The sequence below is a fragment of the Trichomycterus rosablanca genome, chromosome 12 (assembly GCF_030014385.1).
Source record: "Trichomycterus rosablanca isolate fTriRos1 chromosome 12, fTriRos1.hap1, whole genome shotgun sequence".
Classification (NCBI taxonomy): Eukaryota; Metazoa; Chordata; class Actinopteri; order Siluriformes; family Trichomycteridae; genus Trichomycterus; species Trichomycterus rosablanca.
The window spans coordinates 36,809,024-36,881,112 of NC_085999.1; the positions used below are offsets into that span (position 1 = coordinate 36,809,024).

The following is a 72,089-nucleotide window of genomic DNA, read 5'->3' on the forward strand; positions in this document are numbered from 1 at the left end:
TCGTCAAATACGCCACAGTAAAAGTCACGACAATTTAGAATCACGCACATCCGCTGAATTTCGATTCTATTTTAACGATACAATGATTTACACCGATCAGCCATAACATTAAAACCACCTTACTCACTGTCCATTTTACCATCAGCTCCACTTACCATATAGAAGCACTTTGTAGTTCTACAATTACTGACTGTAGTCCATCTGTTTCTCTGCATGCTTTGTTTGCCCCCCTTTCACCCTGTTCTTCAATGGTCAGGACCCCCACAGAGCAGGTATTATTTAGGTGGTGGATCATTCTCAGCACTGCAGTGACACTGACATGGTGGTGGTGTGTTAGTGTGGATCAGACACAGCAGCGCTGCTGGAGTTTTTAAATACAGTGTCCACTCTATTAGACACTCCTACCTAGTCGGTCCACCTTGTAGATGTAAAGTCAGAGACGATCGCTCATCTATCGCTGCTGTTTGAGTCGGTCGTCTTCTAGACCTTCATCAGTGGTCACAGGACGCTGCCCACGGGGCGCTGTTGGCTGGATACTTTTGGTTGGTGGACTATTCTCAGTCCAGCAGTGACAGTGAGGTGTTTAAAAACTCCAGCAGCACTGCTGTGTCTGATCCACACTAACACACCACCACCATGTCAGTGTCACTTCAGTGCTGAGAATCATCCACCACCTAAATAATACCTGCTCTGTGGTGGTCCTGACCATTGAAGAACAGGGTGAAAGGGGGGCAAACAAAGCATGCAGAGAAACAGATGGACTACAGTCAGTAATTGTAGAACTACAAAGTGCTTCTATATGGTAATAGGAGCTGATAAAATGGACAGTGAGTGTAGAAACATGGAGGTGGTTTTAATGTTATGGCTGATCGGTGTATACATCACTGCTGAACTTAACTTAAGATCACGCTGGTCTCGGTTACCACTTCAGACACAGGAGCTAAATGGAATTAGCCTTGTATAGCTCAACCGCAGTAATTACATCAGGAATTTAGTGCCAACTAAAAAAAAACTCTGAACGCACCAGCTAACGTTCCCGCCGTGCTAATGAGACTGAATCGGATCAGAATGTACAGGACACGCGGAGAATCAGACAGCCCGGATGAGCACATGAATTAGAACACGTGTCCACTTTAGATGAAGCTGCAGGTAGCTGCAGGAGGATCCAGAAGGTTCTGATGAAGAGGAACGACGTAGTCAGCAGGATCATACCGGTGAGCTCTGATTGGACGAGTCATTAACTCTACAGTGGATCCGATTGGTGGAGGAGACAGAAGATAAAGACAGTGTGGTTCATGACGTCATGCCCGGTCGGAGTTCATACAGGAGGCTTAAAGTGCCGCCGTTACTCGTCCAGGTCGAGTGTGTTCAGCTCCTCTTCCAGTTCGTCTAGATCTTCCCCTGTAAACAGATTCTCGTCCACCGGTACCGACTCCGCCTCCTCCGCGCTGTCTCCGCCTCCGTCACTGTCTCCGTCCTCGTCCAGCGTGTGGTCCTCACCGTTCTCCACCCCGCCCGACGCTTCGCTCAGTTTGTGGTCTACAACAAGTACACAAATATAAATGTAAAAATATACAAAATACATTTTAAAAATCCAAACAAAAAAAATAATAAATCTATTTATTTATTTATTAGGATTTTAACATCATGTTTTACACACTACGGTCACATTCACGGCAGAACACGTAGATTCATCAGTTCAAGTCTTTAATGTCAGTCACAGACAATTTTGCATCTCCGGTTGACCTCACTTGCACGTCTTTGGACTGTGGGAGGAAACCCACACAGACACGTAGAGAACATGCAGACTCCACACAGAGAGGGCCCGGATTGCCGCTCAGGTGGCGCAGCGGTAAAGTACGCTAGCGCACCAGAGTTGGGGTCTCGAATACATCGTATCGAATCTCAGCTCTGCCTCTCCGACTGGGCTGGGCGGCTGCACGAACAACGATCGGGGGTAAGAAGTCGGATCACAGGTCCTCATAACTGGTGCGACTGCGGCCCCCTGCTGGCTGACTGATGGCGCCTGCACGGGGCTGAGGAATAATGCTGGTGGGGGTGTGGCCCTCCGTGCACAGTGCCCGTCGGTGTATGAGCTCGACTCGTGCGGGTGAAAAATGCAGTCTGTTCAGGGTAATTACAATCAGGGTAACTGGACACGACTAGATTAGGGGAGAAAATTGGGGGGAAAAAGTGGGAAAAATTATATATATATATATATTTAAAAAAAATAAACCCAGGACCTTCTTGTGTGCTACTCACCAAGCCACCCCCAAAAAATTAAATAATCAAGAAGTAAATTTCACACAATATAAAACACTGCTCACCGTCTGTCTCGCTGATCGGCTGAACTCTGGCTGTGAATCGGTCAACGGCTGCCACCGTGATTCCTGTGTTATCTACTTCTTTAGGAACAAAGCGTGCAACGTCGATGTCCTGACACTGCTCGTCCTCCTCCTCCACCTGCAACACAAACACACTATATGAGTCTGTCTGAAAACCCAGTGAGCTTCGTTTACTTGATACCCAGAAGCGTAATTTGAAGTTAATGTACATTTGTAGAAGACAGGACGTGATACCTCTTGCGTGAACTCGTCGTCTTCGGAGTATCTGGTATCGTCTGCTTCCTCGTCGTCGTCATCAACCAGCTCAGGCCTGAACTCAAACACCTCACGCCCGCTCACCTGGGGAAGGTAAACATGAAGATTAAGTATTACACATAACATTTAGGCATTAACCATCATCATCAGTTATTTAGTGTTTACTGATTAAAACAGCATCACAAACTAAAACCTGATTAATCAAACTATCGTCTAGGTTCTTGAGACCACTGGGTACTAATCTTGGTCTCTTCTAGGTTCTGGAGACTACCGTGCTCTGGTCTTGGTCTCTTCTAGACTCTTAAGACTACCATGTCCTTGTCTTGGTCTCTTTTAGGTTCTTGAGACCACTGTGCTCTAATGTTGGTCTCTTTTAGGTTTTTGAGACCATTGAGAACTGTGCTTTATCTCCTCTCGGTTCTGAAGACCACCACCATGCCCTGATTTGGTCTCTTCTAGGCTCCTAAGTCTACCATGCCCTGGTCTTGGTCTCCTCCAGGTTCTAGAGACCACTGTGTACTAATCTTGGTCTCTTCTAGGTTTTGGAGACCACCATGCCCTGGTCTTGGTCTCTTCTAGGCTCTTAAGACTATCATGTCCTGGTCTTGGTCTCTTTTAGGTTTTTGAGACCATTAAATACTGCGCTTTGTCTCTTTTAGGTTGTGGAGACCACCATGCCCTGGTCTTGGTCTCTTCTAGGTTCTAGAGACCACTGTGTACTAATCTTGGTCTCTTCTAGGTTTTGGAGACCACCATGCCCTGGTCTTGGTCTTCTCTAGGTTCTTGAGACCACCATGTCCTGGTCTCTCCTAGGCCCTAAGGACTACCATATCCTTGTCTCTGTCTCCTTTAGGTTTTTAGAGCACTGTGCTCTAATGTTGGTCTCATTTAGGTGCTTTGTCTCTTCTATGTTCTTGAGACTGTTGTGTACTATTCATGTTCTCTTCTAGGTTCTGAAGACCACTGTGTACTAATCTTGGTCTGTTCTAGGTTTTGGAGACTACCGTGCCCTAGTCTTGGTCTCTTCTAGGTTTTGGAGACCACCATGCCCTGGTCTTGGTCTCTTCTAGGCTCTTAAGACTATCATGTCCTGGTCTTGGTCTCTTTTAGGTTTTTGAGACCATTAAATACTGCGCTTTGTCTCTTTTAGGTTGTGGAGACCACCATGCCCTGGTCTTGGTCTCTTCTAGGTTCTAGAGACCACTGTTTACTAATCTTGGTCTCTTCTAGGTTTTGGAGACCACCATGCCCTGGTCTTGGTCTCTTCTAGGTTCTAGAGACCACTGTGTACTAATCTTGGTCTCTTCTAGGTTTTGGAGACCACCATGCCCTGGTCTTGGTCTTCTCTAGGTTCTGGAGACCACCATGTCCTGGTCTCTCCTAGGCCCTTAGGACTACCATATCCTTGTCTCTGTCTCCTTTAGGTTTTTAGAGCACTGTGCTCTAATGTTGGTCTCATTTAGGTGCTTTGTCTCTTCTATGTTCTTGAGACTGTTGTGTACTACTCATGTTCTCTTCTAGGTTCTGAAGACCACTGTGTACTAATCTTGGTCTGTTCTAGGTTTTGGAGACTACCGTGCCCTAGTCTTGGTCTCTTCTAGGTTTTGGAGACCACCATGCCCTGGTCTTGGTCTCTTCTAGGCTCTTAAGACTATCATGTCCTGGTCTTGGTCTCTTTTAGGTTTTTGAGACCATTAAATACTGCGCTTTGTCTCTTTTAGGTTGTGGAGACCACCATGCCCTGGTCTTGGTCTCTTCTAGGTTCTAGAGACCACTGTGTACTTATCTTGGTCTCTTCTAGGTTGTGGAGACCACCATGCCCTGGTCTTGGTCTTCTCTAGGTTCTGGAGACCACCATGTCCTGGTCTTGGTCTTCTCTAGGTTCTGGAGACCACCATGTCCTGGTCTTGGTCTTCTCTAGGTTTTGGAGACCACCATGTCCTGGTCTTGGTCTTCTCTAGGTTCTGGAGACCACCATGTCCTGGTCTTGGTCTTCTCTAGGTTTTGGAGACCACCATGCCCTGGTCTTGGTCTTCTCTAGGTTCTGGAGACCACCATGTCCTGGTCTCTCCTAGGCCCTAAGGACTACCATATCCTTGTCTCTGTCTCCTTTAGGTTTTTAGAGCACTGTGCTCTAATGTTGGTCTCATTTAGGTGCTTTGTCTCTTCTATGTTCTTGAGACTGTTGTGTACGACTCATGTTCTCTTCTAGGTTCTGAAGACCACTGTTCCCTGGTCTTTGTGTGTTTTTGGATCCAAAGCAATATGGGTACAGTTGTGGTTAATGGGACCAGACTGCCCTAATCTTGGTCATGTGTGTAACTTTCGGGACATTTTAGTTATTACAGGTCTTGGTCCAGTCTACATAAACAAAGTGATTATGGTATGAAATACTGAAGCAGAGCTCCAGAACTGCTAGAAGATTCTTCATGTTTCCCGCTGATTAAGACAGATGTTTACCAAGCTAACCACCTCTACAGCCTCATTCCAAATGGACCACAGACGGTAGTGTCAATATTTTGACATGTATCCATGACACCAGTATCATCTACAGTTACGACTAATGTACTGTGTAGTAAGTATTGGGACATGCCCAATTACAACACATCCTTAATGACCCAAGGGTAATAAAGGATCAGGAGTGAAACAGAACAATGACTCGGTGAGCAAGATCAGAAGAAGGTTGGTGGAAACACGTTCATCTTTAGGTCTAGCGACACTGAGCAGTGGTTAAAGTGAAGTCTGTCTCCATCAGCGTCCATGACTGATTATCTACAGAGGAGGAGATCCTCCTATCAGCCACAGGTTGCACCAGAGCAAAGGGCACTTTAGATTTGAACCATCTCCAACCATTCCAATTCCTCCCCAAATTTACCATCGCCAACTCCCTCCCAGACCAGGTGAGGGACAGTGGGTGACCATGTCTCACACACACACACACAAACTTTTATATGTATATCTGTAACTTGTTTAATATATTGTTTATTTTCTATCGTTATTATTTTCTTGTTTTTTTATATTTCCTAAAATTGTAATTACTCTTTGGCAATACGAACGTCCATATTTTGCCACGCCAATAAAGCTACGTTTAAGCTTTAGTGTACAGCGCCCCCTGCTGCCACCTCCCACACACTGCAGTGAGAATCAAGTTTTAAAAACAGTGGAACTAAGCCTTCATTAGTGGATTTACCATGATTACAGTGGTGATACTAATGATGGTAATCGTGGTGATAACCTGATGATGATGATGTACTCACCCCGAGTGATTTTCCTGCTTTAAAATCAGCTTTCTTCCTCTCCTTGTCCTCTTCAGCTCTAGCGATTTTCTCCTGCCTCGTACTCTTCTTCCAGACCAGGAATGTTTCCAACGTGATACGAGTCACGTTTACACCCAGTGCTGCTCTCTGTAAGCGCACACACACACACACACACACACACACACACACACAATTGCATTATGATATATTGGTTATCTTTACTTTCTCATGTCTAATCACACCTTCTTTATTCAGGAACATCTTGATCTTTGTGATACAACTGCTGACAGCATGGATACAGCTGAGCCTCGTGGGTATACAATAACTGACTGTAAGCTATCCGTTCTGCAAAGTCTACAGTCAGTCATTGTATACCCACAAAGTTCATCTGTATGGTATATGCAGCTTACAGAGTAATCAATAAACATACGTAGCAGACAGGGGTTCCTAATAAAGCGCTCGGTGAGCTCGTGCTCACCTCGTTCTCGATCAGCTCCTCCAGCGAGATCTCCTCCTCCTCCGTCTCCTCCTTCTTCTTATCCTTCTTGAGGACGAAGCCGACGGGCAGAGCGTGGCGGTACATACAGGTGTCTCCTCCGGCAGGACACACCCAGAACCAACCGTACTTATTGTTCTCTATAGCCTCCAGAAAGTACTTACACACCTGCACACACACACACACACACACACACACTGTAGTGCTCATCCAGTGGACTCACAAAGCTCTGCTCAAAAGCTTGGGTCATCACACTGACCAATCCTCATATATGCATACCAGACTGTTCGTTGGCCAACACACCTTTCAGTCACTCTTGAGTTTGGTTGATTTGCTCATGTGTCTGGTTTGCTGGTTTTCCAGCCATCCAGTCAGTTGGTTGGTCAGCTGATCCACTTTTTAGTCTGGCAGTTCACCTACCATCAGGTTGGCCAGTCAGTCCAGTTGTAAGCTGCTTGGTCATATTGACCTCAGTCAGCAGTTGGTCATTCTGCTTATCATTTGGTCAGATTGAGTTAGGTTGATTCAGGTTGTTTTTTGTTGGTGCACCTTCACACCTTCTAGCCATCCGGTCGGTCGGTCATACTGACGCCAGTCTGCAGTTGGCCATTGGTCATTTGGTCATATTCAGTTTGGTTAATTTGCTAATGAGTCTGCTTGGTTGGTCAGTTGATGCACTTTTCAGTCTGTCAGTTGACCTACCATCAGATTGGCCAGTCAGTCCAGTTGTCAGCTGCTTGGTCATATTGACCTCAGTCAGCAGTTGGTCAGTCTGCTTATCATTTGGTCATATTGAGTTAGGTTGATTCAGGTTGTTTTTTGTTGGTGCACCTTCACACCTTCTAGCCATCCGGTTGGTCGGTCGGTCATACTGACGCCAGTCTGCAGTTGGCCATTGGTCATATTCAGTTTGGTTAATTTGCTAATGAGTCTGCTTGGTTGGTCAGTTGATGCACTTTTCAGTCTGTCAGTTGACCTACCATCAGATTGGCCAGTCAGTCAAGTTGTCAGCTTGGTCATATTGACCTTGGTCTACAGTTGGCTATTGGTCGGTTGGTCAGTCTTATGGTTAGCCAGTCACAAATGATTGGTCAGTTGACTCGACTATCGATTAGTTAGTTAGTTAATATATCCCACCCAGATAATCAGCCTTATTCACTTCACCCGTCAGTGGTTTTCGTGTCATGGCTAACGGGTGCATGGACCCGAAGCGTGCGTTAATAAACTTTAACTCACAATATGAGTCTTGGCTTTCATCTTCTCAGCCTCTCCGTGTTTCTTGTTGACCACTTCCTCCAGCTTCTTCTCGTCCCAGTTCTCCATCGTGTCTGCACATTTAACAGATCTCGATTTACGTCCCCATCACGCACACATTCCTCTCACACATCTCCGACAGAGCCGGTACTCACCTTTCTCCAGTTCATCCTCCCGGACGTCGACGTAGACGCTGCGCTTTTCACACTTCCTGTCAAGACTCAGGTCATGAGAGAACTTACACTTATCTCCTTTGGTACACTGGCCTTGTTTGAAGAAGGCACACAGCACCGATTTAGGATCCACACCTTCAGAGAGACGAACACAGGAACCAGCGTCAGGACCAGAAGACGCAAGAAAGAACCAACGACAACCTGAGCTTCGGTGTACATTATAGCACAGGCAGTTCCAATCCCGAGGGGAACCCACGCAGACCTGAACTACATAATCAGCAGGAGTGTCCACATACTTGTGGCCATGGTGTTAGTGTTTATCCGGTTACCTTTGCTAACTTTTTGTGCAGTCACCACAGGTTTGAAGAGCTCATTCAGCTCCGTGATTTCCTTCTTCTTATCTGTTTTCTTGCCTTTATCACCTTCAGCAGCAACCTGACACAGTGCACAGTGAATCAGATCAATCCGATCAATCAGTTGAATAAACAAATCGGGACTAAGGGTTCTCACCTGTCGAGTGTTCTGTTGTCCATATTTCACCTGGTGCGTTACAGTTTTAATGAACTTCTGCTGCTTGGCTCCTTTCTTGTTCTTCAGTCCAAAGGTCTTGTCCTAAAACAGACAGTAAATAAAGCAGACACAGTTTTTATAATCAGATCTGCACATATCAGACTGAGTCACATACATTACAATAGGAAGTCTAAGTAGCTTTGGATTAGTACAAGAATACAATAATGAGCCAAAACATTCTCAAGCTTGTCTTGGACATGCAGCAGCATCACTAGCGAGTGAATGAATGAATAGATGGATATACGGAAAGTCAGTTATTCCAGAAGCTCAAGATACATTAAAGATTAAAAAGTATTAAAGTACAAGTATTATTGTACATCACTATGTAATTAAATAAATTCATAAATTAAATTATTTAAATAAATGACTGAAGGACGGACGAGTAGTAGTATTTGGTTTTGATGCCATATCAGCATACTTGTAGACATTTATAATTATAATTTATTAAGTATCTTTTAAAATAACTGCATATTAGTATTATTGACCATATTTATATAAGGTATTTTGTGTTTATGTGCAGTAGAAAGTCCAGTATATTCTTTGATGGTATTAAAATCCATAGTCCAATAGTTTTTTTTTTTTTTTTTTTTAATAATTTTTACCCCTTTTTCTCCCCTTTTAGCGCATCCAATTGTTCAATTAGCATCGTGCTTCCTCTCTGTCTATGCCGAACCCTGCCCTGACGGAGGTGATTGAAGCTAACCCGTATCCCCTCCGAAACACGAGCAGCAGCCAGATGCATCTTTGCCACCCACACATTGACGAGTTTGGCGCCACCTAGCGTTGCATGCGGAGAGACACACCCTAAGGGCACCCTCTCCCATCTCTGTGTAAGCGCCTCCAATCAGCCGGCAGAGAACGCAATCGCATTCTGACAGAGAGAGACCCACATCCGGTTCTTTGTCCCACCCCCCACATGAGCAACCGGCCAATCGTTGCTCATATAGCCACTCGGCTTCGAACCGGTAAAGCAAGGCTGGATTCGATACGACGCTCTCAGAATCCAGCCCTGGTTGCAGCGCGTTTCTTTTTACCGCTGCGCCACCTGAGCGGCTTAGTCCAATAGTTTGATATTTTTGTTGAATTAGATTTTTTTTTTTACACTGCCAAGAATTTTTAAGCGTGATTCCACAGTGTGCAAAACTAACTTTCACATATGAAGACGGGAGCGCAACAGGTGTGACTAGCAGAGATCGCATTAAGCTGCTCGGTGCTGGTTGGTGTCAATTTGAAGCCGGTCACTTAAGCACACTAATGCTCTCGGGAAACGCTTTAATATCACCAATCTTTACTCATTTTGACTAACTAGAGCTAATCTACATTCTCACATTCTGAATGTTGAACTGCTTCTGCTCATCGTCTGTTCTCCATCACCAACAACTTAGTTAAGTTACTTTCGTCTTCATACGAAGCACAGTGACGTTCTAATAGGCTGCACTGAGCATGTTGGTTAAAGATTAATCATTAATATCAACACTCATCTGGTACTTTATCAATAAAATTTACATCCAGAGTTCAGTGAAATGATTTCACCCATCTCTAATTGTTCATTTGTTTTCTGCCTCAGAGACACAAATCTGCATAAATATCAAAACATGATGAAGTCAATCTTAGCACACCAAGTACTAATCCAGCATTATACAAAAAAGCAATTTGGTTACTGAGGACAATTACAGACTGTTTATCTGTACTCACGTCTTTATTTTATTTATTGAATGTTATTATTATTATTGTTATTGTCACATTTTGTAATACAATAATCATGCTTTTCCATTTTTCTTGCTGTTATTATATTGATATTTCTTCTATTTAAATATTATTAGCAGTGGCATTATAATAAAATATCATTTTAATTACTGTTGTTAAGATTAGATTCGTTAGTATTATATTAATTACATATATAAGTGTTATTGTAAATTTAGTACTTAAAATAAGTTATTTCATGGTAATTAATTGCATTATATTACCTGGAATATGAAATTATTGTTGTGATTATAATCGTTATATTTATTGATACATGTAGTATATAAAATGATTATGATGTAATTATTATATTTATTATTTGTACATGTAATTTATCACATATGGCTATTACATGATAAACTGTAAATTCTTTATTGAATAATCTTAAATGTAACATTTAACACTTGATTTTCTATAAACGTACACGACACATTTTACAGGTGGTTAATAATCAGAAGTATAAAACTTATAAATAAGAAGATTATTTATGAAATAGTTCATGTGTGTTGATGGCAGCTAGCACACCTCAGCAAAGCGGGATCCCTATACAGTTTGCATTAGCTTGCTAGGCTAACTGTAAACTTGTATTTTGTTCATATAGAATACAAAATACAATGTCTTTCACACATTTTAGGATATTTATAGATCTTCTAGAAACATATAGGCTATGTAGTAATTCATTTATAATATGTATGTACTAAACAACACTCATTTCTTATTTGCTAGCTTGCCAGTTAGCATTAGCTTCGGCATCATAGCTAGGTGTTAAGAAGTTTTCTTTCCCTACCCGTTTTCCTAATAATCCCGCCTCCTGCGCTGTGATTCGTTGTTGTTTGACAATCTGGAACAACCCGCCCAATCAGAATGCTCAAGCCGGATCGGTTTATCCAATCATGAGTCAGAAAAGTCTGGCTGAACCGTAATGCGGGTGTGATGGGTCTAACACGTTAGCTAGATGAGGGACAAGGTGCAGGCCAAGAAGTAGAGCATGGTTGGAGATGTTGTTCAAACTGATCAAATAAATAAATATTTCTGTGACTCACTTCAATAATCTTCTCTTTTTTCTTCTCTTGGGTTTTCTTATTTGCCGCGGGTTGAGCTGGTTTCTTGGGAGGCATGTCGATCTCGCTAATAGAGTATAAACTCAGCTACAGCAGATCCAACACTCGGCTAATGCACTTCCACTCATACAGCGCGTACTGACAATATCTGTTCCTGACAAATACTGCTCACACCGCTGCATTCTGGGTAATACTCAACCGCGCAAATTGTGATGGCACACCCGTCAAATCTTATTTGGGTCATTCTATAATTTGGGGTACATTTCACATCACCAAAAAAGTACAAAAACAAAACAATCTCTCTCAATAAAACAATCAGTGGTTCAAGTTAATATATTCTTTAGTATAACATATCCACTATTTGCAAAGCTTAAACATTAATTTTTTTTATTTTTATTTTAAAGGGACAGTAGATGTAGACTACTAGGTAACTTAGTTGACAGGTAACATAGTTGACAATTTCCCTATTTTGACCCATAACTTCAGTGGTAGACCTTGCCTGGCTGACCACATGTCATTTCTTGAACAGAATAATGTCTAATTTGAACTTACATTTGAATTAAAATTATTAAAAAAATTGTAACCATAACAATGTATGTAACATAGTTGACGGTCAATTAATATACTCATTGACAATGTTCTATTATAGATAAAATATTTTAAAAAATAAGAGAACATTCACCACAGTTTGTTCAATATACCCTCCACAGAGAAAAATGATATCATGTAATGCTGGTCACATAGTTTTAGAACAAACCATTTTTGAGTTGCTGAGTGGAGTTCTGTTAGTAACATAGTTGACAGAACTTTTGCGGACATTAATAAATAAAGATATTTAAATTATTTAAAAGAGAAACTCAATTTAAAAAATATTATTTTTCTTTGGTATTTAAACTTTTAAAATAAATAAAAAAATAGATGTTGTTGCCCTTAATGATTTTATTCATTATTTTAAAACCAAGGCACCCTCAACTTAAAAAACAGACACAGCAAAAACTGTTCATTTAGGAACATCATGACAAATTTCAAGCTAAATGAAGCATAGGATGCACATAATGTTTTTGTGATATTACAACATGTTTTCCATTAATAGGTAAAATATGACATTTTTAAAGAAAATAGTTAGAATAAATATAATTATTATCATTGGACATGGAATGTACCCCAAATTATAGAATGACCCATGTAACTAATTATAACGCTTATTATTTTTACTACTTTGTCACTTTTTGCACAACTGGTTCACTTTAATTACCTATATTTAAATTGCTTCTATTTCACTTTAAATTGCGTCTATTTTTTTAAATTATATTTTAAGTTCTTTTCTTAATTTTAATTTAAAAAATTTTTACATAAAAAAAAAAATTCTATATTTCTTGTATAAATATATAGTTTGTCTATTTTGTAACTACTGTGGCCGAGCAGTCACTAAAGCATTTCACTGCCAGTTGTACTGTGTATGACTATGTATGTGACAAATAAACCTTGATTTTATTTGATTTTTATGTGTAATTATACTGCATGAGAATATATATTTGTATTATAATAATTCTATGTATTTATAACGATGATAACAATAATAATCCCTGTGATATGCTGATGCTTTTTACCACTTGACTGTTTATTTATTATTAACATCATGTTTTACACTTTGGTTACATTCATGACAGAAACGGTAGTTACTCATTACACAAGATTCATCAGGTCACAAGTTTAATATCAAACACAGTCATGGACAATTTTGTATCTCTGATTCACCTCACTTGAATGTCTTTGGACTGTTGGAGGAAACCGGAGCTCCCGGAGGAAACCCACACAGACTCGGGGAGAACACGCAAACTCCACACAGAAAGGACCCACACCACCCCATCTGGGTATCTAACCCAGGTCCTTCTTGCTGTGAGGCGACAGTGCTACCCACTGAACCACCGTGCTGCCCCCACTTGATTGGGTCTAGATTAGGCACCAGTACTGGCAATGCACCTCATTCATCAAAAGGGACCAATCTGGTCCTGGAACTGAACTACTTTTGGTGCATGAGTCTGGTATTGGAACTGAGCCACATTTAGAGCTCCTGTGCGGCTATATTGTGGAAAAATCATGGAACACCTTTAAACTGAGCACCAGCACTAGCACCAGTACTTGCACCATACTGGTGTAAAAGTGCTTTAGAAAAGTTCCGGTTATGTAAAGAAGGTAAATACCAAAACTTTTCCGCTGGTGCACCATGGTGGAGAAGTTCTGACTTTCCATATAATCTACTGAATCAGCTGAACTGAGGACAGAACCACAGCAAGATGGCAGGCTGAGTGTTAGCTTATCGCAGACAGTGTTAGCTTATCAGCCTCTATATATGGACGTTTCTGTTGTATTTCTGTCCTGCTGATTCCACACCTCTGCTGCAATGTTCCTACAGAGCAGAAAAAGTGCAGCTGTGAGCATCCAGATAAAAAAACTGAGGAATGAAGGAAGCAGAAATAAAAAAAAAATCTGCTCAGGGGGATTAGGAGCAGTGGGGGGGTGAGAGGGTGTAAACGTGGATGGATTGTGTGTGATGGAGCGAAGAAAAGAATTTTTCCTTCAGTCACAGATGAACAACATGAGCTGACGACTAAATATTTATGGTCACTGCTGACGGCGCTGGACTGTCGCGCAATCAAAATATTACATTTAGCCTGACGCACTGCATCCAGAGCTAAATTAATCCTACAGGTTTATTTAATCTCACTCAGTCATTCACTCACTCATACCTTTACTCTGTCACTCACTCATTTATTCACTTATACACTCACTCTGCCACTTACTTATTCACTCACTCATTTATTTATACACGTACTCTGCCACTCACTCATTCATTTACTCTTTCACTCACTAATCCATTCATTCACTTATACACTCACTCTGCCACTTATTTACATATTCACTCACTCACTCACTCACTCACTCATACCCTTACACTGTCACTCACTCATTCATTCACTTATACACTCAGTCTGCCACTTACTTATTTACTCACTTATTCAAGCACTCATCCACTCATTTATTCACTTACTCTGCCGTTAACTCACTTACTCATCCACTCATTCATTTACTCATACACTCACTCTGCCGCTCACTCACTCACTAATTCATTCTCACTCACTCTTAATTATTCACTCATTCATTCACTTATTTACTCATTCCCTCACTCACTCATTCACTCATTCAATCACATATCCACTAATTTATTCACTTATACACTCACTCTGCCACTTACTTATTCACTAATTCATTCACTCACTCTCACTCACACTTAATTATTAACTTATTCATTCACTCATTTACTCACTCATTCATTCACTCACTCATACATTCACTCACTCATACATTCACTCATTAATTCACTTACTCACTCACTCATTAATTCACTCACTCATTTACCCATTCACTTATTCATTCACTCACTCTGCCACTGACTTATTTACTATATAATTTACTCACTCACTCACTCATACACTTACTTACTCACTCACTCACTCACTCACTCACTCACTCACTCAGTCATCCACTCATACACTCACCCTGCCACTCACGTTTTTACTAATCCTCTCACTCACTCACTCAATTACTAACATTCACTCATATATCAGGCCTTTATGGCAGAGTGGCAAGATGGAAGCCACCGGTGAGTAAACCGTTTTCCTCCAGCAACACAAGGAAAAGATTCTCTGGTTTGATGAGATGAAAATTTAACTTTTTGGGCAGGACGGCAAGCTGGGGAAAAACAGGCACTGCAGATTACCTGTCTAATACGAACGCAACAGTGAAACATGGTGGTGGCAGCATCATGCAACAGATGTGCTGTTTAGCGACAGGGACAGGGAGACTGGTAAGAGCTGAGGCACTTATGGAAAACCTCCTCCAGAGTGCACACAAATTTAGACTGGGGTGACAGTTCACCTTCAACATGACAATGATCCAAAGCATACTGCCAAAACAACACTGTAGTGGCTTCGGGACAAGTCTTTATATGGTTTGACCTAAAGATTGAGGATTGACCTGAAGACAGATGTTTGCTATCTATTCTGAGTAAGCTTAAGCGGATCTGCTATGAACAATGGGATAAAGTGCTCAAATCCACACTGTATATAGAAAATGGTACACAGTGCATGAAGATGTTGGACGTTCAGGGGTTTCTCTCCTCAGTCAGCAGCAGTGAGCGAGTGAATCATGCTGAATCGAAGGAGCAAAACACTTTTATCATCTGAAAGGTTTGTAACTGGGAGACAAAAGCAGAAATCAGACTGAATCCACACTGTGGCGTTCTTTACTTCCTGTGAGTCAGCAACAACTAACAGATAAGAAGAAATTACAGAGGCCGAGTGAGAAGGTCCAACTCACACTGCTACGACTCACAAATGTTTCACACCCTCGTCCTGCTGGACCATTTCTATAAATATAGAACTTGTTCTTCTGTGGAAAGGTCACACAGTTTTCTACCTTCACTATAAACACTGCATGTGATAAATGAGTGAAATAGGTTCTGCTATGTGTGGAGAATGTACGTACACACCATGTTTCTTTGTACAATGCAAACACAAACAAGTGCCACTAAGTTCATATTAGGTGGACCAAAACACAGTGGGAGTTTGTTCTGTGGTCTGATCAGTAAAAAGGTGCAAAAGCCAACATCTGCCATGGTATGTGGGTGCATCAGTGCCCACAGCTTTGATGGCTTGCATAAGGTACCGTTGATGCAGAGGCGTATACTGGAATACATGATGCCATCAGGGTGACGTCTTCTCTTGGGAATTCCATGGTTACTTCAGCTGGACAGTGTCAGAGTGTGGCTTTTTAGACATTGAGTGTGTGTGTGCTTGACTGGCCTGCCTGCAGTCCAGATCTGTCTCCTATGAAAATGTATAGTGCATCATGAAGAGATGAATCAGACTGTTGAGCAGCTGAGGTCTTGTATTATAGGGTGTGTTCGAAAAGCTAGTGATCTCTCTACATAGACACATTTTATGTCATCCTACGCACGCTCCAGAGAATGAGGTTGTGCAAAATCCTAGATGCCTTAATATGATGTCTAGTTAGGCATTTTAAAATTTCAATGTTATTTTGACTTAAGATCGAGTGAGCATCGGTAGCGTCCTTAGTGATCAAGGCAATCCCAGCATTCAGTGCGGCAGCTCTTCTCACAGAAAAATAAAAAACATGCTGACGGTGCGGAGAAACGAATGGGGTTATTTTCAAACATATATAAATTATTATTGATTTTTAACTTGTATAAGTGTATTTATTTGCAAGTTCGGGCTTGTCAGCGAATTTCACCGTTTTCGGTACTCAAAGGGAGACGTTAGTTGACATGCCAGCGCGCTGTGCCACCCCATCCCATTGGTTTGAATGGCAAGATGCTAAATGCTAAATGCGAGATAGAATCGCTGTCTAAGTAGCGCGTTCGAATAACCTGCCTCATAAGTCAATGACTTATTAGTCCTCTCTATTGAGGCAGCTGCGTATGTAGGCAGTAAGACAGCAAGGCAGCTCACTAGGTTTTCAAACACACCCATTGAAAAAACATCCACTTGCAAAATTACAACAATTAGTGCCCTCCTAAACCAATATATAGTCTCATTAATAGGAAAGGTGATGGCACAGGGGTAAACACAGGGGTAAACACGCCTCCGTCCCAATTTATTTGTCAAAGTTAATCAGTGAAAACATTAGAAATTCGCTGTTTTTACTTTAGTACTTATTTTGTTAAATAAAGATACACGAGAATTAACAAATTATGGATTCTTCTTTTCACTGCATTTTACTAAAAGTCCTAACTTTTATAAATATAGGGTTTGTAAGATCATCTGTCTGTCAGCTGAAGCTGAGGTGAATTTGAGTTATGCAGCAAGACAACATGTGAAAGAAAGAGACTCTGTCCTGCTGCTTAACTCAGCTTTTCGGGCGGCACGGTGGCTCGGTGGGTAGCACTGTCACCTCACATCAAGAAGGTCCTGGGTTCGATTTCCAGGTGGGGTGGTGTGGGTCCTTTCTGTGTGGAGTTTGCATGTTCTCCCCGTGGCTGTGTGGGTTTCCTTCGGGAGCTTCGGTTTCCTCCCACAGTTCAAAGACGTGCAAGTGAGGTGAACTGTAGATACTAAATTGTTCATGACTGTGTTTGACATTAAACTTGTGAACTGATGAATCTTGTGTAACTAGTAACTACCGTTCCTGTCATGAATGTAACCAAAGTGTGTAAAACATGACGTTACAATCCTAATAAATAAATAAATAACTCAGATTGTCCCTTTAAAAAGTCTTTACCTAAGATTTTGGAGTGTGTTATTGGTAATTGTGACCAAATTTGACTGGTTTGCCAAGCAATGAGTGTGTCTAAACACCAGAACTCAATAATTACGAGACGTGTCCACATACTTTTGGACATATAGTGCATGTAGCCACACGGAGTCAGTAGGGGGCAGTGTGGTACCTCACTCTGACACCAAACCTCAAGCTTTCATCTCCCCACTGAAGTGAACGTGGCATTTATGGCTGTGCGTTCATTAATTCATCCTCAGATGGAAAATGGTCTGCGATAAAAATCTATGGACATCCAAAAATACAGACACACACACACACTCATACACACAGAGCTGTCCACTGATTTTTGAACACACTAAAAGGGTAGCATTAAAAGGAAGACGTATGAGTGTGTGGAAATGAAAGAAAACCTCTGCTCAGCATCCCTCTTTATACAATCTCAACTCCCCTAAATGGGAAGTGAGTCAACTTCAGAACGCTGACTTTCAGAAAAGTTGGGACACCAGGTGAAACGCCAAACAATACAGAAAGCTGTGGCTCGTAAATCCACTGTGATTTATATTGAAAGTGTTCTCATTCTGAAAAATATGCTCGCAGCAATAGTGGTACAGCGAAATTTAGAACTAGCAATCATGCTTGGGTATAAGAGAAGCATCCAGAAACATTTAAGCATCTCTGAATACAACAAATCAAAACAAATCTGGCATTTCCCCCCAATTTTCCTCCCAATCTAGTCGTATCCAGTCACCCAATTGCAATACGCTTCCTCTCTACTGATGCTGATCTCCACTTCTGATTGAGAAGAGTGACTGACACACGCCCTTCCGACAAGTGTGCAGTACCCGACAGCATCTTTTCAACTGCACGAGGTGAGTTCATATGCAGATCAGCTTTGTGTATGGAGACCCACACCATGATCAATGCATCATTCCTTGACTCTGTGCAGGCGCCATTTTCCTTAATTTCCTTCAGGATTAATAAAGTATCTATCTATCTATCTATCTATCTATCTATCTATCTATCTATCTATCTATCTATCTATCTATCTATCTATCTATCTATCTATCTATCTATCTATCTATCTATCTATCTATCTATCTATCTATCTATCTATCTATCTATCTATCTATCTATCTATCAGCCAGCAATCACCCTATCCGGCTCCCCATCCTGTATGAACAACAGCCAATCGTTGGCGCCCAGCCCAGCCAGATGACAGAGCTGAGTTTCGAACCGTCAAGTTCGAAATGTCAGCTCTGGTGCGTTAGCGTGTTTTACCACTGCGTTTATTTGACATGTTGACATAAAGCCACCGTCTACATTTGTTACAATGTTACATCATAGTAGGGGAGTGCAGGTGCTAGACTGGCCTGTCTGCTGCACAGACCGCCAATTCAGAAGTGTGTGTGTGTGTGTGTGTTGTGTGTATAAGTTTGACTGTGTATGTATAGTGAATGTATACTATAAGTGCGTAATGTATTTACACACACTCTCTATACACATATATACACACATTCTCACAAGGGTTAAGGAAAAATGAATGACCCTGCACTCCAACAAACTAGACAATCAAAATCTGTTCTAATAAATATTAATACTGCAAATAAAAAAATCAATGTGCTCTTGTGCAATTTGACGACGTTATTGATTAAAAATATCTCACAGATCCCAAACTGGTTCCATCATATACAAATGGAACGTTCATGCAATCACAAGTCGTCCCTGAACCAGAGCAGCACTAAAGATCCCACACCCTGCTCCCAGTCTAATGATAAGGAAGTTTAGAGAGAAGAGCTGCAGGACGACCTGAAAGCAGCAAGAACAACATTTATACTGAGAAAAAAACTGCAGCACAGTTGCATTCCTACAGCTCACACTAAACTCCTCTGATAAAAAAAAGAAGCACAGAGATGCTAACAGGTCTAAAATGTACACATGAGCATTTAGACCAAGTACAAATGAAGAAAAACAGAATCCTTGGTATTAATTCAGCTGATAATGTTTGGAGAAATATACAGTACAAGTGATCCTAAGAACACCAAACCCACAGTAAAGTATGGTGGTGGGAGCATCATAATATGACGCTGCTTCACTGCAAGCGCTACTTGAGCATTACACACCATCAAGGGAAACATGAATGAAGCAAAATTACTGGGACGCACCAGAGGAGAATTTGACAAGGGCCAAATTGTGATGGCTAGACGACCGGGTCAGAGCGTCTCCAAAACTGCAGCTCTTGTGGGGTGTCCTCAGTCTGCAGTGGTCAGTATCTACCAAAAGTGCTCCAAGGAAGGAACAGTGGTAAACCAGCGACAGGGTCATGTGCGGCCAAGGCTCATTGATGCACGTGGGGAGCGAAGGCTGGCCCGTGTGGTCCGATCCAACAGACGAGCTACTGTAGCTCAAACTGCTGAAGAAGTTCATGCTGGTTCTGATAGAAAGGTGTCAGAATACACAGTGCATCACCAGACACAAAAATTCAAGACAAACGTGAAGGTGAAGGTGCTGCATGGTCTAGCTGATCTACTGACTTAAATGTTATTGAGAATTTAGGGAGGATTTAGAAATTGTGAGCTCATCAGAACGACCCTCGTCAGCTTGGGGATATAAAGGCACAGAATTGAACCACAAAGCTGCAAAAAAGCAAATTAGTTCTTACTGTGGATGTCTTGAAGCTGTGATTGCCCTCATGGTTCTTGCAACAAAGGATGTTATAATACTGATGTCATGGATACTTCTTTTAAAGTTAAAAGACATTGTGTGGATCTTTGGCCTGGATGAGAAACACAAAAATGTGTGAAGGCTTCAGTTTCGTCTGACTGCAAATAAAGGAAGGACTTTTATTTTAGGCCTGGTTGTACTCCCACCTGCACTCTGATTGCATCCTGATTTCCCCTCGCTCTTCACAATCTGTAATTACAGAGTCCTAATTATAGCTGCTGTATCGAGCGTAATCAGAATTCTGATTGCAGGAAGTAAATTAGACTTCTAATCCGTTCGTATTCAGCATGATGAGGGATTACATCTGTTGAGGAGGTGTCCACAACAACCTCCTCCTTCAGCCACCAAATAAAAGAACAGATCATTTCTGACCTGTGATTAGACTGAATGTTAGTACTTCACACCGGTCTCAGCCATGTACACTTCCCACCTATTCTCAGTCCCAAGAGTTTTAGCCTTGGTTTTCACACCTGTTTTGAGTTCTGTTAATCATCCTGATTATTCAGGATACCTATACCTATTTAAACTGCTTGTGTTTGCAGACCAGTCCGAAGTATCAAAGCATCACCAGAGCCAGTACTGAGCGGTTTTCTGATTCTCCTGTCTCGTACCTTGACCACAGTCTTCATCGTGTTTTGTTCCATATCAAACTCAAACTCAAAGGAAGCTTTATTGGCATGACAAATAAGGACATTCGTATTGCCAAAGCTCAGTTACAGACAAAAGAAAAATAACAATAAGAAAGAACAAATATATACAAAACAGTTACAGGTGCATACGGAGCCCCTTAGGGGTCACTAAGGAAAAAAAATATGTGAAGACGAAATCCGTACGCACGGATTAGTAAACCGTACCCTCGGTTTAGTAATCCGTACGCACGGATTAGTAAACCGTACCCTCAGTTTAGTAAACCGTACGCACGGATTAGTAAACCGTACCCTCAGTTTAGTAAACCGTACGCACGGATTAGTAAACCGTACCCTCAGTTTAGTAAACCGTACGCACGGATTAGTAAACCGTACCCTCGGTTTAGTAAACCGTACGCACGGATTGTCTGCGCTACAAGGTTTACTGTGCGCCCACACCCCGTTTTACGGTAATACAGTTGCGAAGCATTGAAGAGAATAAAGCATCTTTTTACAGCTGGGGTGATGGGATAGCAAACTTATTAAAAAGTCAAATCAAAATCTTATCAAATGCCACCCCACAATCATAAATAACACGAGTACTCATCTTGTGATTTGAGACTATTTTACCTTAGGAATTTAGAATAATAGGATTGCAAACCAACGTAAAGTGAAATGTACAGTATAAATGTCTGAGACTCATAAAGTCAGTAAGTAGAAGTAGAAGTATTCTTTAAGAGTCTGATGGGGCGATTTGATAATAATTTGATTTGCATTTTACTTTACGTTGGTTTGCAATCCTATTATTCTAAATTCCTAGGGTAAAATAGTCTCAAAATCACAAGATGAGTACTAGTGTTATTTATTGATTTATTTATTGTTTATTTATTGTTATTGATTTGACTTTTTAATAAGTTTGCTATCCCATCACCCCAGATTACTACAGTAAAGATGTATGAAATGTATTCCATTAATAAAAGAGTTAATGCTCTTAAAGAAAAAAGTGGAGTACTTTGATAATAATTTGATTTGCTTATTTTAGACCTTTCAAATTGGTCTGTAAGAATTCCACTTGTTTTAATGGAATTTTAAAATTATACATTTGCATAATTTTACCATGTTATGTGCTTTTGTTGCCTATATATATATATATATATATATATATATATATATATATATATAGTTGCGAAGCATTGAAGAGGATAAAGCATATTTTTGCAGCTTAACATACTATATATTAGATATAACAAACACACACACACACACACACATATATATACAGTGTATCACAAAAGTGAGTACACCCCTCACATTTCTGCAAATATTTCATTATATCTTTTCATGGGACAACACTATAGACATGAAACTTGGATATAACTTAGAATAGTCAGTGTACAGCTTGTATAGCAGTGTAGATTTACTGTCTTCTGAAAATAACTCAACACACAGCCATTAATGTCTAAATAGCTGGCAACATAAGTGAGTACACCCCACAGTGAACATGTCCAAATTGTGCCCAAATGTGTCGTTGTCCCTCCCTGGTGTCATGTGTCAAGGTCCCAGGTGTAAATGGGGAGCAGGGCTGTTAAATTTGGTGTTTTGGGTACAATTCTCTCATACTGGCCACTGGATATTCAACATGGCACCTCATGGCAAAGAACTCTCTGAGGATGTGAGAAATAGAATTGTTGCTCTCCACAAAGATGGCCTGGGCTATAAGAAGATTGCTAACACCCTGAAACTGAGCTACAGCATGGTGGCCAAGGTCATACAGCGGTTTTCCAGGACAGGTTCCACTCGGAACAGGCTTCGCCAGGGTCGACCAAAGAAGTTGAGTCCACGTGTTCGGCGTCATATCCAGAGGTTGGCTTTAAAAAATAGACACATGAGTGCTGCCAGCATTGCTGCAGAGGTTGAAGACGTGGGAGGTCAGCCTGTCAGTGCTCAGACCATACGCCGCACACTGCATCAACTCGGTCTGCATGGTCGTCATCCCAGAAGGAAGCTGACGCACAAGAAAGCCAGCAAACAGTTTGCTGAAGACAAGCAGTCCAAGAACATGGATTACTGGACTGCCCTGTGGTCTGACGAGACCAAGATAAACTTGTTTGGCTCAGATGGTGTCCAGCATGTGTGGCGGCGCCCTGGTGAGAAGTACCAAGACAACTGTATCTTGCCTACAGTCAAGCATGGTGGTGGTAGCATCATGGTCTTGGGCTGCATGAGTGTTGCTGGCACTGGGGAGCTGCAGTTCATTGAGGGAAACATGAATTCCAACATGTACTGTGACATTCTGAAACAGAGCATGATCCCCTCCCTTCGAAAACTGGGCCTCATGGCAGTTTTCCAACAGGATAACGACCCCAAACACAACCTCCAAGATGACAACTGCCTTGCTGAGGAAGCTGAAGGTAAAGGTGATGGACTAAACCCAATTGAGCACCTGTGGCGCATCCTCAAGTGGAAGGTGGAGGAGTTTAAGGTGTCTAACATCCACCAGCTCCGTGATGTCATCACGGAGGAGTGGAAGAGGATTCCAGTAGCAACCTGTGCAGCTCTGGTGAATTCCATGCCCAGGAGGGTTAAGGCAGTGATAATAATGGTGGTCACACAAAATATTGACACTTTAGGCTCAATTTGGACATGTTCACTGTGGGGTGTACTCACTTATGTTGCCAGCTATTTAGACATTAATGGCTGTGTGTTGAGTTATTTTCAGAAGACCGTAAATCTACACTGCTATACAAGCTGTACACTGACTACTCTTAGTTATATCCAAGTTTCATGTCTATAGTGTTGTCCCATGAAAAGATATAATGAAATATTTGCAGAAATGTGAGGGGTGTACTCACTTTCGTGATACACTGTATATATATATATATATATATGTGTGTGTGTGTGTGTTTATTATATCTAATATATTAAGCTGCAAAAAGATGCTTTATCCTCTTCAATGCTTCGCAACTGTATTACCGTAAAACGGGTTTTAGGCGCACAGTAAAACTTGTAGCGCAGTTAGCGTGACCGCGGACGGACTTTAAACTAAGAGTACAGTTTACAAATCCGTGCGTACGGTTTACTAAACCGAGGGTACGGATTACTAAACCGAGGGTACGGATTACTAAACCGAGGGTACGGTTTACTAAACTGAGGGTACGGTTTACTAATCCGTGCGTACGGTTTACTAAACTGAGGGTACGGTTTACTAATCCGTGCGTACGGTTTACTAAACTGAGGGTACGGTTTACTAATCCGTGCGTACGGATTACTAAACCGAGGGTACGGTTTACTAATCCGTGCGTACGGTTTACTAAACTGAGGGTACGGATTTTGTCTTCATATATATTTTTTTCCTTAGTGACCCCTAAGGGGCTCCGTAGGTGCAAAAAAAATAACAAATAAAAATAAAATAAAAATAAAAACAGTGCAAATAATAATAAAAATGGTAATATTAACAGTAATGAGGTAGTAATAAAAATTTGTCGTGTGCGTGCGTGTGTGTGTGTGAGACATGGTCACCCACTGTCCCAGGTCCCCAGGATTGTGGAGCTGTGCAACACCCACAATACTCACAGCAGCCTCCTCCAGACAGGTCTGATCAGGAAGTAGAAACTAACATAAAGCATTACTTAAAGGCTGTAATTAATTAAAGGCTGAGCTCAAAACAAAGTCTTCACTTTGATCCACCACTGAAGCGCTTCAGCTTAGTGATGGAAGCTCCACTGATACCTCAATGATTTAATTAATGACTTCATTAATCGCTCCTCTGCTCCTCATAACCACTCTCAGTGGATCCAGGATCCAGAACTGAAGACTGAGAAGGATTAGTGAAAGTTCTTCAGCTCTTCATCAGACTTATTTCTCCCAGAGTGCTTCTGTTTCCATCATTTCTGAATCATGGGATCCTGATGTTTACTGCTACAGGCTTTCCAAGTTCCTCTGCTTCTGAGAGTAAGTGCGTGACATTGCAATACGTTAATCTAATCCATTAATCATGTTTATTTAACATTGTATAAAATAAGTTGGGACAGTAGAAAACATGTAAATAAAAGAGGCAATAATCTGCTCAGTTTAATCTGCATTTGATTGAAAACAGTACAAATACAAGCTAAATAATGTTTAATTAAATAAACAGTATTGTTTTTGTATATACACGGACTAGGCATAACATTATGAGCACTGACATTATCTCTTCATCACGGCACCTGTTAGTCGGTGGGATATATTAGGCAGCAAGTGAACATTTTATCCTCAAAGTTGATGTTAGAAGCAGGAAAAATGGGCGAGCGTGAGGATTTGAGCGAGTTTGACGAGGGCCAGATTTGTAATGGCTAGACGACTGGGTCAGAGCATCTCCAAAACTGCAGCTCTTGTGGGGTGTTCCGGTGTACAGTGGTCAGTATCTATCAGAAGTGGTCCAAGGAAGGAACAGTGGTAAACCGGCGACAGGGTCATGGGCGGCCAAGGCTCATTAATGCACGTGGGGAGCGAAGGCTGGCCCGTGTGGTCCGATCCAACAGACGAGCTACTGTAGCTCAAACTGCTGAAGAAGTTAATGCTGGTTCTGATAGAAAGGTGTCAGAATACACAGAGCATCACAGTCGCAGGGCTGTTTTGGCAGCAAAAGGGGGACCAACAAAATTTTAGGAGGGTGGTCATAATGTTATGCCTCTTCGGTGTAAATGCTCATTTGTATGCTCCTTTTTAATTCATGGCTCCAACACATAATAAAACGTTGGGTGTGTTTACACCTTTCCTTTTAACAGTATTCGGAAATGGTTAGGGAATTGTGGATACTGATTGTTGTGGATTCTTTCAAGTGTTTGCCTAATAAAACACAATGCAGGACTGCTATTGTCTTATATTGTAACTGCAGGCAGGATAGTCTAGTATCTGTACTCTCTTACTATAAAAGAAAGTGCCACACTACTATAAGAAGGACTTGGCATTGTCTTGCTGAAACATGCAGTGTCGTCATTGTTTGTTTGTTTGTTTATTAGGATTTTAACGTCATGTTTTACACTTTGGTTACATTCATGACAGGAACGGTAGATACTTGTTACACAAAGTTCATCAGCTCACAAGGTTATATCGAACACAGTCACGGACAATTCAGTGTCTCCAATTCACCTCACTTGCATGTCTTTGGACTGTGGGAGGAAACCGGAGCACCCGGAGGAAACCCACGCGGACACAGGGAGAACATGCAAACTCCGTACAGAAAGGACCCGGACCGCACCACCTGAGGATCGAACCCAGGACCTTCTTGCTGTGCTACCCACTAAGCCGCCAGTGTCGTCATTGCAAAAAAAAAAAAAGTTAATAAATCCTTCTATTTTTTATTTGCATTTTACTTACTGCTCCAACTTGGAATTGGGGTCGGATTGTAATTTTTAAGTTTAAAATGTTGGAGCTGAGGAGGTTTCAGTTCTCTCATCTGTATCAGAGGGGATTCAGTTGAATAAAAGTTCAGACTGTTCCTCTACATCTTTTCTCCCGAGCTTTTCTTCACCAGCTCTCAGACGAGTAATTGGATGGTGTGATTGGACGACAGTGTGTGGTATGGTAAGCTCATTAAACACTCATTAAAAAGTGTAATCTAACCACGCCATGTTCCGACTGGAGATTCTGTAATTAGTTCACGTGATAATCAGAAGGAACAAGGGAGGATAAAGTTGGAACATCAAAAGGGGGAGGAAGTGAAAGTAAAAAAAAAAACAGCTGAATACATTAGCAGGGTTTCTGGGAGGTGGGAAAAAGAGAAGAACTTAAAAGAAAGCCATGCAGACATGAGAAGAATGAGCTGGTCCTGTAGGAACCCTTAATACTTAATGTCCACAACCATAAAACTTCATAGCTGAATATGCTGTTATTATTATTATTATATATGTAATATTCTGTAATAATAATAATAATAATTCATTATCATTATTAATGTAATATGCTATTATTATAATTATTGTTATAAAATTATTATTTATTATTATTAATGTTAAGATTATTAGGATTGACATTTCTATTACTATTATTAATAATTATCATGATTATTATTATTATTATTATTAAAATTATTATCATTATTATTACTATTAACTTAATATTATTAATATTATTTTACTAATATTGATATTACTATTATTATTACATTTACTAGTATTGATATAACTATTATTAATATTATAATTTATCAGCTCCACTTACCATATAGAAGCACTTTGTAGTTCTACAATTACTGTCTGTAGTCCATCTGTTTCTTTGCATGCTTTATTAGCCCCCTTTCATGCTGTTCTTCAATGGTCAGGACCACCACAGAGCAGGTATTATTTAGGTGGTGGATCATTCTCAGCACTGCAGTGACACTGACATGGTGGTGGTGTGTTAGTGTGTGTTGTGCTGGTATGAGTGGATCAGACACAGCAGTGCTGCTGGAGTTTTTAAATACCGTGTCCACTCACTGTCCACTCTGTTAGACACTCCTACCTAGTTGGTCCACCTTGTAGATGTAAAGTCAGAGACGATCGCTCATCTATTGCTGCTGTTTGAGTCGGTCATCTTCTAGACCTTCATCAGTGGTCACAGGACGCTGCCCACGGGGCGCTGTTGGCTGGATGTTTTGGTTGGTGGACTATTCTCAGTCCAGCAGTGACAGTGAGGTGTTTAAAAACTCCAGCAGCACTGCTGTGTCTGATCCACTCGTACCAGCACAACACACACTAACACACCACCACCATGTCAGTGTCACTGCAGTGCTGAGAATGATCCACCACCTAAATAATACCTGTTCTGTGGTGGTCCTGTGGGGGTCCTGACCATTGAAGAACAGCATGAAAGAGGGCAAACAAAGCATGCAGAGAAACAGATGGACTACAGTCAGTAATTGTAGAACTACAAAGTGCTTCTATATGGTAAGTGGATGTATATACAGTATATGTATGTACAGTGTATCACAAAAGTGAGTACACCCCTCACATTTCTGCAGATATTTAAGTATATCTTTTCATGGGACAACACTGACAAAATGACACTTTGACACAATGAAAAGTAGTCTGTGTGCAGCTTATATAACAGTGTAAATTTATTCTTCCCTTAAAATACCTGAATATACAGCCATTAATGTCTAAACCACCGGCAACAAAAGTGAGTACACCCCTAAGAGACTACACCCCTAAATGTCCAAATTGAGCACTGCTTGTCATTTTCCCTCCAAAATGTCATGTGACTTGTTAGTGTTACTAGGTCTCAGGTGTGCATAGGGAGCAGGTGTGTTCAATTTAGTAGTACAGCTCTCACACTCTCTCATACTGGTCACTGAAAGTTCCAACATGGCACCTCATGGCAAAGAACTCTCTGAGGATCCTAAAAGACGAACTGTTGCGCTACATGAAGATGGCCAAGGCTACAAGAAGATTGCCAACACCCTGAAACTGAGCTGCAGCACAGTGGCCAAGATCATCCAGCGTTTTTAAAGAGCAGGGTCCACTCAGAACAGACCTCGCGTTGGTCGTCCAAAGAAGCTGAGTGCACGTGCTCAGCGTCACATCCAACTGCTGTCTTTAAAAGATAGGCGCAGGAGTGCTGTCAGCATTGCTGCAGAGATTGAAAAGGTGGGGGGTCAGCCTGTCAGTGCTCAGACCATACGCCGCACACTACATCAAATTGGTCTGCATGGCTGTCACCCCAGAAGGAAGCCTCTTCTGAAATCTCTACACAAGAAAGCCCGCAAACAGTTTGCTGAAGACATGTCAACAAAGGACATGGATTACTGGAACCATGTCCTATGGTCTGATGAGACCAAGATTAATTTGTTTGGTTCAGATGGTCTCAAGCATGTGTGGCGGCAATCAGGTGAGGAGTACAAAGATAAGTGTGTCATGCCTACAGTCAAGCATGGTGGTGGGAATGCCATGGTCTGGGGCTGCATGAGTGCAGCAGGTGTTGGGGAGTTACATTTCATTGAGGGACACATGAACTCCAATATGTACTGTGAAATACTGAAGCAGAGCATGATCCCCTCCCTCCGGAAACTGGGTCGCAGGGCAGTGTTCCAGCATGATAATGACCCCAAACACACCTCTAAGACGACCACTGCTTTATTGAAGAGGCTGAGGGTAAAGGTGATGGACTGGCCAAGCATGTCTCCAGACCTAAACCCAATAGAACATCTTTGGGGCATCCTCAAGCGGAAGGTGGAGGAGCGCAAAGTCTCGAATATCCGCCAGCTCCGTGATGTCGTCATGGAGGAGTGGAAAAGCATTCCAGTGGCAACCTGTGAAGCTCTGGTAAACTCCATGCCCAGGAGAGTTAAGGCAGTTCTGGGAAATAATGATGGCCACACAAAATATTGACACTTCAGGAACTTTCACTAAGGGGTGTACTCACTTTTGTTGCCGGTGGTTTAGACATTAATGGCTGTATATTGAGTTATTTTGAGGGAAGAATAAATTTACACTGTTATATAAGCTGCACACAGACTACTTTTCATTGTGTCAAAGTGTCATTTTGTCAGTGTTGTCCCATGAAAAGATATACTTAAATATCTGCAGAAATGTGAGGGGTGTACTCACTTTTGTGATACACTGTATATGTATATATATTATTACTATTAGTAGTAGTTGTATCATAATTATGATTATTAATATTATTAATTCATTTTACAGTAGAGGGACTGATGTGTTAGGACACGGCATTGTGCTTCTCATGTATAGTAAAATCTGAACGAAAGCTTCATGTTGTCATTTCCACTTTTGTTCTGCGTTTGATCAGGATGGATTAAAAATGACGTCTGGAATCCAGACTGTGTCACATCTCATTCTGATGCTGCGCTGCTTTATTAGATCTACCTGATGAAGATGTCAAATGTGGTGACACAGAAAACGAGGTGCTGCTGCTCGGGATAAACACGACAGACTGTGATTACAGAGATATCACACACAATTCATCCCTAAAGTGTTGGGCTGGGTTGAGATCAGGGTTTTGTGTAAGTAACTGGAGCTCATTTGCTTACAACTAGTCAAACCATACACTTTTTTTTGTCCACATACATATAGTAGTGTTCTCACTAACCACAGGTATTCACTAACCACAGATCCTGATCAGGGTCATGGTGGGTACAGAACCACCTAAAACACAAGGAATACAGCCAGGACTGGACATCATACTCATACCCAGGGTAATTTAACAGGGCAACATTACAACCTCACCTCACAAGTACTCTTACGTACACAAGTAACATAAATGCACACAAATACCCACAGACACATTCCAAAATCTGTAAAATATCTGTAAAAAGGCCTTCCAGATGAGTGAAGATGCAAAGAAGTGTGGGTGAGGGGTTGTCAGCTATTTAAATGGTCATGCTTTTGAAATGGAATGTCCAACCATCCTATATCCCTTTTTAATGTATGTGTATTTATGTTCTAGTTAAGTTTAATAACTCAGATTATATGTTCCCACACTGCTGCAGAACCAGACTCTGGCTCTCTGACACATGTGTAGTACCAACTGCTTCTTTTCACCTGCACGAGTGTATGGACAGTCACACTGAACTTCATTATTCACCATCGACCAGCCAGCAAAGGCCAAAACTGCAGCAGACATGAGGATTCGCTTCAACCACCCACCCTCAGACACAGCCAGGCATGTTTGTGTGGGCGCCCAACCGGCTGACAGCAGAGCTGAGATTCAAACTCGAGAGCTTGAGATCTCAGCCCTGGTGAGCTTGCGTGTTTTACCACTGCACCACTCGAGGACCAGGCGAGGGGATGCTGGAGCCTATCCCAGCTTTTCAATGGGTGCAAGGCACACAGTAACAAATACACACACACATTCACTCATAGGGCAATTCAGTGTCTCCAATTAACCTGACTGCATGTTCTTGGACTGTGGGAGGAAACCAGAGCTCCTGAAGGAAACCCATGCAGAAACGTGGAGAACATGCAAACTCCACACAGAAAGGACCCGGACCGCCCCGCCTGGGAATCGAACCCAGGACCTTCTTGCTGTGAGGCGACAGTGCTACCCACCGAGCCACCGTGCCACCAATTATTTTCTTACATAAACACTTGTACTTTTACTGTAATGCAGACAGAAATGCTACAGACACAGCAAATATTCACATCAGTACAGAATGTGGAAAAGTTCAGGGAGGGTAAATACTTATGCACCACGCTCCCTGCAGTCACAGTCATGCACTTAATTATACACATATATACAGTTACTGCAACTTAGTGCTGTTGGGTCACTTTGTAAAGTCGTGATGCTTCTCCTGACTGTGAGGAGGCGTTGAAATTTGAATAATTATGCAGAAGTATTTGGACGTCACACGCTCGCCCATATGTCCAGTCTATGTTTAATTCTGCCTAATTAGAGCTCGAATATTCAGAATCGGAACGACCTTCAGCACCTCTTCTTCTCCCAAACTTCATACTTCATCAGATTTTTACCTTGAACTTTATGAAACTGCTCATTGTTTTATCAGATGCACTTGAAAAATATGTGGACTTCACAGGGTGCATGTGGTTCAGTGGCACAGCAGGTAGGGTGAGTGCTGTACAGATACGTGAGTCCTGAGGACTTGGGTTTGACCCTTGCCTCTGTCTGTAAGCAACATAAGTCGCCTGTAATAAGTCCATTTTAGAGCAGCCAACTCACTTTCTACATGTTTTGGAAGGTAGGAGGAAACTGGAGAACACAAAGTCACACTCACACACACATGCACAGAGACACATACAGACACACACACTGTCACACACATGCACAGAGACACATGCGCACACACACGCACACTGTCACACACAAATGCACAGACACATACAGACACACACACACATGCACAGAGACACATGCAAACACACACACACACACATGCACAGAGACACATGCAGACACACAGACACTGTCACACACAAATGCAGAGACACATGCAAACACACACACATGCACAGACACACACACTGACACACATGCACAGAGATACATGCACACACACACTGACACACATGCAGACACACACACTGACACACATGCACAGAGATACATGCACACACACACTGTCACACACACACACACATGCACAGACACACACACTGACACACATGCACAGAGATACATGCACACACACACTGTCACACACACACACATGCACAGAGACACATGCAAACACACACACACACACACACACACTGTCACACACATGCACAGAGACACGTGCAGACACACACACAAATGCACAGACATCTACAGACACACACTGTCACACACACACACATGCACAGAGACACATGCAAACACACACACACACACAAACACACTGTCACACACATGCACAGAGACACGTGCAGACACACACACACATGCACAGAGACACATGCAAACACACACACACTGTCACACACACACACACACACGGTCAGTTGTGATCAGTGTACATTAAATGAAATGGGTTGTGACTGAGCTGTTGGATCTCAAATCTGAAATGAAAGGAAACTGACAGGCAATAAAAATTCTTTCAGTTCGGATTTCACGCTCGTTTCGACGTTCAGGATGTGACCTTCCACCCGCCATCTCTTCCAACCACATGTCTGGAATTTAATATCACACACACACTGTGTACATCAAAGAATCCTGCAGCTTCCCAACCAAATAACAACAACAAACCAGTCTGAAAAATAAGAAGACAAAGAACAAAAGAACAAAATACTGTACACCCACCGTGTGTTACTCCTGCACTCGGCCTCCATTCCTCCATTCTGATGGCTACATCTCATTTACACATTTTCTACTTTTTCTTTCCTCTTGTGTGCTACATGAACACAACAGCAAAAGGTCGCTGGTTCAAGCCCCACCACTGCCAGTTGCCACTGTTGGGCCCTTGAGCAAGGTCCTTAACCCTCAATTGCTTAGACAGTATACTGTCACACTACTGTAAATGTGAATGTAAGTGTGTTAAAGTATGTGGACACCCTCCTAATGATTGATTTTAGATGTTGTAGCAACACCCATTGCTAACAGGTGCAGAAAATCAATTCTTTGCGTCCAGGTTTGTGGCATCAAACTGGGTCCATAAACACACGGTTTGAGTGGTATGATGTGAAGGAACTCCAGGATCCTGGTCCCAAAAGAGCAGGTATAAGATCTATGTGCTGTTCGCATCAATGCTTCTCTATTTTCAGATTTTCTCCACACAGTCTTCGTTTCTCACTCTTTTTGCCCTACAGGGGGCGCTGTCCGAATGCCCATGCTCTGTGTACAGTACTTCTACTTTCATTTACGTGCTTCATAGCAAATCACAGCAGCTTCTGTAAGAAAAAGTAAATGCACCCCTTCTGATTGCCTATATTATTGCAAATCGTTTTACATCCATGTAACTAACACCAGTATCACTGGTGAAAAAGTAATTGCACCCCCATTCCCAGTTGCACCGACTGTAACTAAACACTTTTTTTAAATGTGACATTAACCTTTAATTAACTGAGAAGGAATTTTAGCTCTATTTTCTGTAAAGCCAGCACCCGTCCTTCTTTTTCAGTTTTTCAGTTCTTCTGTAAGTTTCTCAGACAGTGAATGCTTAGGATTTACACCGATCAGCCATAACATTAAAACCACCTCCTTGTCTATTTCATCAGCTCCACTTACCATATACAGTAGAAGCACTTTGTAGTTCTACAATTACTGACTGTAGTCCATCTGTTTCTCTGCATGCTTTGTTGCCCCCTTTCATGCTGTTCTTCAATGGTCAGGACCCCCACAGAGCAGGTATTATTTGGGTGGTGGATCATTCTCAGCACTGCAGTGACACTGACATGGTGGTGGTGTGTTAGTGTGTGTTGTGCTGGTATGAGTGGATCAGACACAGCAGCACTGATGGAGTTTTTAAATACCTCACTGTCACTGCTGGACTGAGAATAGTCCACCAACCAAAAATATCCAGCCAACAGCGCCCCGTGGGCAGCGTCCTGTGACCACTGATGAAGGTCTAGAAGATGACCGACTCAAACAGCAGCAATAGATGAGCGATCGTCTCTGACTTTACATCTACAAGGTGGACTAACTAGGTAGGAGTGTCTAATAGAGTGGACAGTGAGTGGACACAGTATTTAAAAACTGCTGTGTCTGATCCACTCATACCAGCACAACACACTAACACACCACCACCATGTCAGTGTCACTGCAGTGCTGAGAATGATCCACCACCTAAATAATATCTGCTCTGTGGTGGTCCTGTGGGGGTCCTGACCATTAAAGAACAGGGTGAAGGCAGGTTAAAAAGTATGTAGAGAAACAGATGGACTACAGTCAGTAATTGTAGAACTACAAAGTGCTTCTATATGGTAAGTGGAGCTGATAAAATGGACAGTGAGTGTAGAAACAAGGAGGTGGTTTTAATGTTATGGCTGATCAGTGTTTATTTTACAGGTCTTTTAACATCAGGTCTGTTTTTGTTTAATTAGCTAACATGGCTTATCAATAAGTAATACAGGTGTTGGATAGCTTTGTTCCAAAACATTAATGTTTACATATGTGATATTTATTAGACATTTTATCCAAATACTTACAATTGTGACCAATTGAGTGTTGAAGGCCTTGGTTAGGAGCCCAGTAGTGGCAACTTGGTGGTGGTGGAGGTTGAACCAGGTACCTTCTGATTACTAGTCCAGTACCTTAACCACTAAGATACAAACTGTGTGGTTTATCATGTTGTCGTACATACGGAAAGGTTTTCTTATTTTAAGTGTACATCTAAACACACACACACACACACACACACACACACCCACACACACACACACACACACACATACACACAGTGTAATAGAGTGATCTATCAGGTTAAACAGTGTGGAAAATGCTCGTGGTGCAGCAGCGTGTTATTTACACCACACTATTGAGATAAATGAGGGTTTGCTGGTGAATCCGTGACCTGTGAACAAACCAAATTACTCAAACCCAATCTTCAGAGAGAGGGTGCTGGTGCATGAGTGAAAGATTACCACAATTTTACTAATAAAATATTACTCTTCACACATCAAGGTCAACAGTTAGTCCAGCTAAAAGTGTTCAACATGCCCCTGCCACCTGTCTGGCATCACTTACCATACTCGCAGGATTCCTGCAGGGTTTGTCGGTAAAAAATGTGCCGTGACATCCTGCAGTGCTTCTCATCACTCACAATCAGCTCAGGAAGTTCATACATCCAGGTCACATCAATGGCATGAGCAATCAAAACACTCAACTCAACTCAACTCAAAGGAAGCTTTATTGGCATGACAAATAAGGACATTCGTAATGCCAAAGCTCAGTTACAGGTGCAAAAAAATCAAATAGAATAAAATAATAATAAAAACAATGCAAATAATAACAATAAAAATGGTGATATTTATAGTAATAAGGTAGTAATAAAATGAGTCGTGTGTGTTTGCATGTGTGTGTGACAGACATGGTCACCCACTGTCCCTCACCTGTGTGTGTGTAGAGTGCTGCTAGTGTGCAGCTCTCTCTGTGCTCCCCCAGTAGGTGGGGCAGTTTGTCGGGGTCAGGTAGGGAGTTAAAGTTGGGGATGATGGTGTTAAATTTGGGGAAGAATTGGGAGCGGATGTGGTGGTACTTGGTACACTGGGTGAGGAAGTGCAGCTCCGTCTCTACTAGTACTGTGAGTACACTGCTGGCAGGACCAGGACCGGGTGTGTTGCCCCGTCTTCACGGCCAGACTTTATTCGAGTACAATTATGGGGTCTAGCAGGAGGAATAAACTCTGATTTATTTATAAAATAATACATACAAATATTTTTATATTAATTCATATCTTGTCACTTTAATTCAAGGTCACAACCACACACACGTTTTAGTGTTCACATTTATAGGAGAATATAAAGAATGTCATCTTTTATATATGAGGGTTCTTCAAAGTTTCCACTCTTATTAACTATTTATTAAGAATTTTACAAACAAATAAAATAATCACTTTTCTACATAATCACCTTCTAATGCATTTTTCTATTATTTTTCAACTATTATTTTGTTTATGCATTTTCTCGACTTTTAGTGCGTCTAATTGGCTGATTGCGTCATGCTTCCTCTCCACCAATGCCGATCCCCGCTCTGATTGAGTAGAATGAAGCTAACCCACACCTCCCCGACACGTCGGCAGCAGCCGTATGCATTTTGTCACCTACACTTTGATGAGTGCATATGCGGATCAGCACTGTGTACGGAGAGACACACCCTGACAGCACTCTTTCCTCATCTCTGTGCAGGCGGCAGAGGTTGTAATTGCATTAGTTATGAGAGAGAGTCCCTATCCGGCTTTTTAATATCCCACCCCTATCTGAACAACTGGTTGTTCATGTGGTTGCTCAGCCCAGCCCAGAGATCCCAGCTCTGGTGTTCCAGCGTGTGTTTTTACAGCTGCGCCACCTGAGCGGCCGTACCCACTTTTTAATGCTGTCAGCAAAAATTGTTTTTGGTTGAGCGCGTGGGCACTGATGCGTCGCTGCTTTCACATCATCACATGAAAACGTTCTGCCCCTTAAAACTTCTTTAAGCGTCCAAAAAGGTGGAAATCAGATGGCGCTAAATCCGGACTATAAGCGTCTCTCCTCCTCCCACCCTCACCGCTTATAACCAAAATATAAAAGTGTGGAAACTTTTTGAAGATCCCTCGTATTATACTAATATATACTGTACATGCAGTATTCTAATAAGAATATACAGTTGTGTAAAGTATGTGAGGGGGTCACTTCACATCAATGAACATGGAGATTATGAATGAGTAAACATATGGAAGTACGTAATGCACTGGTTGACCAATCATTCATGGTGTTTCTGGCCTTGTGCCTATTGTTTCCGGGACTGAATAATAAGCAACCGCTGAGACCTGCATCAGCTACAGCTATTGAATTCCATAACCACTGATTATTGAAATGGATCAGGTATGTAATAAAATACTCACTCACTCACTTTCTTAACCGCTTATCCAATCAGGGTTGCAGAGGGTGCTGGAGCCTATCCCAGCTTTTTAATGGGCACAAGGCACACAGTCCATCGCAGGGCAGACACACACACACACACACACACACACACCCATTCACCTATAGGGCAATTCAGTGTCTCCAATTAACCTGACTGCATGTTTTTGGACTGTGGGAGGAAACCGGAGCTCCAGAAGGAAACCCACGAAGAAAAGATCTGGACCTTAAAAAAAAAAAATACAAATACAAACAGGAAACACTAACAGTGTGTGTGTGCACTGAGTCTGAGGAATGTAGGGTATGTAAAGGAGGCTTGATGAATGAGAGTCAGGAGTGGGAAGCTCAGGTAACGTGGGGCTGGTCAGGTAATGTGGGGCTGGTCAGGTAACGTGGGGCTGGTCAGGTAATGTGAGACTGGTCAGGTAACGTGGGGCTGGTCAGGTAACGTAGGGCTGGTCAGGTGACGTGGGTCTGGTCAGGTGACGTGGGTCTGGTCAGGTGACAGGGTGTGCAGGGACATGACGTCAGTCCATAATAAATCATCAACATTTACTCAAGCAAGGTATAAGTTTAGTTGTGTGTGTGTTGTGTGTATGAGTGTATATTTGTTTAGTTGTGTGTGTTTGTGTATATGCTTGTATAAGTTTAGTTGTGTGTAAATGTGTGTATTTGTTTAGTTGCGTGTGTGTTGTGTATATGTGTATATTTGTGTATTAGTTTAGTTGTGTGTATATGTGTGTATTGTTTAGTTGTGTGTGTTGTGTGTATATGTGTGTATTTGTTTAGTTGTGTGTATATGTGTGTATTTGTTTAGTTGTGTGTGTTGTGTGTATATGTGTATTTGTTTAGTTGTGTGTGTTGTGTGTATATGTGTATTTGTTTAGTTGTGTGTGTTTGTGTATATGCTTGTATAAGTGTAGTTGTGTGTGTGTGTGTGTGTTGTGTGTATATGCTTGTGTAAGTGTAGTTGTGTTTGTTGTGTGTATATGTGTGTATGTTTAGTTGTGTGTGTTGTGTGTATATGTGTGTATTGGTTTAGCTGTGTGTTATGTGCATGTGTGTGTATGTTTAGTTGTGTGTATATGCTTGTTTAAGTTTAGTTGTGTGTGTTGTGTGTATATGCTTGTGTAAGTGTGTTGTGTGTATATGCTTGTGTAAGTGTGGTTGTGTGTGTTGTGTGTATATGTGTGTATTGGTTTAGCTGTGTGTTATGTGCATGTGTGTGTATGTTTAGTTGTGTGTATATGCTTGTTTAAGTTTAGTTGTGTGTATTGTGTGTATATGCTTGTGTAAGTGTGTTGTGTGTGTGTTGTGTGTATATGCTTGTTTAAGTTTAGTTGTGTGTATTGTGTGTATATGCTTGTGTAGGTGTGTTGTGTGTGTGTTGTGTGTATATGCTTGTGTAAGTGTGTTGTGTGTGTGTTGTGTGTATATGCTTGTGTAAGTGTGTTGTGTGTGTGTTGGGTGTATATGCTTGTGTAAGTGTGCTTGTGTGTGTTGTGTGTATATGCTTGTGTAAGTGGGGTTGTGTGTGTTGTGTGTATATGCTTGTGTAAGTGTGTTGTGTGTGTTGTGTGTATATGCTTGTGTAAGTGTGGTTGTGTGTATATGTGTGTATTGGTTTAGCTGTGTGTTGTGTATGTGTGTGTATGTTTAGTTGTGTGTATATGCTTGTTTAAGTTTAGTTGTGTGTTGTGTGTATATGCTTGTGTAAGTGTGTTGTGTGTATATGCTTGTGTAAGTGTAGTTGTGTGTGTGTTGTGTGTGTTGTGTGTATATGCTTGTGTAAGTGTGTTGTGTGTGTGTTGTGTGTATATGCTTGTGTAAGTGTGCTTGTGTGTGTTGTGTGTATATGCTTGTGTAAGTGGGGTTGTGTGTGTTGTGTGTATATGCTTGTGTAAGTGTGTTGTGTGTGTTGTGTGTATATGCTTGTGTAAGTGTGGTTGTGTGTATATGTGTGTATTGGTTTAGCTGTGTGTTGTGTATGTGTGTGTATGTTTAGTTGTGTGTATATGCTTGTTTAAGTTTAGTTGTGTGTTGTGTGTATATGCTTGTGTAAGTGTGTTGTGTGTATATGCTTGTGTAAGTGTAGTTGTGTGTGTGTTGTGTGTGTTGTGTGTATATGCTTGTGTAAGTGTGTTGTGTGTGTTGTGTGTATATGCTTGTGTAAGTGTGTTGTGTGTGTTGTGTGTATATGCTTGTGTAAGTGTGTTGTGTGTGTGTGTTGTGTGTACATGCTTGTGTGTGTTGTGTGTGTGTTGTGTGTATATGCTTGTGTAAGTGTGGTTGTGTGTGTTGTATGTATATGCTTGTGTAAGTGTGGTTGTGTGTGTTGTGTGTATATGCTTGTGTAAGTGTGGTTGTGTGTGTTGTGTGTATATGCTTGTGTAAGTGTGGTTGTGTGTGCTGTGTGTATATGTGTGTATTGATTCAGTTGTGTGTGTTGTGTGTATATGCTTGTGTAAGTGTGGTTGTGTGTATATGTGTGTATTGGTTTAGTTGTGTGTGTTGTGTGTATATGCTTGTGTAAGTGTGGTTGTGTGTGCTGTGTGTATATGTGTGTATTGGTTTAGTTGTGTGTGTTGTGTGTATATGCTTGTGTAAGTGTGTTGTGTGTGTTGTGTGTATATGCTTGTGTAAGTGTGTTGTGTGTGTGTTGTGTGTATATGCTTGTGTAAGTGTAGTTGTGTGTGTGTGTTGTGTGTATATGCTTGTTTAAGTTTAGTTGTGTGTGTTGTGTGTATATGTGTGTATTTGTTTAGTTGTGTGTGTGTGTGTGTGTTGTGTGTATTTGTTTAGTGTGTGCCGTTACCTTTAGTAAGTGTAGATGGATGTAAGGAATCTGTGTCTGGTAGCACAAGTTTCTAACATATTCACTCACTTCTGCACAGTTTCATCACACTCAGAAACAGCAATTTTAAACATAAATAATAATTTTAGAATAATTTAAGATGCTTTAAAACAAATAAAAAAAACGTTATTTATAATTTTTTTCTACTTTATTTTCTGTCTGCTCATAAAGCAGTGAGATCTGTTAGTTAAGGTTAATAGAAACCCAACATGTTGAGCTTTGCTGTCGTATTTTGTCTTTCATAATACATCGTTCAGAACAAGTGTTCATTTACACCAACAGTGACACTAACAGAGACATTAAATATCAATTTAATGGATTTACAGATCATGTCTTTCTGTTTTCATTAGCATTTTATATTCTGTCCAGACTCTGAATCTGAGGTTTGTAATAAAAATATGGAACTTTTGTTTAAATGAGTTTTTCGTACTATGTTTAACTTCTTAATTTCACGTCTTGTGGATTTAGGAATTACCCGGTTTCACTCTACAAACTCCACTGAGCACCGAAATGAAAGCAGAGCTCGTGGGGATCAGAAAGTCGCCCTGCGAGACAGAATTAATGATCCATTAGTGTAAAAGCCATGACAGGAATTTTCCTCATCACTGCTTTATGAAGCACGTCTGATCTGAGGAGTCACTCAGGGGCTGCTGGAGCAGGACATCACGGCCTCTTAAATGTGTGTGTGTGTGGTTTTATAAAGCTGAGGATCACTACAGCCATACACACACAACACACACACACACAACTAAATACACACAAACACAACACACATAATTAAACAAACACACATTATACACACAACTAAACATATACAAGCATGTACACACACACACGCACACAACTAAACGTATGCATACTTATATAGCATATACACAAACACACACACACACAATTTAACTTGTACAAGCATATACACAAACACACACACAACTAAATACACACAAACGCAACACACACACAACTAAATACACACAAACACACACAATTAAACAAACACACACTATACACACAACTAAACATACAAACATATACACAAACACACACACAACTAAACAAAAACAAAATATACACACAACACACAAAACTAAACTTATGCATACTTATATAGCATATACACAAACACACACACAACTAAACAAATACACACATATACACACGACACACACAAGTTGACTAGTTCACACATATACACACAACACACACGACTAAACAAATACACACATATACACACAACACACACAACTAAACAAATACACACAACCCACATGACTACACAAATACACACTTATACACACAACACACACACAACTAATCAAACACACATATACACACAACACACACAACTAAACATTTACACACAACTAAACATACACACATATACCAACAACACACACACACACAACACAATACGTACACACAACACACAATTAAACAAATACACACTTATACACACACAACACACACAATTAAACAAACACAACTAAAAAAACACACACATATACACACACTCAACTTAACCAAAACACACATACACAAAACACACACATAACTAAACAAATACAAAGTATACACACACACACAACTAAACAAATACACACAATGCACTCGTATACACACAGCTACACTTGTACAAGCATATACACAAACACACAACTTAACAACCAAACAAATGCACACAACTAAACAAATATACACATATGCACACAACACACACAACTAAACTTATACAAGCATATACATGTAGATTAGTACACAAATATATACAAACACACACACAAAGAAATACTGTATATAACTGTATATGACTATATATAATTACTGTAATTATAATTATATACACACACAACACACACATAAACATATCCACAAATATATACAAACAACACACACACAAAGAAATACTGTATATAACTGTATATGACTATATATAATTACTGTAATTATAATTATATACACACACAACACACACATAAACATATCCACAAATATATACAAACAACACACACACAAAGAAATACTGTATATAACTGTATATGACTATATATAATTACTGTAATTATAATTATATACACACACAACACACACATAAACATATCCACAAATATATACAAACACACACACAAAGAAATACTGTATATAACTGTATATGACTATATATAATTACTGTAATTATAATTATATACACACACAACACACACATAAACATATCCACAAATATATACAAACAACACACACACACCTAAAGAAATACATACACTATATTATAGAATATAATGTATATAAATGGTAATTTATATACACATATAATTAATGTAATTACCGTAACTATAATTAAACAATTATAAAATAAATGATATAAAAATATAAGCAGCTACATGCATCAGTGCTGCTTCACTCATTTCATTACGTCAGTCATTATTGGAAATGTTGTTATTCTGATGACACCGTCACTGTCTGTAAGTGAGGACGACGTTTTGCCAAATATTTTTATTCTCAAATCAGATTCATCCTCACAAAAGATGAAGAATGCCCTGTTTAGGGGGCTGAATACTTTTATTTTCTTTATATCTTCAGTATTTCTTGCAGTAACGCCCGCTGTTCTGTAAGGTTTAAAACTTTGATATTGTGCTTGCACCATGGTATGGGACTTGTGTACATTTGCATTTAAAGGCTTCTGTAGGTTTGTCAAACACAGTACAGCGTCAGGTTTGTGTCATTTGTTTTAAAATTTGCTTCAGGACACATCACTAAAACCCTGTAGTTAAATTCATCTAAAATTAAACTGACGGTATTTTTCAGGACTTTATGTACAAACCCTTATTTCAAAAAAAAGTTTGACATTTTGTAAAATGCAATAAACACAAGATGTGATTTTTTAAAAATTCTCTTGAATCTTGAAGACTTTAGATTTTTTCTGTCTGACCAACTTGTCTTTCGTAAACGTAAACAAATTCTGGATTTAATGTCTGCAACAGAAGTGAAGTTGGGACAGAGAAACGCTGAGTGAATATTTAAGTGACATTATTTTTAAACATTTCACGATAAAAAGGTGAGTGAAAGGTGCGACAGCCTTTCAGATGTGGGGGTGCACTCACGGCAGGGGTGACATCAGTGCATTTGCTATTAGTCACAATTTAAGATAAGGAAACAACAATAATAATAATTATAATAATAATAATAAACAGCATTACAGTAACATATTAAGTTTGAATTTAAAAAAAAATATGCGACACAAAACTTAATAGCTGGTGTTCATGTTGTGCAGTGGCCTATTAGGTGCGCTAGCTAAGCACATCATCTCTACCGAGCTTCCTGACCTGCAGTCCATATATAGAAAACGGTGCTGGTCAAAGGCCAGGAAGATAGTAAAGGACCCCAGTCATCCCAGTAATTAACTATTTTCTCTGTTACGGTCTGGGCATTTCTGCACCTTGAAAACCAAAACGGAGCGTATAAGAAGGAGCTTTTACTCACAAGCTAAATAGCAACCTGTAACGCTTTGTGGGCTAGACGGACAGGAAGGGCGGACACAAACGCAGAGATGTGTGATAGACTGATGAATTTTAATAATAAGACAAGACGGGGTTAAACTGACAGAACAGGACTAAACAGACTGAACAGGACTAAACAGACTAACAGGGTTAAACAGACTAACTGGGCTAAACAGACTAACTGGGCTAAACAGACTAACTGGGCTAAACAGACTAACTGGGCTAAACAGACTAACTGGGCTAAACAGACTAACAGGGTTAAACAGACTAACTGGGCTAAACAGACTAACTGGGCTAAACAGACTAACTGGGCTAAACAGACTGAACAGGACTAAACAGACTGAACAGGACTAAACAGACTGAACAGGACTAAACAGACTGAACAGGACTAAACAGACTGAACAGGACTAAACAGACTGAACAGGACTAAACAGACTGAACAGGGTTAAACAGACTAACTGGGCTAAACAGACTAACTGGGCTAAACAGACTAACTGGGCTAAACAGACTGAACAGGACTAAACAGACTGAACAGGACTAAACAGACTAACTGGGCTAAACAGACTCACTGGGCTAAACAGACTGAACAGGACTAAACAGACTGAACAGGACTAAACAGACTGAACAGGACTAAACAGACTGAACAGGACTAAACAGACTAACTGGGCTAAACAGACTCACTGGGCTAAACAGACTCACTGGGCTAAACAGACTCACTGGGCTAAACAGACTGAACAGGACTAAACAGACTGAACAGGACTAAACAGACTGAACAGGACTAAACAGACTAACTGGGCTAAACAGACTCACTGGGCTAAACAGACTCACTGGGCTAAACAGACTCACTGGGCTAAACAGACTCACTGGGCTAAACAGACTCACTGGGCTAAACAGACTAACAGGACTAAACAGACTGAACAGGACTAAACAGACTGAACAGGACTAAACAGACTAACCATGACTAAACAGACTCAACATGACAAAGGCAACGACAAGAACAAACCAGAATAGATCAGGATCTATATGAACCAGACAGAGATACTGTACATTAGTCAACCAGAGCAACCATGAAACAAATCCAATAATCCCCACCAGCCTCTCCCAGTTCCTTTCTTAAATATCTTGCAGCTGGGGCTAATTAGCCCCAGAGAACCAATCCAGAGACGGGAGCTGGCTGGAGGCTGATTGCTCCAATAGAGGTGGGTGTGGCAGACAGGAGCACACAGAAGGCTCAAGTGTGACACAACCTTAACCAAAATGGCAATCAGGACTAAATTTACACTAGATCTAAATATATATATATATATATTTATGTATGTGTATATATAGATATATATGTTTGTGTATATATTTATATGAGTGTATTCAGTTTTTATATATATGTATACACACGATCAGGCATAACATTATGACCACCTTCCTAACTGAATGGTTTGCAGCTGTGCAGCCCCATACGCAACAAACTGTGATGCACTGTGTATTCTGACACCTATCTATCTATCTATCTATCCATCCATCCATCCATCCATCCATCCATCCATCTATCGCCAGTTTACCACTGTTCCTTTCTTGGACCACTTTTGACAGATACTGACCACTGCAGACTAGGATCACCCCACAAGAGCTGCAGTTTTGGAGCTGCTCTGACCCAGCCATCTAGTTATCACAATTTTTTCTGCTTCTAACATCAACTTTGAGGATAAAATGTTCACTTGCTGCCTAATATATCCCACCGACTAACAGGTGCCGTGATGAAGAGATAATCAGTGTTATTCACTTCACCTGTCAGTGCTCATAATGTTATGCCTGCTCGATGTATATGTGTATATAATAATCTTTTTAATTTCAAATAAACAATAAATAAAAAATAAATAAATTTGTAAAAATAAATTTCTACACTTTTTACATTTTAAAACATTTCAATTTTTTTTATAAATATATATTTGTTCTATTTTGTTACTACTGTGGTTGAGCAGTCACTAAAGCATTTCACTTCCAGTTGTACTGTGTATGACTATTTATGTGACAAATAAATTTGTCTTTTTTTGATTGAGACAAATGATTTGAATTCTAGTGGTGCTATCGGCCTGGCTGGACATGTACACAGACATGATTGGGTATGTCTCAGAAGGAAGGGGGATGCCAGAGCCCTGTGATGGATTGTCGCCCTGTATGGGGTATTTCTGTCTTTGGCCCATTGTAAACCCAAAACATTGTTAAGACAACAGTAGTAATTCCTGACCATCCTGTTTTTTTTTTAGTAAATTTTAGACTACATCTGACCACCCAGACAAATTTCCTTTCAGCATGATGTAACAGATTGTGAGACCACTGTTTTCTGCAAAACAAACCTTCCAATGTTGTGGCTGCAATTTGGAGAATTTCCTTTCTTGTTGTAGCGGGGCTCCTGTGCACAAAGCGAGGTCCATAAAGACATAATATGACAAGTTTGGTGTGGATAAACCTCATTCAAACTTTAAAGTAAGGTGAACTGTGAGCACACTAATCTCAGAAGCTCTGGCTTTCCTGGTTTGCATTTCTCCTAAGTGAAAGTAGGAATTTGTTTGTCGTTAGCATATGTGCCTGTGGTGTCTGTAAACAGCATTTGATTTTTTACTACAAATCTCACAAGATCCAAAGGGTTTTGTCACTACCATGTTCAACAACCTTAGCTTATTAGTTTAATGTGTCTTTTCAGTGGTGTTTGATTAAGCAGCACTGTTAAGTAATTGTGGTTAAATAAATAATGTTTAGAAGTACAAAGTTTAAATGAACATTATTCAGGATAAAGCCTTTTCCTAACATTAACCAACTCCAAGTCAAAAGTTCATTTGTGTGACATGAACATGAGACTTGAAGGAGACGCAACTGTGGCGTGCTCAAACAAAGGAACCTTCTCGAAATATAAGTGGAGAGATGATGGTATTCTCCTCCGAAAAACTTAAGTGCTTGTGTAACTGCAAATTATAGCAAACAGAAACAGAGCTTCTTACTGGTTCAGCTCAGTGATCTCGCTTAATTTTTTCCCTTTAACTTCATTTCCTTTTCTTCTCTCTTTCCCTATTTTTTCTTTCTTTCGATTTCCTAACTGTGCTGCACTTTTCTATTCTTTTCCTTTCCTTTCTTTTCTCTTTATTCTCTTTTCTTTCTCTTTTCTTTCTTTTCTCTTTTTATTTTCTTTCTCTTTCTTTTCTTTTACTTTCTTCTCATTTTCTCTCTTACTTATAGCCACCTTTGCTGATCGCACTGAAACAACGGTGCGACGCTGGCTGCTGTCAGACACAGGGTTTATATGCAGTGCCGCACAGCTGAGCCTGGTTGGTGCTGATATCCGTTGGGGATTCTGGGGATTGGAGTTCTGAACCCCAGATCCTCCAGCTCTTACCCCCCTGCTGGCGGCCGATTGCACTGGCGGGACCCTTACAATTGTGGGATCTGTTACAATCCAAGATAAGGCACCAGCGGGATATTCCTCTAGCACACCATCGGCGTTGCCATCGGTCGGCGGGGCACCATCTAGCAGGCATAATTAGCATAATTTCTGCTAGGGCAGGATGACCGGACTATATGGGTGGGGTCTTCAAACGCTGTGTAAGGACCTTGATTGGCAGATAGATAAGCAACTGTGCAGAGTGCATGGGTGAAAAAGGGTTCCACTAAGGGCTGCACGCGGGTCGGAGGACATGTGAGCAGCAATATACCCACCTCGACTACAATCAGAGATCCCCCAGCAGTGGAAGACAAATTGGCACACATACACACACACACACACATACACACACCCATTCACCTATAGGGCAATTCAGTGTCTCCAGTTAACCTGACTGCATGTTTTTGGACTGTGGGAGGAAACCAGAGCTCCCGGAGGAAACCCACGCAGACAAGGGGAGAACATGCAAACTTCGCACAGAAAGGAACCGGTTCGCCCTGCCTGGGGATCGAAACCAGGACCTTCTTGTTGTGACAGTGCTACCCACCAAGCCACCGAGCCACCCTGTTTAGATTGATATTACACTGAATTATTTTCAATTATTATTTACAAACCTAAAACAGTATTGAAGGCTACACTTCTGGTACATCCAGCTTTCAGTTTCTGGCTGTACTCTTTACCAGGCATGGTAGCCTGATGTGTAGTTTTAATTTGCATGCTTTCCAACATGTAAACATACTTTTAATTAGCTTATTTTACAGGGAAAATAAATGTTTTCTTTTAAAGCCTGGCAGGCATCACAGTAAAAGCTGAGAAGGAACAAGAACGTTTTCTTTTAAAGGAGCTCTGAAATTTTCTTAAGCATGTTTCGTGCAGGTCAACCAACAAATGATTCAAAACACATGCAAAAAAAGAATAAAATGCGTCCTGGCTAAAGAAAAGAAGAATAAACATAATAAATCAATGGTAAACGTTGATTGGTTTGAAACCCAGTGTACTTTTTTGGCATCCGGTTTGTTCTTCCTTGACTTATGACTTTGGTGTAATTTAGCGGTTTGATAGAAATTCATGGTTCTGAAATCACTCAAAAAATTTAGAAAATTAGGTTGGATTCGTAAAGTGGGTGTGTAACCATGTTTGCAATATTTAAATGAAATTTCCACCAACAGGAAGAAACAGAGTTACGCACCAAGTGTCATTTTTCAGTGGTCAGTCTTGTAGTATCAAATTATTTAGATTTAGGGAACAGATTTCCCTAATTCACTTTTATGTGAAATGTTTATACAAGTAATAAAATTGGCATGATCACATCTGTCAGTCTGCGCATCCTCAACAGCCTTCATTCAGTTGACTCTGCACAGAATGTTCCTCACAACAGCCGTGGTCAGACACAACACCTAGTCATTCGGCGGAGGGCTATTATTTCTTGCTTTAAGGTGGTTTTGAACTTTGAACTGTATGTAGAAGTCATTTAATGCATCTGAAAGGAAGGAATCACAATATCCCTGGTGTTCTGGAAGTGACCATGGATTCTCTGGGCATGTGCGTGCTTAGCCAGTCTAATAGCCCATGCATTTTTTATTGTAACAATAACAAAAGTACTATTAGGAGTACCAATAATAATAATACTAGCAGAAATACTAATAGTAGGGGTAAGAGTAGTATGAGTATAAGTAGGAATAGTAAGAGTAGTAGCAGTAATACTGAGATTAGTTTGAGAAGTAGTATGTGTAGTAGTACTATTTGTAGTAGCATCAGTATTAGAGGTAGCAATAGTAGTAGTATTACTAGTAGGAGTAGGGTAGTGCTGTTGTTGTTGTAAGGACTTTTGTTTATCTTATTCCAGCTCTTCTATCACTTTGCTGGATCATTTATTAAGACAGATTCTGACTGGAACAGCATTTATTTTAAAAACTGAAAGATTTTCCAAGCCAGATTTTTGAAGGATAAAGTTTAATTAAAAGTTCAAGACATCTTTATACAGTAATGAGAAAAGGAAAACAAACAAACCATCCTTTTCATCATATACTGTATATATACTGTATATACTGTATATATATATATATATATATATATATATATATATATATATATATATATATATGTTAAGTATACAGTTGATTTGCATAGAGAATACAAAAACACCACAGAAACAGTAACAACACAAAAAGTGACATAGACAATCCATATACAATCCAAGAAATTTAGAGCCTAGCTTAAGGACCCAACATTGACAATTCAGCAGTGGTGGGGCTAGAACCAGCAACCTTCCAAATATCAGTTCAGTACCGTTATTGCTGTCCAAAATTACGTTGGGGCAGTGGTTACAGAAATCATTACAATTTCAGAAATGCCCTGAAATACACGTCCCCTACAAGTGCATACATTTATTTATCAGCTGTATGTAGGATCTGAGAGTTACAACCTCTTCAATGTATTCAGAAAATCAGCTTCAACAATGTTGTTTTTATTTTACATGAGTTAGTAATCATATTTGAAAACCAACTTTGCACAGCAGGTATTATATTAATGTTAGAGATTTTATTATAATAAAATGGCTGTTTCACTGAGTCAAAGAGATGCTGAACCTCAGAACCAACCAACCTACCGAATAAATACATAAATAAATGAAAATATTATTAAATAAATACATACATAAATAAATGAATGAATAATTAAATAAATACACAAATACAAAAATAATTAAACAAATACATGAATAAATAAATAAATAAATAAATAAATGATTAAATTAATGGATTAATAAATAAATAACTAAATAATTTTTTTTTTCTAGTTTCTCTTTAGATGAACAGTGTTAGATGAATAATAAAGACATTTAATGATCAATCATGAATATAAATTAGAAATTATGTTTCTAATTATGTTGGATCACTATCCACATACATAATCGATTCAGCAGAGCCAATTTCAGTTTTCTTTTTAATGCTGTTCTTCTGCAAAATTGAAGCTATTTTATTTATGTATTTTACAAGAATTAAATCCACTACTTATTAAATATGTTTTACATATTAAAGAAAAAACACATTTAGCTTACTGTTATTATAGTTCATGCATTTAAACAGAAATAAAGAAATGAAAGCATGTTACAGATTCAGCTCTTAAATCATTCTAGTTCTTGCAGAAATTATTCTACTGCTCTGCTTGTGGAAAGTCATCTGTTCATAGAGAGAAAACAGTAAAAATCTGTCACTGGTTTTATATTGTAACTAGAAATAAACACATTTATTTAGGAAAGTGGTCACAGTATTTACTGTATCAGTAATTAGAAATATTAAATTATTAACAAGTGTGTATCAATTATGTCTGTATGTAGATGCCTGATCTGCTGACAGCATCACTGAGGATTTGAACCCTTAGTTGAGGTGAGATGTTGAATGATGAACCCAATTAATCACCCCTAGTTTTGGATTATCACGAAATGGATCATCAATAGTTTTAATATGAAAACTGGACATGTGCTTACACAAGTGCATGTGCACGTTTGCTTGGGAACTGTAATGTAAACAAAATATCTAAAGAATCTGTAGACTTAATAATTACTTACTGATCTGGATGTCTGTAACACGCCTTCAGGTGCAGAAGAACATACGCTTCTCATGGCAGTCACGGTTCTCCCAGGTTCTTGAGTTTAAGTTGAGAGCTCCACATCGATATTGTTTGGCTGGGCATTGGGGTAGAGAGCCGGTATTCTCTACTTTTGTCCCATTAAGCCAACACCAAACTCCATCAAGGAAATTCAGGCCTGACCATAAAACAACTGGCTGGTTATCCGCACCTAGTATGTTAGCTAGAATATCTAGATGTGTATCAGAGCTTGGGCCAGCCAGGTTGGAGAAATAACTTCTGCAATAATTATGAGCTTCCTCCCATGTCTTCATCTCATTCACCAGGTACCAGCTTCTATAGCAAAAGAAAGTTGTGCTATCACAGTCCCGGTCGTTCCAACCCTTTGGACCTGCATTAACACAATTTTCATTTGGTCCATAAGATGGTTGTCCAGTGAACCATTTATAGAAAGATGTTGGGTCTCTGTCAGCCCATTCCCAGATGTATGGGCTTTGGTTAGTTATCCTGTATAATCCGATAAATCCGTACACGTCGACTCCTTTTAATGTAGCTACAAGTCTGCTGTTTTCCTCATCATTGGTGACAGTAGCCAAATCTGTATAGTATTTTCTGCAAGTGTTTCGAGCATCAGTCCATGTCATTGAGTTGTTTACGTAAATGTATTCTCTTATCAGACTTACATTCATCTCAAAAATTCCCAGCAGGAGGAAAATGAAAAAGGACGACTTCATCTTTGCTGCGGTGTGAAACAGTGGAGCTGTGTAGTTCTTCACTCTCGCAGTTCTTATTCATTCGATATGTATTTAAAACCCATGCAAACTAGAAGTCCTAGAGTGGAATTTAATTACAGGAGTGGTCAGCGTTGATGTGTTTTTTTCACTTAATGATAGTTTTATATAATCTGAAACATTTGAAATTTTTTTATTTGAAGTTTTGAAGGATAAAGTTTTATTAAAAGTTCAGGACATCTTTATACAGTAATGAGAAAAAGAAAACAAACTATATTTTACAGCATTGTTGACACTTAAATATATTTAATTTTTTTTAATTATATGATCAGTCTAAACCCTAACCACCTAACTCTAAACCCTAACCCTAAACCCTAAACTCTAACCCTAAACCCTAATTCTAAACCCTAACCCCTAACCCTAAACCCTAATCCTAAACCCTAATTCTAAACCCTAACCCCTAACCCTAAACCCAACCCTAAACCTAAACCCTAAACAACAACACAAAAAGTGCTGAAGTGTTTAAAATAATTTAGCAGAGATTTATTTCATCCAGACAGACATATACAATCCATATACAATCCAAGAAATTTAGGGCCTAGCTTAAGGGCCCTACATTGACAATCTAGCAGTGGTGCTATACATTTAAATACTTTAAAAAAATGTTTCATTACAGGATCAGTCTAAGCCTAAACCCTAACCCTAAACCCTAATCCTAAACCCTAAACCATTAGTTTACATAAAGAATACAAAAACTCCACAGACAACAACACAAAAAGACCAGACATATACAATCCACATACAATCCAAGAAATTTAGAGCCTAGCTTAAGGACCCAACATTGACAATTCAGCAGTGGTGGGGCTAGAACCAGCAACCTTCCAAATATCAGTTCAGTACCTTTATTGCTGTCCAAAATTACGTTGGGGCAGTGGTTACAGAAATCATTACAATTTCAGGAATGCCCTGAAATACACGTCCCCTCCAAGTGCATACATTTATTTATCAGCTGTATGTAGGATCTGAGAGTTACAACCTCTTCAATGTATTCAGAAAATCAGCTTCAACAATGTTGTTTTTATTTTACATTTTACAATGTTGTTTTTTTTTAGTTAGTAATCATATTTGAAAACCAACTTTGGACAGCAGGTATTATATTAATGTTAGAGATTTTATTATAATAAAATGGCTGTTTTATTGTATAACTGAGTCTGACTGAGTCAAAGAGACGCTGAACCTCAGAACCAACCAACCAACCAATAAATACATAAATACATACAAATATAATTAAATAAATGCATAAATAAATAAATGAATAAATAAATAATTAAATAACTCAATAAACATTTTTTTCTGGTTTCTCTTTAGATGAACAGTGTTAGATGAATAATAAAGACATTTAATGATCAATCATGAATATAAATTAGATATGATGTTTAAATCGATTCTGCAGAGCCAATTTCAGTTTTCTTTTTAATGCTGTTCTTCTGCCAGACTGAAGCTATTTTATTTATGTATTTTACAAGAATTAAATTCACTATTTATTAAATACAATATTTTACATATTAAAGAAAAAATGAAGGAAAAAACACAACTTTTAGCTTACTGTTATTGTTTTACATGCATTTAAACAGAAATAAAGAAATAAAAGCGTGTAACAGATTCAGCTCTTAAATTGTTCTAGTTCTTGCAGAAATTATTCTACTGCTCTGCTTGTGGAAAGTCGTCTGTGCATAGAGAGAAAACAGTAAAAATCTATCACAGATTTTATATTGTAACTAGAAATGAACACATTTATTTAGGAAAGTGGTCACAGTATTTATTTACTTTATCAGTAATTAGAAGTTTTTGATGTATTAATGAGTGTGTGAGGATAAGTGTGTGTGTGTGTGTGGGGGGGGGGGGGGGTCAGTAATAAATCTTTAGTCTTGAGATTTCAATGATTATTGCAACTTCTCTGTGACTGAATGTTGAAATTCTGCTGAGTCAAAAATGTACATAAGGCAACTGTTGCAGAATATTCTAAATCATTTTCTATAATTGATAAACCGTCGCATTACCACCTAATTTTTATGTTTTATCACCGCTTTATCTTGGTCAGGGTCGCGGTGGATCCAATTTCCATGGAATCAGTAGGTGCAATGCAGTAACACACCCTGGGCAGGAGGTCAGTCCACAGCGGGGCTTCTGCGACCCCCCTCAAACACAGACAATTATGCCTGTATGTAGATGCCTGATCAGCTGACAGCATCAATGAGGATTTGAACCCTTAGTTGAGGTGAGGTGTTAAACGATAAATCCAATTAATCACCCCTAGTTTTGGATTATCATCAAATGGATCATTTACATTTACATTTTCGGCATTTTAGCAGACGTTTTTATCCAAAGCGACTTACAATTATGACTGAACACAATTTTGAGCAATTGAGGGTTAAGGGCATTGCTCAGGGGCCCAACAGTGGCAACTTGGTGGTAGTGAGGCTTGAACCGGCAACCTTTTGGTTACTAGTCCAGTACCTTAACCACTGAGCTATCACTGCCCTAACTGCCCTATCTGCCCTATCCACTGCCCTATCCACTGCCCTATCCACTGCCCTATCCAGCTATCACTGGATCATCAATAGTTTTAATATGAAAACTGGACATGTGCTTACACAAGTGCATGTGCACGTTTGCTTGGAAACTCTAATGTAAACAAAACATCTAAAGAATCTGTAGACTTAATAATTACTTACTGTTCTGGATGTCTGTAACACGCCTTCAGGTGCAGAAGAACATACGCTTCTCATGGCAGTCACGGTTCTCCCAGGTTCTTGAGTTTAGGTTGAGAGCTCCACATCGATATTGTTTGGCTGGGCATTCGGGTAGAGAGCCGATATTCTCTACTTTTGTCCCATTGAGCCAACACCAAACTCCATCAAGGAAATTCAGGCCTGACCGTACACTCAAAAAACAAAGAATTGGCATTCGTTCTTGTTAAGCAATCAAATCAAATTGATATTAATTGATTTGACCCATTTTTAAAATGTACTTAAAATATCTGTGTTAATACAACGTAATTATACTAATTGTTAAATTGACCTAATTTAATCAACTCAAATAAAAGAGAATAAATTGAGTTTATCCAACTCTCGCGAGGTTTCTGATTATATCGCGAGATGCACGCGAGCGTCAGAAGAACTCTCTTTCTCTTCAACCGCTGTCCACTATATAGTGTTAATTCGTTTGAGGTATCAGTACGCATGTCTGTTATGTTTCTTCTCAGGTTCTGTTGTGATTTTACCAATTTTGATTTATTCTCTGAAAGCCCGGACTTTATATTTAATAAAAAAATTTTTAGTACAACTTACATAAAAATGCATTGTACTCATATGAGTTCACATTTAAATGTGCTAAAGGATTTAAGTTCATTAAACAAAAAAAATTACTTTGATTAACTTAAAAAAGTGAAGTTATGTATTGAACAGAAAACCCCTCCCATAAACGTGTAAGTCCGCCCCTTTGGTGAATCAGGCAAAAATGATTTTCTTGTGTGAGGGTAGCCATTTGTTTTAACTTTTGTAACCTGCAAATTACTTTTTACTTTTCATTTAAGGCTTTTTGTAAAAGTAAACGTGTCTTTCTCTAATATCTTTTGGAAAGTAGAACCTTTGCTAAACTAAGTCGACGAACTTTATTCCCCCGACTGTGCTGTGTTTGAGAAGCATGTACGGTCCGTGTACCTTTGGTAATTCGTTTTTCACTTTAAATCCCAAAGTTGAAAAACAACTTTGTTTTTCGTTTCAAAAACCAATATTAAAAAACGGGTTTTTCGTTTTAAGATCAAAAATCAAATAACAAATAAGCAGAAATTGAAACACGGGTCGTATTTTAATTTTCCAAAATCAACATTTTTTATCAGTTCAACCAAAAATAAAAGTGTGAGCGCGTGCACGTGGGTCATTCTATAATTTGGGGTACATTTCACATCACCAAAAAAGTACAAAAACAATGTTCTCTCTCAATAAAACAATCAGTGGTTCAAGTTAATATATCCTTTAGTGTAACATATCCACTATTTGCAAAGCTTAAACATTATTTTTTATTTTTTTTTATTTTAAAGGGACAGTAGATGTAGACTACTAGGTAACTTAGTTGACAGGTAACGTAGTTGACAATTTCCCTATTTTGACCCATAACTTCAGTGGTAGACCTTGCCTGGCTGAACACATGTCATTTCTTGAACAGAATAATGTCTAATTTGAACATACGTTTGAATTAAAATTATAAAAAAAATTTTAACCATAACAATGTATGTAACATAGTTGACAGTCAATTAATATACTCATTGACAATGTTCTATTATAGATAAAATATATAAAAAAATAAGAGGACATTCACCACAGTTTGTTCAATATACCCTCCACAGAGAAAAATGATATCATGTAATGCTGGTCACATAGTTTTAGAACAAACCATTTTTGAGTTGCTGAGTGGAGTTCTGTTAGTAACATATAGTTGACAGAACTTTTGCGGACATTAATAAATAAAGATATTTAAATTATTTAAAAGAGAAACTCAATTTAAAAAATATTATTTTTCTTTGGTATTTAAACTTTTAAAATAAATAAAAAAATAGATGTTGTTGCCCTTAATGATTTTATTCATTATTTTAAAACCAAGGCACCCTCAACTTAAAAAACAGACACAGCAAAAACTGTTCATTTAGGAACATCATGACAAATTTCAAGCTAAATGAAGCATAGGATGCACATAATGTTTTTGTGATATTACAACATGTTTTCCATTAATAGGTAAAATATGACATTTTTAAAGAAAATAGTTAGAATAAATATAATTATTATCATTGGACATGGAATGTACCCCAAATTATAGAATGACTCACGTGCTGAGATGAGTACACATGCTTCATATAAAGTGTAAATCAGGTACAAGTGTTGAGAAGACGGAGCACAAAGTCATAATAACGTTACACCGCGTCCCCTGGTCTATTACCCTAGAACATGGGCGGCACGGTGGCTTAGTGGGTAGCACTGTCGCCTCACAGCAAGAAGGTCCTGGGGTCGATCCCCAGGTGGGGCGGTCCGGGTCCTTTCTGTGTGGAGTTTGCATGTTCTCCCCGTGTCTGCGTGGGTTTCCCCCGGGTGCTCCGGTTTCCTCCCACAGTCCAAAGACATGCAAGTGAGGTGAATTGGAGATACAAAATTGTCCATGACTGTGTTCGATATAACCTTGAGAAATGATTAACTTTGTGTAACGAGTAACTACCGTGTGTCTGTCATGAATGTAACCAGAGTGTAAAACATGACATTAAAAAATCCTAATAAACAAATAAACCCTATAGAACTCAGTTCTGTAATACAGGCAGAACTAATCGTACATGTCACGGTGAAACTATTACAACATCTAATGCTTTTTTTTAATCAGTGTTCTGCTTATTATTTACCAAATAACTTTGTGAAATATATTTGATTGTTGTTGCTCCTTGTTTACTGCAGAGTTAGTTCGTGCAGTTTTATTAATTTTTGGATGTTTATTGGCCGAGAACAAGAAATATTGAATCGCCTCGGTTAAGGATTCGAATCTTCGTACTGAATCAGGAATCACGAGTCCGAGATGTGAATGAACCCGGATCCTATGAGTCCTCTCTGATTGGCACTGGCTCTGAGTGAAGATAAGTGATATTTGGATGCATTTTCATGCAGTAGATCAATCGCAATCAAGATGTCAGAACAAGTGACTCAAGTGAACCGAATCACATCACTGAGTGACTCAGACTAACCCGAGTCCATAAAATGAACCGGATTTACCACCACTATGTGACATGTACGATTAGTTCTGCCTATATTACAGAACTGGGTCCTATACGGTAATAATAATAATAATAATAATGTAAAAAATAATGCAGCATTCTTTTTTCTTAGAATAGCCCCCTATTTTTTTTTTAGGATAAACAGTTCTTGTGTGAATTACAAGGGCAGGAAAAAGTACAACAGTTTCTGGTTGAACTGATAAAAAATGTTGATTTTGGAAAATTAAAATACGACCCGTTTTTCAATTTCTGCTTATTTGTTATTTGATTTTTGATCTTAAAACGAAAAACGAATAATGCTCCGTTTTCTTGATTTTCAACGTCTGACGGGGCTTTTTCATCTTTCATCCGTTAACCCAACTCCAGTCTAATGTTGGTAAGTGTTGTACTTTACTTAACAATTTTGTTTAAAATAAATGATTTTAATGTTGACACTAAATAAATAATCAAACAGCAATGCTTTATTTGCGGTATTTAGGCTACATGCTAGCATGCTAGCCTTCATACGAAGCAAAGAGTGTGCTGGGCTGCTTTATTGTAATCCTTAAATCAATGGTATTAATGTTGATATTAATATTTTTGTTTCTTTGTTTTGTTTTAGAGAGCTGCCAGCCAAACGTTAAGAAATCAGCTCGCCATGTGAAACAGTACAGGTTCATGGTTACTGTAAAGAGCTGTTTGTTTCATTTTGTTTGTACAGTTTTTAATGTTTCCTTGACCTGTATTTTAAGTAAATACTTCTGAAGTGAAATAAAAAAAAGAAGAATTTTATGATTGTTTGTTTTTCTATAAATAAACATTTCTAATTGATATTTAAAATGTATTTAACAAACTATTTTAAACTATTTTTTAATTGAGCTCAAGATAAGTACAGTAGAATTATTGGGAAAAGCGGTTGGTATAACAAAAAAAGAAAGTTTAATCAACTTGCCTTTTATGTGTAATAACTTAATGTTTTAAAATCATAAGTTAAATCAACAAAGTTAACTAAATTGTTACATCAATTTTAGTACAATAAGTAGAACCAACATAAGTAAAATAAGTTAAATCAACATGGTACATTAGGTTTGGAGCAACTTAAATGAAATAAGTTGCATCAACTTAAGGAAAATAAGTTGGATCAACACTACAAAATCTTGTCCAGATTACCTTAATGAGTTGAGTTAAACTTAACAGATCAAATTAAGTTTAGACAACTTAAATAAATTGTGTTGGATAAACAAAATTGCTTTATGTCCAAATAAATAAATACAATTGTGTGGAAATACTTTCCATGATTCAATTAAGTTCAGCCAAAGAATTTTTTTTTGAGTGTAAAACAACAGGCTGGTTTTCCGCGCCTAGTATGTTAGCTAGAAGATCTAGATGTGTATCAGAGCTTGGGCCAGCCAGGTTGGTGAAACAACTTCTGCAATAATGGTAAGCTTCCTCCCATGTCTTCTATAGCAAAGAAAGTTGCGCTATTACAGTCCCGGTCGTTCCAACCCTTTGGACCTGCATTAACACAATTTTCATTTGGTCCATAAGATGGTTGTCCAGTGAACCATTTATAGACCGTTTCAATGAGGGTAAACAATAACAACGCTACTGCGCATGTCTGTTCCTTTCGCTTTTCCGGTAGCGCCATTTTTAAACATCCATCCAGCTGTCAACATGACGAGCTCGTACTTTGCGAGTCTCCCGAACCCGAAACAAACGCGATATAAGCAGAAATGAATGATAGATCATCAAGTATCTTTACCAGACCCTTTTGAGGAGAATTTAAGAAGTCAGTGTTTTTCCTTTGACCTAAAACGTTTGCCTGAGGTAACATACCCAGCCGTGTGTCACTACCTTGTTGAAACGGAGTGTGTTTACACCAGAGGCAGTGAAAGCACACCACAGTTTGGACGCATACAATTAATTATTAAAATCATTATTGTGTCATCTCCCCTTTTGTGTCTGTTGAGCTAAGAGCCATTATAATATGATAAAAATATGACAAACCACAGTGAATTACTTCTCATCTGAATTAGAACATATTAGCTAATGCTAAAACTATTTTTTATAGCCTAACTGGAAATACATGAAATATTTTACAGTAAGCACAACGTATTCATAAATAGTTTATTTACTTTTTGTATTACAAAAGTAGAACCATGTTTCTTTACATGTCATTTAATAATGAAGCTAAGCTAATTAAGCTGTTAATATAATTCCATATAGTGACATTTCCCCAAAATATAGTCCTATACAGTATTATTTTACACAGTATTATAAGGGGAATGTAAACTTTTTAAGGCTTATGTTAGGTTTATGTTTATTCTGTACTATTAATACAAATATTAAGCGCCTGCGTATTTTAATACACGTAAGCTAAACGTCAGGGACAAGACACCATGAGAACAGCGTTCAACTGAGTACATTTGTTCACAATATTTATTATGAAATAATATACAGTATATTACATTAATTATAAGAGTTGATGGTGGGGATCCAGCCGTCTCTATTTACAGCAGCAATCCAAGCGTTTCACTGTGTGTTCTTTTGGAAATCTGTTCACCTTTATTTCTGAAAGCAAGTTTGTACCCGGTCTGAGGGAACATCCGACAACCGAACAACACGGTCCTAACTGTAATTTAGACATACTGTCAATAAATCACACCTGAACTAGCGCAAAGGAATTGAAGCAGTTGTGCTCAATCGCTATTGTTCTGAGCGCTGTTTACCACCAAGCGGAAGCGTCTTAGGAACATCTACGTCACTTCCTGGACTCATGAATATTCATTTGAAACGGTCTATAGAAAGATGTTGGGTCTCTGTCAGCCCATTCCCAGATGTATGGGCTTTGGTTAGTTATCCTGTATAATCCGATAAATCCGTACACGTCGACTCCTTTTAATGTAGCTACAAGTCTGCTGTTTTCCTCATCACTGGTGACAGTAGCCAAATCTGTATAGTATTTTCTGCAAGTGTTCCGAGCATCAGTCCACGTCATCGAGTTGTTTACGTAAATGTATTCTCTTATCAGACTTACATTCATCTGAAAAATTCCCGGCAGGAGGAAAATGAAAAAGGACGACTTCATCTTTGCTGCGGTGTGAAACAGTGGAGCTGTGCAGTTCTTCACTCTTGCAGTTCTTATTCATTGGAAACATATTTAAAACCCATGCAAACTAGAAGTACTAACACAAAACTCGAGTTAACTAATTGCAGGAGTGGTCAGCGTTGACGTGTTTTTTCACTTAATGATAATTTTATGTAATCTGAAACATTTGAAATTGTGTAGGACTGGAACAGCATTTATTTTAAAAACTGAAAGATTCTCCAAGCTCCAAGTTTTGAAGGATAAAGTTTTATTAAAAGTTCAGAACATCTTTATACAGTAATGAGAAAAAGAAAACAAACTATATTTTACAGCATTGTTGACATTTTAAATATATTAATTTTTTTTTCATTATACGATCAGTCTAAACACTAACCCTAACTCTAAACCCCAACCCTGAACCCTAACCCTGAACCCTAACCCTAACTCTAACCCTAAACCCTAATCCTAAACCCTAATCCTAAACTTAAACCCTAACCCATAAGTTTACATAAAGAATACAAAAACTCCACAGACAACAACACAAAAAGTGCTGAAGTGTTTAAAATAATTTAGCAGAGATTTTTTTTTATCCAGACAGATATACAATCCAAGAAATTTAGGGCCTAGCTTAAGGGCCCAACATTGACAATCTAGCAGTGGTGCTATACATTTAAATACATTAATTTTTTTTCATTATACGATCAGTCTAAACCTAAACCCTAACCTTAAACCCTAGCCCTAAACCCTAAACCATTAGTTTACATAGAGAAAACTAAAACTCCACAGACAACAACAGAAAAAGTGCTGAAGTGTTTAAAATAATTAAGCAGAGATTTTTTTTTATCCAGACAGATAGACAATCCATATACAATCCAAGAAATGTAGGGCCTAGCTTAAGGACCCAGCATTGACAATCTACCAGTGGTGGGGCTAGAACCAGCAACCTTTGAAACATTAGTTCAGTACTTTAATCGCTGCCCAAAATTACATTAAAGGACTTTCTACTCCAGCAAATCTAAGCTGCTGTATATATGGGGCAGTGGTGGATCAGTGGTGAAGGTACTGGACAGAAGTTCAACAGTTCAAACCTCTTCATTGGGAGGCTGCCACTGTACACAGAGAAATACACGTCCCCTACAAGTGCATACATTTATTTATCAGCTGTATGTAGGATCTGAGTTACAACCTCTTCCATTTATTCAGAAAATGTACATCAGTTCATCAGTAGTTTCAGCCCATTTTTGATAGTCGATCATTTGCCTGATTCAATTGACTGAAGTGCTTTCTTTTTTTTATTTTTATTTTTTTAACACAAATATTCTGTGGGCTAAATAATAAATAGCTGATATTGTTGGTGGTCCAATCAAATCAACAAAGCACAGTTTATAAGAACTATTGTTAGAAACCAAACAGAGAAATTGTAAATGCTCATTTTAAATGCTCAGTGATTTTGTGATAGTAATCACATCTGAAAACCTACTTCGTACAGATATTTTATTCATGTTAGAGATTTGATTATAATAAAATGGCTGTTTTATTGTATAACTGAGTCTGACTGAGTCAAAGAGATGCTGAACCTCAGAACCAACCAACCAACCTACCGAATAAATACATAAATAAATACAAATATAATAAAATAAATACATAAATAAATAAATGAATAAATAAATAATTAAATAACTCAATAAACATTTTTTTCTGGTTTCTCTTTAGATGAACAGTGTTAGATGAATAATAAAGACATTTAATGATCAATCATGAATATAAATTAGATATGATGTTTAAATCGATTCTGCAGAGCCAATTTCAGTTTTCTTTTTAATGCTGTTCTTCTGCCAGACTGAAGCTATTTTATTTATGTATTTTACAAGAATTAAATTCACTATTTATTAAATACAATCTTTTACATATTAAAGAAAAAATGAAGGAAAAAACACAACTTTTAGCTTACTGTTATTGTTTTACATGCATTTAAACAGAAATAAAGAAATAAAAGCGTGTTACAGATTCAGCTCTTAAATTGTTCTAGTTCTTGCAGAAATTATTCTACTGCTCTGCTTGTGGAAAGTCGTCTGTGCATAGAGAGAAAACAGTACAAATCTATCACAGATTTTATATTGTAACTAGAAATGAACACATTTATTTAGGAAAGTGGTCACAGTATTTATTTACTTTATCAGTAATTAGAAGCTTTTGATGTATTAATGAGTGTGTGAGGATAAGTGTGTGTGTGTGTGTGTGGGGGGGGGGGGTCAGTAATAAATCTTCAGTCTTGAGATTTCAATGATTATTGCAACTTCTCTGTGACTGAATGTTGAAATTCTGCTGAGTCAAAAATGTACATAAGGCAACTGGTGCAGAATATTCTAAATCATTTTCTATAATTGATAAACCGTCGCATTACCACCTAATTTTTATGTTTTATCACCGCTTTATCTTGGTCAGGGTTGCGGTGGATCCAATTTCCATGGAATCAGTAGGTGCAATGCAGTAACACACCCTGGACAGGAGGTCAGTCCACAGCGGGGTGTGAGAATGTATGTGTGTGTGTGGACGGTCTATAATAAATCGAAATACCTATTTAAAGAACTGCTTTTTATCTTGAGATTTAATGATTATTGCAACTGCTCTTTTTCTGTGACTGAATGTTGAAACATAAATTCTTATAATAAAGTTTATTGTGGGTTTTCTGAAATTCTGCCTGGTCAAAATGTACATGATGCATCTGGTGCAGATTCTATATCATTTTCTATAAGTCCTAAACTTTGTCGCATTACCACTTAACGTTCATGTTTTATCACCGCTTTATCTTGGTAAGGGTCGCGGTGGATCCAATTTCTATGGAATCAGTAGGTGCAATGCAGTAACACACCCTGGACAGGAAGTCAGTCCACAGCGGGGCTTCTGCGACCCCCCTCAAACACAGACAATTATGTCTGTATGTAGATGCCTGATCTGCTGACAGCATCACTGAGGATTTGAACCCTTAGTTGACGTGAGGTGTTAAACGATAAATCCAATTAATCACCCCTAGTTTTCGATTATCATCAAATGGATCATCAATAGTTTTAATATGAAAACTGGACATGTGCTTACACAAGTGCATGTGCACATTTGCTTGGAAACTGTAATGTAAACAAAACATCTAAAGAATCTGTAGACTTAATAATTACTTACTGTTCTGGATGTCTGTAACACGCCTTCAGGTGCAGAAGAACATACGCTTCTCATGGCAGTCACTGTTCTCCCAGGTTCTTAAGTTTAGGTTGAGAGCTCCACATCGATATTGTTTGGCTGGGCATTCGGGTAGAGAGCCGATATTCTCTACTTTTGTCCCATTAAGCCAACACCAAACTCCATCAAGGAAATTCAGGCCTGACCATACAACAGGCTGGTTTTCCGCGCCTAGTATGTTAGCTAGAAGATCTAGATGTGTATCAGAGCTTGGGCCAGCCAGGTTGGTGAAATTACTTCTGCAATAATGGTAAGCTTCCTCCCATGTCTTCTATAGCAAAGAAAGTTGCGCTATTACAGTCCCGGTCGTTCCAACCCTTTGGACCTGCATTAACACAATTTTCATTTGATCCATAAGTTGGTTGTCCAGTGAACCATTTATAGAAAGATGTTGGGTCTCTGTCAGCCCATTCCCAGATGTATGGGCTTTGGTTAGTTATCCTGTATAATCCGATAAATCCGTATTTGTTGACTCCTTTTAATGTAGCTACAAGTCTGCTGTTTTCCTCATCATTGGTGACAGTAGCCAAATCTGTATAGTATTTTCTGCAAGTGTTTCGAGCATCAGTCCATGTCATTGAGTTGTTTACGTAAATGTATTCTCTTATCAGACTTACATTCATCTCAAAAATTCCCAGCAGGAGGAAAATAAAAAAGGACGACTTCATCTTTGCTGCGGTGTGAAACAGTGGAGCTGTGTAGTTCTTCACTCTTGCAGTTCTTATTTATTGGAAACATATTTAAAACCCATGCAAACTAGAAGTACTAACACAAAACTCGAGTTAACTAATTACAGGAGTGGTCAGCGTTGACGTGTTTTTTCACTTAATGATAATTTTATGTAATCTGAAACATTTGAAATTGTGTAGGACTGGAACAGCATTTATTTTAAAAACTGAAAGATTCTCCAAGCTCCAAGTTTTGAAGGATAAAGTTTTATTAAAAGTTCAGAACATCTTTATACAGTAATGAGAAAAAGAAAACAAACAAACTATATTTTACAGCATTGTTGACATTTTAAATATATTAATTTTTTTTTCATTATACAATCAGTCTAAACACTAACCCTAACTCTAAACCCCAACCCTGAACCCTAACCCTGAACCCTAACTCTAACCCTAAACCCTAATCCTAAACCCAACCCTAAACCTAAACCCTAACCCATAAGTTTACATAAAGAATACAAAAACTCCACAGACAACAACACAAAAAGTGCTGAAGTGTTTAAAATAATTTAGCAGAGATTTTTTTTTATCCAGACAGATATACAATCCAAGAAATGTAGGGCCTAGCTTAAGGGGCCAACATTGACAATCTAGCAGTGGTGCTATACATTTAAATACATTAATTTTTTTTCATTATACGATCAGTCTAAACCTAAACCCTAACCTTAAACCCTAGCCCTAAACCCTAAACCATTAGTTTACATAGAGAAAACAAAAACTCCACAGACAACAACAGAAAAAGTGCTGAAGTGTTTAAAATAATTTAGCAGAGATTTTTTTTTATCCAGACAGATAGACAATCCATATACAATCCAAGAAATTTAGGGCCTAGCTTAAGGACCCAGCATTGACAATCTACCAGTGGTGGGGCTAGAACCAGCAACCTTTCAAACATTAGTTCAGTACTTTAATCGTTGCCCAAAATTACATTAAAGGACTTTCTACTCCAGCAAATCTAAGCTGCTGTATATATGGGGCAGTGGTGGATGAGTGGTGAAGGTACTGGACAGAAGTTCAACAGTTCAAACCTCTTCACTGGGAGGCTGCCACTGTACACAGAGAAATACACGTCTCCTACAAGTGCATACATTTATTTATCAGCTGTATGTAGGATCTGAGTTACAACCTCTTCCATTTATTCAGAAAATGTACATCAGTTCATCAGTAGTTTCAGCCCATTTTTGATAGTCGATCATTTGCCTGATTCAATTGACTGAAGTGCTTTCTTTTTTTCTTTTTTCTTTTTTTAACACAAATATTCTGTGGGCTAAATAATAAATAGCTGATATTGTTGGTGGTCCAATCAAATCAACAAAGCACAGTTTATAAGAACTATTGTTAGAAACCAAACAGAGAAATTGTAAATGCTCATTTTAAATGCTCAGTGATTTTGTGATAGTAATCACATCTGAAAACCTACTTCGTACAGATATTTTATTCATGTTAGAGATTTGATTATAATAAAATCGCTGTTTTATTGTATTACTGAGTCTGACTGAGTCAAAGAGATGCTGAACCTCAGAACCAACCAACCAACCTACCGAATAAATACATAAATAAATACAAATATAATAAAATAAATACATAAATAAATAAATGAATAAAAAAATAATTAAATAACTCAATAAACATTTTTTTCTGGTTTCTCTTTAGATGAACAGTGTTAGATGAATAATAAAGACATTTAATGATCAATCATGAATATAAATTAGATATGATGTTTAAATCGATTCTGCAGAGCCAATTTCAGTTTTCTTTTTAATGCTGTTCTTCTGCCAGACTGAAGCTATTTTATTTATGTATTTTACAAGAATTAAATTCACTATTTATTAAATACAATCTTTTACATATTAAAGAAAAAATGAAGGAAAAAACACAACTTTTAGCTTACTGTTATTGTTTTACATGCATTTAAACAGAAATAAAGAAATAAAAGCGTGTTACAGATTCAGCTCTTAAATTGTTCTAGTTCTTGCAGAAATTATTCTACTGCTCTGCTTGTGGAAAGTCGTCTGTGCATAGAGAGAAAACAGTACAAATCTATCACAGATTTTATATTGTAACTAGAAATGAACACATTTATTTAGGAAAGTGGTCACAGTATTTATTTACTTTATCAGTAATTAGAAGTTTTTGATGTATTAATGAGTGTGTGAGGATAAGTGTGTGTGTGTGTGTGTGTGGGGGGGGGGGGGGTCAGTAATAAATCTTCAGTCTTGAGATTTCAATGATTATTGCAACTTCTCTGTGACTGAATGTTGAAATTCTGCTGAGTCAAAAATGTACATAAGGCAACTGGTGCAGAATATTCTAAATCATTTTCTATAATTGATAAACCGTCGCATTACCACCTAATTTTTATGTTTTATCACCGCTTTATCTTGGTCAGGGTTGCGGTGGATCCAATTTCCATGGAATCAGTAGGTGCAATGCAGTAACACACCCTGGGCAGGAGGTCAGTCCACAGCGGGGTGTGAGAATGTATGTGTGTGTGTGGACGGTCTATAATAAATCGAAATACCTATTTAAAGACCTGCTTTTTATCTTGAGATTTAATGATTATTGCAACTGCTCTTTTTCTGTGACTGAATGTTGAAACATAAATTCTTATAATAAAGTTTATTGTGGGTTTTCTGAAATTCTGCCTGGTCAAAATGTACATGATGCATCTGGTGCAGATTCTATATCATTTTCTATAAGTCCTAAACTTTGTCGCATTACCACTTAACGTTCATGTTTTATCACCGCTTTATCTTGGTCAGGGTCGCGGTGGATCCAATTTCTATGGAATCAGTAGGTGCAATGCAGTAACACACCCTGGACAGGAAGTCAGTCCACAGCGGGGCTTCTGCGACCCCCCTCAAACACAGACAATTATGTCTGTATGTAGATGCCTGATCTGCTGACAGCATCACTGAGGATTTGAACCCTTAGTTGACGTGAGGTGTTAAACGATAAATCCAATTAATCACCCCTAGTTTTGGATTATCATCAAATGGATCATCAATAGTTTTAATATGAAAACTGGACATGTGCTTACTCAAGTGCATGTGCACATTTGCTTGGGAACTGTAACGTAAACAAAACATCTAAAGAATCTGTAGACTTAATAATTACTTACTGTTCTGGATGTCTGTAACACGCCTTCAGGTGCAGAAGAACATACGCTTCTCATGGCAGTCACGGTTCTCCCAGGTTCTTGAGTTTAAGTTGAGAGCTCCACATCGATATTGTTTGGCTGGGCATTGGGGTAGAGAGCCGGTATTCTCTACTTTTGTCCCATTAAGCCAACACCAAACTCCATCAAGGAAATTCAGGCCTGACCATAAAACAACAGGCTGGTTTTCCGCACCTAGTATGTTAGCTAGAAGATCTAGATGTGAATCAGAGCTTGGGCCAGCCAGGTTGGTGAAATTACGTCTGCAATAATTATGAGCTTCCTCCCATGTCTTCATCTCATTCACCAGGTACCAGCTTCTATAGCAAAAGAAAGTTGCGCTATCACAGTCCTGGTCATTCCAACCCTTTGGACCTGCATTAACACAATGTTCTTTTGGTCCATTATTGGGTTGTCCATCAAACCATTTATAGAAAGATGTTGGCTTTCCGTCAAGCCATTTCCAGATGTTTGGGCTTTGGTCAGTGAACCTGTGTAATCCGATAAATCCGTACTTGTCGACTCCTTTTAATGTAGCTACAAGTCTGCTGTTTTCCTCATCATTGGTGACAGTAGCCAAATCTGTATAGTATTTTCTGCAAGTGTTCCGAGCATCAGTCCATGTCATTGAGTTGTCTACGTAAATGTATTCTCTTATCAGACTTACATTCATCTGAAAAATTCCCAGCAGGAGGAAAATAAAAAAGGACGACTTCATCTTTGCTGCGGTGTGAAACAGTGGAGCTGTGTAGTTCTTCACACTTGCAGTTCTTATTTATTCGATACGTATTTAAAACCCATGCAAACTAGAAGTACTGGAGTAAAATTTCTTTATAGGCGTGGTCAGCTCTGATGTGTTCTTTTTCACCCAAGGACGGATTAAGGATAGTCTGGGCCCCTGGGCAAAGAGTTGCTATGTAGACATTTGGAAAGGTTGACTGTAAATTCAAATTTATCATGGTTTTGAGCATTTTACTAGGACATTTTTCTTTTTCTGTTATGAATGATTTGTATTGTATCAATTCATCTGCCAGGCTCATGTTCAGATCTGAAGGATATGCTGCAGCGAGTGATTTAGCCTTGAAAGTGAGCTCACTGTTGGACATATTGTCAGGCATGAAAAGAACATCAAATAGCTCAGTTAAGTGTGTGTATGCATTCAAACTGCTTAAAATTGCTTGTCTTAAATTTAAATAATTGCAAAATTGCTAAATTAATTTGTGTCTCTGCGCTTAAGAGAAATTGAACATAATAATTTTGAAACAATACAAATTCAGAAACATTAAGGTAAGGGCCTGAATCGCAAAACGTCTGTTATGAAATATGGTAGCTTGCCTGGCAATTTGTAGGTCCCTAGAAAGTCAAGGAGCCATGGTAAACGACTTCTATGGAAGTCAAGGGCCCCATAGCAGGGGCCCTCGTGATCAAGGGCCCTCTAATGGTATGCCCTGCTCTTCTCTAGGGACCCCTGGTAGGGGCTCTCATAAAAATATGCCCCCCTCTTTCCTAGGACCCCTAATAGCCAGAAGTCGAAGTCAGAGCAGTGCCACAACGCCTCATCCATTTTCATAAGGGGCCCAAAAGCATGGCTAGGGCCCAAAAGCATGGCTAGGGCCCCCAAGAGGCCCTGTGGTCAAAGTCCCTAATAGTCAGAGGATCCTTAAAATGGAGGGCCCTCGGAAATAAAAATATATTGTATCATAAATGTTGATAGGCATCGCAAAATCCCACTGGCCCGGTCAGTAATCCAGCCATGTTTTCACCTAATGACATAATGTTGTGTAATCTAAAACGTTTGAAATTGTGTAAGACTGGAACAGCATTTATTTTATAAACTGAAAGACTTTCCAAGCCAGAGTTTTGAAGGATAAAGTTTTATTAAAAGTTCAGGACATCTTTATACAGTAATGAGAATAAGACAACAAACAAACTATCTTTTACAGCATTGTTAACATTTTAAATATAGTTTTTTTCTTATACAATCAGTCAGTCGATTTACATAAAGAATACAAAACTCCACCAACAACAGAAAAAGTGCTGAAGTGTTTAAAATAAATTACTTAAAGGAATTTTTTAGTATACGATCAGTCTAAACCTAAACCCTAACCCTAAACCCTAGCCCTAAACCCTAAACCATTAGTTTACATAGAGAAAACAAAAACTCCACAGACAACAACACAAAAAGTGCTGAAGTGTTTAAAATAATTTAGCAGAGATTTTTTTTTATGCAGACAGATATACAATCCAAAAAATGTAGGCCCCAGCTTAAGGGCCCTACATTGACAATCTACCAGTGGTGGGGCTCGAACCAGCAACCTTCCAAATACTAGTTCAGTACTTTAATCGCTCCCCAAAATTACAATAAAAAACTTTCTACACCAGCAAATCTAAGCTGCTGTATATATGGGGCAGTGGTGGATGAGTGGTGAAGGTACTGGACAGAAGGTCAACGGTTCAAACCTCTTCACTGGGAGGCTGCCACTGTACACAGAGAAATACACGTCTCCTACAAGTGCATACATTTATTTATCAGCTGTATGTAGGATCTGAGAGTTACAACCTCTTCAATGTATTCAGAAAATCAGCTTCAACAATGTTGTTTTTATTCTACATCAGTTCATCAGTAGTTTCAGCCCATTTTTGATAGTCGACCATTTGCCTGATTCAAGTGACTCAAGTGCTTTTTTACACAAATATTCTGTGGGCTAAATAGTAAATAGCTGATATTGTTGGAGGTCCAATCAAATCAACACAGCACAGTCTATGAGACCTAATGTTAGAAACCAAACAGAAAAATGGTAAGGTTGCCACAGTACACAAAGAAAAAAATCAGTTAAAGAAATCTTTGCAATTTCAAGAATGCCCTGAAATACACATCCATATACAAGTGCATACATTTAGTAATCAGCTGTATCTGAGAGTTACAACCTCTTCAATTTATTCAGAAAATGAGCTTCAACAATGTTGCTTTTATTCTACATCAGTTCATCAGTAGTTTCAGCCCATTTTTTTGAAAGTTGATCATTTGTCTAATTTAAGTGATTCAAGTTCTTTTTTTTGTGGGCTAAATAGTAAATAGCTGATATTGTTGGAGGTCCACATGATAAAAAAGCACAGTTTATAAGATCAAAAGTTAAAAACCAAATATAAAAATTGTAAATGATAGTAGTCGCATTTAAAAAACAACTTTGCACAGCAGATATTATAATAAAATCTCCAACATTGGCTAGTAAATTCTAGGATGGCACTTCATCTTTATAATAATACAAATGAGAAAATAACAACAACAAGAACAACAGCAATAATAATAACAGCACAAAGAACCACAATATTAAGAATAACAATTATTATTTATACTATTCATCTTACTTTTTTCAAATAATAATTACAGTAATGATTATATTTTACATAACTGTCTTCACATTATTACTGTTGTTATTGTTGTTTTATTAAGACAGAGTGATATGAGATCTTAAACCAACTAATAATGTTTAAGGTTACTGATCAGCCCTGATATATTTCTGGGTGCTTTACTTTGAAACGTCTCTCTCATAATTGTGCACAAAAGCCGCATTTGTTTCTGTCCATGCAGAAAACTGACAAACCAGTATAAGATGCATTACTCTACCACTTCATGTAAAGCTATTGTGAACATTTTTCTGTTAAGCTTTGCTAATGGCTGAAGAGTTGCTGTGTTTGTTTTTATTATTTTAAATCAATTTTAAAGTTTTAGAGTTTTAATGTATAACTAAACGTCTACAGGTGGGTCAAAGGGATGCTGAACCTCAGAAGCAACCACATAAATAACTAAACGACTACAATAAATACATACATGAATAAATACATAAATGAATGTATGAATAAATAAATGGATAAATAAATACATTATTTAATAAACAACTAAAAAAATTTTTTTTAGATTTCCCTTTAGATGACTTGTGTTTGATAAATAATCAAGACATTTAATTATCAATCATGAAAATATATTAAAAAATAAAGTAAAAATGATCCACATTTATAGTCGATTCTGCAGAGCCGATTTTAAAAACCACTGATTTATTTTCATTTCTATTTTTTTACACTGTGATGACTGAAGCTATTTTTATTTTTTATTTTACAATAATTACATTTACTTTTTATTAAAACAGTTCTACAACATACAAAGTTTTACATATTAAGGAAGAAATAAAGAAAAAAACAACTTTCATTGTGCTGTTATTTTTTAAAATAAAGAAATGAAAGCATGTTACAGATTCAGCTCTTAAATCATTCTAGTTCTTGCAGAAATTCTTCTACTGCTCTGCTTGTGGAAAGTCGTCTGTTCATAGAGATAAAACAGTACAAATCTGTCACTGGTTTTATATTGTACCTAAAAATGAACACATTTATTTAGGAAAGTGGTCACAGTATTTATTTACTTCATCAGTAATTAGAAATATTTAATTACTAATGTGTGTGTGTGTGTGTGTGTGAGAGGATGTGAATGTAAGTGTATGTGGGGGGTCAGTAATAAATCTAAATACTTAGATATTTCTGCAACTAAGGTCCACATTACAGGGATTTGAACCTTTAGGTGAGGTGTTAAAATATGAATCCAGTGGATCATCCCTAGTTTTGGATTATCAACAAAAGGATCATCAATAGTTAACAAATTGACATGAGCTTACACAAGTGCTCGGGCATGGGAACTGTAATGTAAACCAAACATCTAATGAATCTGTAGATTTAATAATTACTTACTGTTCTGGATGTCTGTAACACGCCTTCAGTTGCAGAAGAACATAAGTTTCTCATGGCAATCACGGTTCTCCCAGGTTCTTGAGTTTAAGTTGAGAGCTCCACATCGATATTGTTTGGCTGGGCATTGGGGTAGAGAGCCGGTATTCTCTACTTTTGTCCCATTAAGCCAACACCAAACTCCATCAAGGAAATTCAGGCCTGACCATAAAACAACTGGCTGGTTTTCCGCACCTAGTATGTTAGCTAAAAGATCTAGATGTGAATCAGAGCCTGGGCCAGCCAGGTTGGTGAAATTACTTCTGCAATAATTATGAGCTTCCTCCCATGTCTTCATCTCATTCACCAGGTACCAGCTTCTATAGCAAAAGAAAGTTTTGCTATTACAGTCCTGGTCATTCCAACCCTTTGGACCTGCATTAACACAATGTTCTTTTGATTTATAACTGGGTTGTCCACTGGCCCATTTAGTGAAAGATGTTGGCTCTCCGTCAATCCAT

At 38.8% G+C, this 72,089-nt stretch overlaps 1 protein-coding gene across 1 annotated transcript; it reads right to left on the minus strand.

Annotated features, from left to right (window-relative positions):
• Nucleotides 1-797: 797 nt before the first annotated feature.
• Nucleotides 798-11,269, minus strand: zc3h15 (zinc finger CCCH-type containing 15). The gene is made up of 10 exons (XM_063006158.1): nucleotides 11,137-11,269; nucleotides 8,291-8,392; nucleotides 8,110-8,215; nucleotides 7,763-7,915; nucleotides 7,590-7,681; nucleotides 6,336-6,521; nucleotides 5,858-6,004; nucleotides 2,580-2,684; nucleotides 2,328-2,463; nucleotides 798-1,539 (listed from the first exon to the last, which is right to left on the minus strand). The coding sequence occupies exons 1-10, from the start codon at nucleotides 11,209-11,211 to the stop codon at nucleotides 1,346-1,348; spliced, it is 1,296 nt and encodes a 431-aa protein (XP_062862228.1). The 5' UTR covers nucleotides 11,212-11,269; the 3' UTR covers nucleotides 798-1,345.
• Between the last annotated feature and the right edge of the window lie 60,820 nt (nucleotides 11,270-72,089).

Excerpts from the sequence above, each read along its gene's own strand:
- zc3h15 (XM_063006158.1), bottom strand. The coding sequence starts at position 11,211 with ATGCCTCCCAAGAAACCAGCTCAACCCGCGGCAAATAAGAAAACCCAA. Across the intron at positions 8,216-8,290 it reads GACAACAGAACACTCGACAG|GTTGCTGCTGAAGGTGATAA; the intron begins GTGAGAACCCTT and ends GCACTGTGTCAG. Across the intron at positions 7,682-7,762 it reads GGAGGATGAACTGGAGAAAG|ACACGATGGAGAACTGGGAC; the intron begins GTGAGTACCGGC and ends TTAAATGTGCAG.